This window comes from Bos grunniens, chromosome 16 (assembly GCF_055505025.1).
Source record: "Bos grunniens cultivar Pamir isolate PY7600 chromosome 16, Bosgru_T2T1.0, whole genome shotgun sequence".
Lineage (NCBI taxonomy): Eukaryota > Metazoa > Chordata > Mammalia > Artiodactyla > Bovidae > Bos > Bos grunniens.
In genome coordinates this window covers 39,285,038-39,351,639 of record NC_141180.1, presented here as the reverse complement: position 1 = coordinate 39,351,639, position 66,602 = coordinate 39,285,038, and the positions used below count along the sequence as shown (strand labels likewise).

General features: G+C 50.9%; 2 protein-coding genes, 1 long non-coding RNA gene and 1 other non-coding gene across 4 annotated transcripts; 1 reads left to right on the top strand and 3 right to left on the bottom strand.

The window, feature by feature from the left end:
* Window positions 1-6,986: 6,986 nt before the first annotated feature.
* PLOD1 (procollagen-lysine,2-oxoglutarate 5-dioxygenase 1) lies at window positions 6,987-36,451 on the bottom strand. Its single transcript, XM_086344557.1, has 19 exons — window positions 36,287-36,451; window positions 27,710-27,801; window positions 27,420-27,550; window positions 26,237-26,400; window positions 24,996-25,108; window positions 23,189-23,252; window positions 22,189-22,286; window positions 20,787-20,888; window positions 20,104-20,235; window positions 18,092-18,213; window positions 16,098-16,202; window positions 15,217-15,342; window positions 14,773-14,914; window positions 13,738-13,851; window positions 12,704-12,769; window positions 11,965-12,069; window positions 10,370-10,516; window positions 9,489-9,614; window positions 6,987-7,880 (listed from the first exon to the last, which is right to left on the bottom strand). The coding sequence occupies exons 1-19, from the start codon at window positions 36,360-36,362 to the stop codon at window positions 7,725-7,727; spliced, it is 2,181 nt and encodes a 726-aa protein (XP_086200683.1). The 5' UTR covers window positions 36,363-36,451; the 3' UTR covers window positions 6,987-7,724.
* A 5,565-nt stretch (window positions 36,452-42,016) lies between these two features.
* KIAA2013 (KIAA2013 ortholog) lies at window positions 42,017-48,109 on the top strand. The gene is made up of 3 exons (XM_086344558.1): window positions 42,017-43,252; window positions 45,217-46,070; window positions 47,419-48,109. The coding sequence occupies exons 1-3, from the start codon at window positions 42,220-42,222 to the stop codon at window positions 47,434-47,436; spliced, it is 1,905 nt and encodes a 634-aa protein (XP_086200684.1). The 5' UTR covers window positions 42,017-42,219; the 3' UTR covers window positions 47,437-48,109.
* On the bottom strand, window positions 46,105-61,625 carry LOC147356663 (uncharacterized). Its single transcript, XR_015143435.1, has 2 exons — window positions 61,341-61,625; window positions 46,105-46,882 (listed from the first exon to the last, which is right to left on the bottom strand). It is a non-coding gene; the product is annotated as an uncharacterized LOC147356663 (long non-coding RNA).
* A 138-nt stretch (window positions 61,626-61,763) lies between these two features.
* LOC147356662 (U5 spliceosomal RNA) lies at window positions 61,764-61,879 on the bottom strand. The gene has a single exon (XR_015143904.1). It is a non-coding gene; the product is annotated as a U5 spliceosomal RNA (small nuclear RNA).
* Between the last annotated feature and the right edge of the window lie 4,723 nt (window positions 61,880-66,602).

Here is a 66,602-nt window from a genome sequence, read left to right as displayed (position 1 = left end):
TTGGTAATTGTAGAGAAGAGCTCTCAAGAGAAATTCAGGAAGCACGCCTGAGTCTGCCGCCCTTCAACTGACTTTGAGGAAGTAAGAATAGCAACAGTCACTGAGCAGGGTACCCAGGGTTTATCGTTCTAACCTTCACAGCAGCCCCAGCTGGCTCAGAGGGGAGATTACCCCAGCTCACATATGGCAGCTTACTAGGCTTCATTATGTGCCAGGCATTGGGACACAGCAGTAAACAGGCTCCTGGTGGTCTCAGCGACGGCAGAGAAGGCTCCAAGGCTGTGCTCTCCAGTATGGTAGCCCCTACCTATGTGCCACAAGCAAGCTCCTGAAATGTGGCCAGTGCAAACTGAGATGTGTAAGACTCAGTAGGAAAAGGAATGTCAATGATCTCATATTTTTATGTTGTGTGTAATGATATAATATTTTTGGATAAATTGGGTTAAATGATATATATGACTAAAATGAAGTTCACCTGTTCCCTTCTACTCTTTAAAACGGGGCTACTAAAAAATCTAAAATTACACAACTGGCTCACTGTGATATTGTGGTTTATAATAATAACTATTTATTTGGTCTTCATTCACTGTTCCTGCCACAGAGCTCCTAAATACCTGGTAATTACCTATATAAGAGCCACAGGGGCATCATTTGTTATATTTAGTTTTGTCCTCTGTTTCTGAAATACCTTCAGAGCTATTCAGATAAAGGTGAAATGACTGTCTTTTATGAATCATACCTTTCAGCCACAGCTGAATTTATGTTAATGAGACAACTTTTGGAATGCTCCTAAGGATGGGGGCTGGTTGCCAGGGAAACCCAATCACTTGATTAGAGAGGTTGAAACTTCCAGCCCTACCACCCTGCTCCACCTCCTGAGAGAGGAGTTGGAGATTGACTTGATTATTAATGGTCAATGATTTAATCAACTGTGTCTATATTCCCAGTAAAAGAAAAATTCTCGTCACAGAAAGAATTCAGATACAGGGAGGTTAAAGAAAAGCAAGAATTTATTTAAGCAAAAGTACGCTCTCAAGAAGGAAATGGCAACCCGCTCCAGTATTCTTGCCTGGGGAATCCCATGGACAGAGGAACCTGGTGGGCTACAGTCCATGGGGTCGCAAAGAGTCGGACATGACTGAGTGACTATGGCTCATCAATCACGCTCTCAAAGGGAGAGTAGACACAGGCAAGTAGCTTCCCTGAGTTTTCTTAGCAAGCCAGTTATGTGGTACATACAAATGAAAGGGTGGAATATTCATTTGGAACTGCAGGCTTGGGGGTCATATTCCCTTATTTTCACCCCAGCTTCACTTTCCAGAGGGGAGGAGGGATTTTTGTCCTCACTTAGCCTTGATTGAAAGTGTTGTGGCATCAGTATGTAATGGGTACTTCTTGTCTGCAAGGCTGATTTTATTGTAATGAGAACATAATGAGCAACAGGTTAGGTTTAGACACCAGAGATTCCCGCCTTTTCTCACCTTTCTTTGTCTGCCTCCAGTGCACTTATCACCCCAAAATGTGTGGTTTCCTATCAGTGTGGAGGTTCCTGCTTTTCTTTGTCTGACCATTACAGATGTGTTGTTTCCTGCCATCTGGCTCGCACTTTCTCTGCTGATATCTAGCTACCTGCATGCTTTAATACCTACATAATGAGGTCTTCATAAAAAGCCCTGAACTACAGTCTAGAGAGCTTCCAGGTTAGTGAACACATGGAGCTGCTGGGAGGTGGGTGCACCCAGAAATAGCATGGAAACTCATCACTCCTTCCCACATACCTTGTCCTATGTGTCTTTCATCCAACTGTCCTTTTTATTAAATTTTTTATTCATTTATTTAATTTTGGCTGTGCTGGGTCTTCGTTGCTGCACAGGCTTTTTCTCTAGTTGCAGCAAGTGGGAGCTACTCTCTAGTTGCAGCATGCAGACTTCTCATTGTGGTGGCTTCTCTTGTGGCAGAGCACAGGTTCCAGGCATGAGGACTTCAGTACTTGCAGCTCTTGGGTTCTAGTGAATGGCCTCAGTAGTTGTGGCACACAGGCTTAGTTGCTCTGCAGCATGTGGAATCTTCCTGGACTAGGGATCGAACCTGTGTCCCATGCACTGGCAGGCAGATTCTTATCCACTGTGACACCAGGAAAGTCCTGTGCTATGCTGCGCTCTGTCACTTTAGTCGTATCCAACTCTTTGTGACCCCCATGGACGCTGGGCTCCTCTGTCCATGGGATTCTCCAGGCAAAATACTAGAGTGGATTGCCATGTCCTTACCCAGGGGATCTTCCCGACCCAGGGATCAAACCTGCATCTCTTGTGTCTTCTGCATTGCAGGCAGATTTTTTACCCACTGAGCCATTTGGGAAACCCATGGAAAGTCCTAGCTGTTCATAAGTGATATCCTTTTATAATAAACCAGTAATCTAGTAGGTAAACTATTTTCCTGAATTCTGTGAGCCAATGTAGTAAATTTAGTCATACTTGAGAGGGGAGGGATCATGGGAATCTAGTTTATAAATGGTTAGTCAGAAGCACAAGTGACAACTTGGACTTGCTATTGGCATTTGAAGTGGGGACAGTCTGGTGGGACTGAGCCCTTAGTCTATGGGATCTGATGCTTTGTTGTTCAGCCATTCAGTCGTGTCTGACTCTTTCGACCCCATGGACGGCAGCACACCAGGCTTCCCTGTCCTTCACCATCTCCTGGAGCTTGCTCAAACTCATATCCATTGGGTCGGTGATGCCGTCCAACCATCTTGTTCTCTGTTGTCCCCTTCTCTTCCTGCCTTCAATCTTTCCCAGCATCAGGGTCTTTTCTAATGAGTTGTTTCGTTGCAGCAGGTGGCCTAAGATTGGAGCTTCAGCCTCAGCATCAGTCCTTCCAGTGAATATTCAGGGTTGATTTCCTTTAGGATTGACTGGTTTGATCTCTTTACAGCCCAAGGAACTCAAGAGTCTTCTCTAAGACCATAGTTCAAAAGCATCAATTCTTCAGCACTCAGCCTTCTTTATAGTGTCAAAATTGAGTTAAATTTGTAGGACACCCTTTCTGTGTCTACTCAGAATTGGAGGATTGCTTGGTGTGGGGAAAACCCAGACACATTTGGTGACCAGAAGTGTCATAAGTGGAGTATTGTGTGGAGTTTAAGGAAAAACACTCAGATTTATGGTTCATATTATACAGTAGTTCCTTGGTATCAGCAGGGGATTGGTTCCAGGATCTCCCTCAGGTACCACAATCCTCAGATGCTCAAGTCCCTTATATAAAATGGCATAGAACAGCTCCCTCCATGTGCAAATAGGTATTTGGGTATGGAAAGCCAACACTGTCTCTACTGGACTATACCCTGACTGCACTGCTGTAGGGTATAATCTTGCCACAGATACCTCAATAGACAAATTGTTTGCCTCTGGACCAACGTTTTTCATACTTTTCATGGGACTGAAATTAAAAGACACTTGCTCCTTGGAAGAAAAGCCATGACAAACCTAGACAGCATATTAAAAAGCAGAGACATCACTTTGCCAACCAAGGTCCATATAGTCAAAGCTGTGGTTTTTCTAGTAATCATGTATGGATGTGAGAATTGGACCATTAAAAAGGCCAAGCAACAAAGAATTGATACTTTCAAACTGTGGTACTGGAGACTACTCTTGAGAGTCCCTTGAACAACAAGGAGATCCAACCAGTCAATCCTAAAGGCAATCCACCCTGAACATTCATTGGAAGGACTGATGGTGAAGCTGAAGCTCCAATACTTTGGCCACCTGATGCGAACAGCCAACTCATTAGAAAAGACCATGATGCTGGGAAAGATTGAGGGCAGGAGGAGAACAGAGTGACAGAGGATGAGATGGTTGGATGGCATCATCAACTCAATGGATATGAATTTAAGCAAACTCCAGGAGATAGTGAAGGACAGGAAAGCCTGGTGTGTTGCAGTCCATGGGGTTGCAAAGAGTTGGACATGACTTAGCAATTGAATAACAACTAGACCAGCTTATCAGCTCCCAGTGAGGTCAGAAGGAGCTCTTCCACCCTTTCTGTCCTAACTGAACTAGTAGCCTCCCCTCTTGAGAGTCAGACTTTGGACTGTGAGGCCACACCCAGACCTCTGCCTCCAAACCTGTTCTCCTACCTCGTAGAGCAGCTGTCTCTTTGCTTCCTCGTCCAAACTCCCTGGCTAAGGGAACTGTCCATTCTCCAACGGCATGAAATAAATTCCATTTCCCTTCTTTGAGGAGGCCTGAAGGTTCTCCCTCCTAAGCATCTGTCCTGTCCATTTCTTCCTGGAGCTTTGGCCAAGGTGCTGGTCACTTGCTTGAGCCACTGCAGAAGCCTTGGAATCCTTCCCCAGCCTTCTAGCATAAGTCTCCAACCAGCACCCTACTTTCTCTCTGAAGCATTGCATCAAGCTCTGAGGCCTCCAATGACCAGACTCCCTCAACTTGACTGATGGTGTGATTGTGGGGGCACAGGGCAGGGGTGGGGTACAATTGCAGGACATCTCTTCCACATTACCTATTTCTATTTTGACGGACATTTCCACAGTGGACATGAATTGCATTTGGCATTGGAAAAAGGTTAACACTTAAAAGCAACCCTAAGACACACACTTGTATAGCACAGACCAGTTCAGAAAGGACACCCAAGAAACTGAATAGACATGTCACTTCTGGGGAGAACTAGAAAGCTGGGGGTCAGAGGTGGGAAAGAGATTAAGATTTGCACTGTTTGAATTCACAGTGCCTGAACTGCATGCATGCTCAGTTGCTTCAGTCATGTCTGACTCTTTGCAACCCTATAAACTGTAGCCTGCCAGACTCCTCTGTCCATGGGATTCTCCAGGCAAGAATACTGGAGTGGCTGCTATTCCCTTCTCCAGCGGGATCTTCCTGACCCAGGGTTTGTACTCCCGTCTCTTAGGTCTCCTGCATTGACAAGCGGGTTCTTTACCACTAGCGCTACCTGGGAAGCCCCTTCACCATGGGTTATTTTAAAAACAAAAACTTATTTTTAGAGAGAAGGAATAAATTAGGGATTTGGGATTAACAGATAACACAACTATTGTTTTATACAAGGACTGACTGTAAAGCACAGGGGACTATATTCAATATCTTGTTATAATCTGTTATTGTTGTTCAGTCACTAAGTCATGTCTGACTCTTTTGTGACCCTACGCTCCTTTGTCCATGGGATTTCCCAGGCAGGAATACTGGAGTGGGTTGCCATTTTATTCTCCAGAGGATCTTCCCAACCTAGGGATCAAACCTATGTCTCCTGCTTGGTAGGCAGATTCTTTACCACTGAGCCACCAGGGAAGCCCAGTAGCCTATAGTGGAAAAGTATATATAATGGAATCACTTTGCTGTATACCTGAAAAATGTAAATGAATTATACTTCAACTTTTTAATTAAAAAAAACTATCTCCTTAGGACACATATGAAAAACCCCTGAATGATTCCAACTAAATAAAGTCCAACTCTTCTTAGCCACATAAAATGGGTTTTGCAATCTGATCCCCTCCACATCACCCATACCAGCCAACCTGCTTCTCAGTCCCACCTATGTCTTGACAGCTCCATCTCCTGACCTGGAGAATGTCTCTACCTATTAGAAACCTCCTCCCCCTCCAAGGTCCAGCTTAAATGGCATCTGCTAGCAGGCTTCTTGGCTTCCCCGTGGCTCAGTCGGTAAGGAATCTGCCTGCAATGCAGGAAACCCAGGTTCGATCCCTGGATTGGGAAGATAGCTTCGAGAATGAAATGGCAACTCACTCCTGTATTCTTGCCTGGAGAATCCCATGGACAGAGGAGCCTGGCAGACTACAGTCCATGGGGTCTCAAGAGTCGGACATGACTTAACGACTAAAGCACCACCAGCAGGCTTCTCAGTCTCAGCACCAGTGGTATTGGGGTCAAGTCTTTGTTGGCAGCCAGGATGTCTTGTAGGATGTCTAGGATCATTCCTGGCCCCGACCCACTACTGCCAGCAGCATTCCAACCCCCTTCCCAGGTTGTAACCACCTCAAATCCCTTTAGACATTGCCAAATGGCCCTTGGGGGGGCAAAAATCACCTAGAAAAACTAAGCTCCCCACAGTTCTTACAGCCATTGTGACATTTATCACCCTGGGTTCACAGTGAACTGCATTTTGTTTTTCTTCTGTCCCCATCCGTGACTAGAGGGTACCTAGAAGGTGGGGGTGGGGCAGGGACCAGATTTCTACTGAAATCATATTCAAATCCCCATCCTTACCACTTACTTCTGTGACTTTAGGTCAATTACTTGGCCCCTCCAAGCCTACATTTCCTCATCTATAAAAAGGCAATGCTAGTCCCCACCCCAGAAGACTGCGTGCTGAGTGCCTGACATGCATGATGGCCAGCCAACAGCAGGGGTGGACAGAGACTGGCACTTATTAATAAATGGGCTTCCCTGGTGGCTCAAGCAGTAAAGAATCTGCCTGCAATGCGGGAGACCCAGATTGAATCCCTGGGTCAAGATCCCCTGGAGAAGGGACTGGCTACCCACTCCAGCATTCTTGCCTGGAGAATCCCATGGACAGAGGCTCCAGTCCGTGGGGTCACAAAGAGTCAGACAAAACCGAGCAACTAACACTTCATAACATTAATAAATGCCTTGATGTGTTACAGATGCTACAAATCTGCCCAGGGTGTGGCAGGACCACCAGAAGTTCTCTGTTCCCTGATGTTCATGTGTGCAGGAAGGGTGGTCGGCAAAGGCTTCAGAGGAGAGTGACACCTGGTTTGGATCTTGGGAGATGACACCATGCGCCCCAGGTAGCAGGGCCTGGCTCACATGGAGGGTTTATGAAATATACAAATGAGACAGAGACCACATGTGACTTGGTGTGAGAAACAAGTCACCCAATCTGCTGACACCGCCAGCCTTCCTCACTATTAAAACCTCTCCCTGCAGACACCCGCCTTGACACGTGCACACCCACCTACCCCAGCATCTCCCACTCAGTGGTTTGAATGACCTTTAATAGGAACGCTGTTTCTGTCTGTCCCTCTCTCCAGAGGCATCCAGGACAGGATGACATAGTGCAGTGTGCAGATACACCACTCCCTGCTCTGCCCCACCCCCAGCAAAGGTCAAGCAGAGGATGGAGCTGCGACATCCATGCACTTCCTGTCTCCCAGGAGGTTTTCTGAGTCACCATCTCCAAGGGACAGCGTTCTGCTCCCATGATAGGAGCCAGGGAGGATGGGGCTGCTGCAGTCCCACGGTCATGTGGGGACTTGAGTCTGACCCAGGTCTCAGTATCAACCCTGGAGCAGAAGGCCCCTGAGGCTGCAGCTCTGCTGGGGAGAAGCTCTGGGGTGTGACTTCTCACCCCTAGAGTCTCTCTGGGCAGCTGGGTCAGCCCCTGTTGTGCTCAAGCACTGCCCCCTGGAAGAAGCAGAGGAAGTGGGACTGGGTTTTTCAGGAAGATGGGTGAGAAAAGACCAGTTGCTACAAAGCAGTGAAAGTGAACAGTTTTTCCCTGGAAGACATCCAGAGCACCAGGAAGGTCCCAGCCAAGGAGCTATGCTCTGCCTCTGTCTGGCCTGCGGCCCCGTCTCTCCGAAGGTGGCTCAAAAGCAGTGAGAGGTCAAGAGCCTGGAGGCTGGATCCCGTTCCCTGGGCCCCGAGGCGCCGGAGGCTGCTGGGCAGTGGTTGTTGACCAAGAGGAAAAGGTCTGTGGTGGCCGCTCCCAGCCAGTTAGGGATCGACGAAGGAGACTGCGATGTAGCGGGTGCCTTTGGTGGTGGGGAGCCCCTCGTGGTAGTGCGTGAGTCGCCCGGGGTGCATCAGGGTCCAGCCCTTCCGTGGGGCTCGGATGGAGCAGTTGTAGCGCAGGAACCGACAGCCCCCGCCCTGCGAGACAGGAAGTGTGGATTCCCCAACAGGAAGTGCCAGTTCCCCAACGGACACCGGGCTCTCCCCCCACCCCCACCCCCATTCTCCCATCTGAGCCATCACAGCCAAGGGGCCCCTCAGTACAGCCTGCCTGGGGATGCCCTGTGGAGCGACAGCCATGAGCTGCCTAAGGAAGACACTCAGCAAAGAGCAAGGAATCAGAAGCACTGGCCTTGGAGGCAGGCAGCACTGGGCAGTGACTCTGTGACCAACCTGAACCTCAGTTTGCCCTTCTGGAAAATGGACATTAAACTGTACAGAGTTGTGAGAATTAAATGAGAAGATACAAGTAAGAGCTAGCTTAGGGCTGGGTTTCTCAACCTTAGCACTATGGACATGTTGGGTTAGATAATTATTTTTTAATTGTGGCAAATACACATAACATAAACTTTACCATCATAATCATTCTCAAGTATACAATGATAATAAGTACATTTACACTGCTGTACAGTTATCATCACATGGGCCAGATAATCTTTCATATGGGGGAGCTGTCCTGGGTACCCCTGGCTTCTACCCAAGAGATGCCAATAGTACCCTCATAGTTGTGACAACTGAAAATGTCTTCAGTTATCGCCAGTGTCTGCTGAGAGGGAATCACTGTCCCCTATGAAAACCCCTGATATATTGTAAACTCTCAAAAAAATGATAGGTGTTTTATGGGTATCCTTCACAATGCCTGCCCAGGGCTGAGTCCCTAGAAGCTTTTATAAATAGTAACTTGGGACTTCCCCTGCGGTCTAGCGGTTAAGACTTTGCTGTTCAACGCAGAGGATGTGAGTTAGATTCCTGGTTAGGGAACTAAGATCCCACATACCTCATGGCCAAAAAAAAAAAAACAAAACATAAAGCAAAAACAATATTTTAACAAATTCCACAAAGACTCTTAAAAGAAAATAGCAGCTTAAGGAGTAAATGGTGAATAAATGGCTGTCTCTCTAGCTGATCACACCTAGAGGCCCTTCCTTGGGGCCCTGAGGCCCCCAACTATTCCCTCTGCACTCTCATGTCTTCCTGGTTTCCCCATCCCCCGCTCTGGTCACAAGCCTGTGCCCCACACCCACTCTAATCTTGTCCTGCCATTCCCAAAGCTGCCCTCTTATTTCAAGAGTGATGAAAACCCTAAACTTTTTATTACTAATAGCTATTATTTTCCTTGATTACTTATTATGGATTCACATAAGCAATTACCTGGATGAGCTCATTTAATTCTCACAATTCTACAGAGGGGTCCTCTAGGTTTTCCCATCTAAGATATGAGGGAAATGCTAAGAAACGTACCTGGTTACATGTTACACAGAGCTGGTGAGAGGGAGGTAGGACCCAAGCCCAGCCAGTCTGGCCCCCAGACATCCCGAATCCTTGCTCTGTTGTATCTAAAGCTTTGTCCCCCCAACCAAATTGTGCTCTGAGCCCACCTCTTCTAAGAAGCCATCTCCACGCACCAGGCACCTTCTCTCTAGGGTTCTCTGGCACTGGCATACCCTGACTGGCCACTCTGTGAGCTGCTTACTCCCGTCAGCCCTGGCCCTGGCCCGCCCCTGGCCCAAGATGCCCCCTGCTCACCTCATAATCCACTCCAACCCGGTTCAGGGCGATGTTGATGGTGAAGGTGGAGGCGTCGTGGTGTGGCACCAGCGAGGGCTGCTCATCGGGCTTGTAGCGGACGACAAAGGCCAGGTCGAATTGGGCCTGCACCAAGGAAGTGGGACAAGAGAACTGGAGTTAGAGAGAGGCCCCCAAATGCTGGGAGAGGCAGGGGTGCACAGAAGGGACCCCTCATCCAATCGCTGCAAAGTCGACCAAGACAGTAGATCTGCTTATGCTGTGTTCTCCAGCGTCTGGCACAGACAAGTTTCTCAATTAAAACATGGGGTGGAAGGGAAGGAAAAGTAAAGAAAGGGAGGACGTGGAGGGAGGAAGGAAGAGCAGGAGAAGATGAAGAGAGGAAATAAACGTAACCCTCACGACTCTTTCTGGTTGGTGATTCCTTGGGGGCAAGGCCCTGGCACACTCAAAGCAGGTGTTTGGAGAAAACCAGGGTAAACAAGGAGGAGGTGACTGAAGGAGGGCAAAAGTCAAAAGAGGCAGCCAGACACACAAGGGAGGGAGCTAAAGGAATGCGCATGCCAGCCAGCTAACACGGGCTTATATGAGCCTCTAGAGCAGGATTTAAGTACACAGAGGAGGATGCAAAGAAGTGAGTCCTGGCTGGAGGCAGAGTGGCCTCCCCTTACCAACTAGATGACTCCCGAGGCCCCGCCCACAGTATCCGCCTCCCGAGGCCCCACCTTCCGGGGGCCTAGCCTCACCCCTGAAGGGAGGAGACGCCACTCCTAGAGACTAAATATTCAGTAAACTCTCCCCCAAGCCTGGAACGCCTTCCTCCCCTCCCCCAACCACTCCACCCCACACCCTCATCCCGGTTGCACCCCAGTCGCGCCCACCCTGGTGTAGTAGCCCGGGTAGAGTTTCTCCGTCATGGGGGCGATGTACTCCACCAGGAACTTGTGCCACTCCCGCTCAAAGTTGATCTGGTTCATGTGGATGTCGATGGTTGGCACGTTTTCGTAGCCACCCTGGATGCGGTTGTCCTAGACGTGACCAAGGAGAATTTGGTAAGCAGAATTCTAAGATCTAACCCCCTAACACACACCATGAAATTCCAGCTCCCTGGTGTAGTGCGTGTTGTTTCAGTCGTGTCTGACTCTGTGCGACCCCATGGACTGTAGCCTGCCAGGCTCCTCTGTCCATGGGATTTTCCAGGCAAGAATACTGAAGTGGGCTGCATGCCCTCCTCCAAGGGATCTTCCCGACCCAGGGATAGAACCCTTGACGTCTCCTGTGTCTTCAGCATGGCAGGTGGATTCTTTACCCCTGAGCCACCCAGGAAGCCCCCCTGGTGTACATGCTCTAAATTCCCTCCCTTCGACCTGTGAACCTGATGGGGTAAGGTTAGGTTACAGGACAAAAGTGAAGGGATTCAGGAGATGTAATTAATGTAATGTCTACTGCCTTTGGGTTCATCCAGAGGGAGATCATCTCAGGTGGGCCTTCAAGGAGGGTTTGGAAGACAGAGATTTTGTGTCCTGCTGGCCCAGAAAAAGCAAGCTGCCTGAAATTATGCAGCTGCAAGGATGTGAGTTCTGTCACATGAGCTTGGAAAAGGACCCCAAGCTTCAGATGGGAGCCCAGTCCCGGATGACACCAGGGCTGCAGCCTTGTGAGACACTGAGCCGGACTCCCAACCCACAGAGACTGGGAGATAATAAATGGGTATTGTTTTAAGCTGATAAGCTTTGTGGTGATTTGTTACACAGCACAGAAAACCAACGCAGAGGCCACAGGTTAGTTGGGGTACTAGAGCCCCAGTGCTGGCTGGGTCACTGGAGCACAAGAGTTCACCAGACCCCACATGTGGGCTATTTGAGTTACTGGGTTCTGGAGATGAGCTCTGGCACCAAGTATGTCAGTTGGGCAGACCCATGAACCATGCTTAGTCCAGCTGCTAGCCCAGATGTTAGCTGGTCCCAGCGGCATATAGGCCCAGGGGTTCATGTGCCTTTAAAAATGGTTCCTGAACTTTCTAAGAGGCTTGCAGGTATGAATTCCTCGTTCAGGGAAGGCACAGCCTGTCACATGCACCATGCCCCTTGCTTCTTAACACTGGTGTCTGGTGATCTTAACACTGCTGTTGCTTCCAAATCCTTCTGCATCCCACATTATCTCATTCCTCCCCATCTCCATGCCCAATCTGGGGAAGGAAGAGAAATCATTCTAATGACACACCAGGAACTGGAAACCTAGCAATTCAAGACAAAGGCAGCTCTAAGTCACCCAGCAGCAATGGCAACTTGAAGACCAACATTCCATCCCATTTCTCACTCCCTCTACTCCTAAGTGTCTGCAGGCACCCCTGCCAATGCCCCCATCTCTAGGAGTCCCAGAGAGGTTGGCTAGCTTGTCAAGAAAAGAGCCCCGAGGGCAGGCATGGGGAAGGGGCAGCATCCCACCATCGCAGTCCAGGCATCTGGACCCCCACCTTGTTATCTCCCAGGGACCACTGGCCGTAGTGCTCCATCTCTTCCACCAGCTCATCACAGGCCGTCTCCGTGAAGATGGGGAACCAGTAGACGTCCGGGCAAGGCTGAGGAGGGCGGGGATTCAGTCACAGGGTCCAGAGAAGCATCACTTCGTCCTCCCGCTGCCCCCACGGCCCTCTGCAGACCCCACTGCAGGCAAGGCCCCTCATGTGGCCTATGTCAGTCCCAAACCCCAGTCTGTGAGCCCTCCGTGTCTCCACAAGTGTCCCCAGGGAACAGGAGCTCAGCAGGCTGCTGAAGGGAGGAGGAACCAGAGCTCAGAGCTGGCCCTTCTCAGCCAAGGTCACAGAGTTGCCTAAGCCTGGAAAGGAATATGCAGATCCAGGGAGCAGAGGCCCACAGACTCCAGGAGAAGCAGAGAAGGAAGCATCTGTTTCTCATTCTAGGCCCACAGTCCACAGCTGAGACCACAATTGGGGACATTTTCTTCTTTCCTGCTCTGGCCAGGGAAGATGCCTCAGGCCCCTCCACCCCCGAAGACTCCAGCTGCAAAGTGCCATCAAGATGCAGGGGCACCCCACTGCACGTTCCCTTGCCCCATGCAGCACCAGAGCACAGGAAGGGGGCTCCTGCTCCTCCCCCAGGTCAGCTGGTCTTGTTGCTCTGCCGTCTGTCCCCTGCAGCCGCTGCAGGGTGTATATCCAGCAGCTTTGTTCACAGAGGGCGCTGGGGCCTTACCATCTCCACCATCTTCCCCGCCAAGGCCTTGGTGTAGTTCTCGTGGATGTATTTCTCCTTCCAGTCCTGTGGGGAGAGGGGGAGCTGGGTCCTCGGGCCAGCCTGGGCCAGCTGGGATTGACCTGCATGGGCTGTTCCAAGAGGGAGTTCTGCCCCCCAGGCCCGGTGGGGTGCGGGAGCATTGGGGGTGGGAGTGGGGGAGCCTGTATGCGCCTCTGCCCGCTGGGTCATGTGAGCTGTTTGGGCGCACAAGTATGTCCATGGGAGTCCATGTTTGCATGTGAGTGTACATGTATAGGTCCCCCTGCAGGTATGTGCCTGTGCCCACATCAGCCACAGGCTTGAACATCTAGTGATGCTGTCAGGACTTCCTCCTCCTCTGATCAGCACAGCACCCTCAGAGGTGAGGCAGGCTGGGATAGCACGCCCATTTTAGAGCTGAGATAACTGAGGCCCCATAGATTCTGGACAAAAGATAACGGAAGGACTAAACAACCTCCACTGCCACTTCTCAAGAGCCAAGAGCAAAATCAGGGTACTGAGCATGCCCCCTGCACTCAACACCAGAGGGCAAAACACCTAAGCTATTGCTCCGCCCAGACCCCTGGACACAACCCAACTCTCACCCTATACAGGGAACAAGCTCACCCCTCCTCAGGAAGAGAGTGAGCAAGGGAGCCTGACGTTAGTTCTCACTCCCCACTGCTGCAGAAGGGGCCCCAGTAAAGCCTTGCCTGGAAAAAAAAGATAACCGAGGCCCCAAAGGTGGACAGGTTTAACTGTCACAGCTGATGGACCACAAACCTCAGCCTCTAACTCCAGGTCCCTCCTCCACCAGATGGCGCTGCCTCGAGAGACAGTCTCCTCTCCACACTGGAATCCTGCCTGACAAGCCCTCTGGGGTGGAGGGAGCCAGGGGGGACCATGGGGTCCCAGCCCAGCCTAGGTCAGGCTCTGGGAGGGAGATGCCTCAGGTCACAGGATCACAGAGGTCCCTTTTGTTCCCATGCCTGCCCACCCACCCGGGGCCTCACCTCAGGGTTGCTGAACACCTCCCAGAGGTCGTTGTGGAGGTGGGTGGTCTGGTAGCTGTCCAGGGAGAGCAGGTGGCCAAAGGAGTGCCGGTTGGTCAGGAACATGAACACATCCTGGGGAGAAGAGGCTGGATGGAAGAGAGCCTCCCTTCTCCTGCACACCCGACCCCTGGCGTGGGCAAAACTGAAGCCTCCTCTACCCACCATATTTAAATTCACAACCCAGTGTGGGTCACTCCATTTCCCAAGTGCCCAAGGCCTGAGGCAATCAAGGAAGACTTCCTGGAGGACTGAACAGGAGTGAAAGAATGAGCGTGCAAAAGAAAAGGATGGAGTTCTGATCCTGGAGTGAGTTGTGGGCACAAGGAAAACATCATCCCGCTGTCACATTAAAAAAAAAAAATAACCACAAAATAGTATCGAGTGGGGCACAGGGAAATAGTAAGGGCAACTCTTGGGCATATTACTTGGAGTAAAGGTGGAAAGTTCAGTTTTCTCTGGGCTCTGTCAAAATGTACATAAAAGAGATTGTGTAGGGCTTCCCTGGTGGCTCAGTGGTAAAGAATCCACCTGCCAATGCAGGAGATGTGGGTTCAATCCCTGGTCCGGGAAAATCCCACAGGCCATGGAGCAACGAAGCCTGTGTGCCACAACTATTGAGCCTGTGCTCCAGAGCCCGGGAGCCACAAGAAGAGAGGCCATTGCAATGAGAAGACCAGGCACTGCAACTAGAGAGCGGCTCCTGCTCACTGCATCTAGAGGAAAGCCCGCACAGCAATGAAGACCCAGCACAGCCACAAATAAATAAACACAAATTTTAAAAAAGATAAAGATAGTGTGATAACTGGGTCTGCTAAAATGATCCTACAGACCCCGAGGGGCAGCCCTCATGCCTGGGGCCCCAAGTGCCCCCACCAGGGCCTGGCAGCCTGTAAGCAGTCCTGCTGGGATCTCAGAAGCCACAGGGCCCACGGGAACAAGGTAACTCGTCTTCCCCATCAACGGGGCCTCTTCTGACTGCCCAGCCCAGCTAACCTGCTGCCGGATGTTGGCACAGAAGGCCATGTCGGGGTCCAGCTTGCTGTGGTGGAACAGGTCTGTCTCCTGCAACTCAGCCCGCAGGGCGCTTCCCTTGATCAGGTAGATGTTTGAGATGTAGGGTACATTCCAGACACCCCTAAGGGAGACAGGGGAAGATGGAGGGGGTCACAGGCAATGGTGTGGAGTCATAGGCTGGGGGTCAGGGGTCAGACGAGGGGGAAGTCACAGGCTGGGAGGGCAGGATGGTGCTAATTTGATTCCCCTACTCTGGGCACATGGCCCCAGGATAATTGTCAGGAAGTCCTTCTGTGTGTCTGACTGCAGTCTTCCTTGCTTCAGTTCAGCAGGAATTTGAGCACAACAAGGACAGGAATACTGGGGGAGGCGAGGCCAGGTGGAAGACAGAGGAGGGTGTCCCCCCATCCTGCAGGTACTCACACACGCCGCCCCTGCACGATGTCCACGTAGTCCTCGGAGCGGGCGTAGTAGCCATCTGCACTCAGTGCCCCCCAGAAGTTCGACCACAGCCTCCCATGGCGGGTCATCAATGGGGTGATAACGTTCCTGGGGAAGGGAGCATCTCAGAGGGAGTCCCTCTGCCTGAGGGGAGGTTGGGGCAGGTCCAGGTGTGGGGAAGGGGAGGGAGAGTGCCTTCAACCTGCAAGGACCTCCCTGGAGTAGGGCCTGGGGTGGGGTCTGGCCCATCTGGTGCCAGCTCCCCCTGCCCCTCACAGAGCAGCCAGGAAAGGCACAGAGGAGGAGGGGTGGGGGTAGGGGGTGGGACAGCTTGGAGCTTGGAGCCAGGAGGTGGAGAACATCCTAGACTAAATCAAGGTAGCCAGGACTTCCCTGGCAGTACAGTGGATAAGAAATCCACCTGCCAATGCAGGAGACACAGGTTCGATCCCTGGTCCAGGAAGGTCCCATATGCCGCAGAGCGACTAAGCCTGAGCACCACAACTACTGAGCCTGTGCTCTAGAGCCCATGAGTCACAACTACTGAGGCTGCGGGGTGCAACTACCGAAGCCCATGCGCCTACAGCCTGTGCTTTGCAAAAAGAGAAGCCACTGCAATGAGAAGCCTGTGCACTGCAGAAAGAGTAGCCCTCACTCACCGCAACTAGAGAATGTGTGTGTGTGTGTGTGTGTAAAGACAAGATAGCCAGGCTGGGAACAGCCCAGGGTCACAGGTGAGGCCAGTGTGGAGGAGGAGACAGGCAGGGGAGGGGCCCCCACCCCAAGCCCAGACTCGGGTCCAGGGCCATCGTGAGCGCTGAGGGCCTGTCTGCCAGCCGGCCACGGCCAGCCCACAGCCTCACTTGTTCTGCTCGATCAGCAGCCGCAGGGTTTTGGGCTCAGTCAGGGCCACGTCGGCATCCACGCTGAAGTAGTAAGTGCAGCCACGGTCCTGCCGGCACAAGTCCCTGTGGGGAGGGAACACAGGGTCGTTGGGGTCAGGGTGCTGGTGCCCACCTCCCCACCACCCAGGATCCCTGCACCTGCAGTCCCGCTGCCCACATCTGTCATCACCAGGTACCAGCCAAGGGTCTTTAGGGAGCTCAGGTCAGCCCTGCTGCAGGCTGGCACCAGCCACCTCGAGGTCCCTCCCGACTCTGAGACCCAACCCCTGGACTACAAAGCTGTCAAGACAAGCCCCAGAGCCTGGCATCTGGCAGCCAGTGCCCTGGAAACCTGGGCATTGGGGAGAGCAGGCCCACAGACAGGTCCCTACACTGCTCTGTGCTATGGGTAAACTGGCTGTGCCTTTCCAGAGGACAGTCTGGCAACCTACACCAAAAGCTTTAAAAATCTCACACTAAGTAAAATCAGTCAGACAGAGAAAGACAAATGTCATATGATATCACCTGCATGTGGAATCTAAAAAAATAACACAAACCAACATATTTACAAGACAGAAATAGACTCACAGACATAGAAAATAAAAACACAGTTACTAAAGTGGAAAAGGGGGAAGGGGAAGAGATAAATTAGGAGTATGGGATTAACAGATACACACTAATATACAAAAAATAAACAACAAGGATTTACTGTCCAGCACAGTAAATAATGGCCCCATAGCACCGAGCAGTGTAGGAACCTGCCTGTGGGCCTGCTCTCCCCAGTGCCAAGGCTTTCAGGGAACTGGGTGCCAGATGCCAGAAAGATAATGATATTCAATACCTTGTAATAACCTTTAATAGAAAAGAATCCGAAGTTGTACACCTGAAACTAGCACAATATTGTAAATCAGTAATAGTTAAAATTTTCTTAAAAATCTATGTTCTTTCTGTTTACTGGTGCCAGGCTCAGCAAACTATGGAGCACAGTGCAAATCCAGCCCACTGCCTGGGGTTTTGACCCTTTTCTCTTTTTTTGACTGTGCTATGCGCCATGCGGGATCTTAGTTCCCTGACCAGGGATCGAACTCGTGCCCCTCTGCAGTGGAAGCATGGAGTCTTAACCACTGGACCACTAAAAGAATCCCCAGGAACTTTTGTCAAATTACTTTATTGACGTATAGTTGATTCACAATGCTAATTTCTGCTATAGAGCCAAGTGATTCAGTTGTACATATATATATACACAGACGTTTTTTCATATTCCTTTCCATCACGGTTTATCACAGGATATTGAATATAGTTCCCTGTGCTACACAGTAGGACCTTGTTTTTCCATTCTCTATGTAACAGTTTGCATCTGCTAATCCCAAACTCCCAGTCCATCCCTCTCCCACCCCATGGCAATCACAAATCTGTAAGAACAGTTTCACATTTCTAAATGGGTGGGGAAAATAAAAATCAAAAGAAGTCATGTGAAAATCATATGCACTTCAAATTTCAGTGTTGATAAAGAAAATGTTATTGGAGCACAGCCACGCTCATTCATGCTCTAATAGCCAGGCTGAGTGATCACGGCAGAGCCCTCAAAGCCAACTTATGTAGATTTACTAGCTGGTCCTTTATAAGGAGTTTGCCAATCTCGGATCTGCACTTTCTAACTCTTTTATAGTCAACACAAATTAAACTTGTTTATTTCTATGATAAAGGAAAAAAAATCAGAGGCTGTTTCTCCAATTGTCAGCATTTATCTCCTCTGGCCTCCAGTCCTTCCTCTGTCTCTCCTTTGCTTCTCCTTTGCTCAGCCCTCCCCAGGAGCATTGAGGTTGACTCAACGGTTTCCCCATTTGAGAGATGAGAACACCAAGGTCAAGGGAGGGGCAGGACTTGCTGGAGACCACATAGCCTTCTGAACCTCTGTCTTCCCGCCCGGGGCTCCTGATTACACGGCCCCTCCGCCATGACCCTCAACTCACGCGCCCATGTTCCTGGCGTCTGCGTTGGCCACCCGCACCTCGGGGCCCACCAGTTTCACAGACTGGTACTCGTCGCCGTGCTCTGCCAGGAACTGCTCCACCTGAGCCTTGTGGTGCTGCTCCTGGGGGCAAAGGGATGGAGGCTGAGGATGAGGCTCCACCCCCTGGGACCACAGCGTCTTCTGCTGCCCCAGGATGCTCCCTCTTATTGCTGGCACATCCCCGGCCACTTGCTGGAACTTGCTCCCTGGAACTCTGCCATCGTCAGACCTTCTGCCTGGAGTGCCCTTCCTGGCCAGCCTCTGATCGTGCGTGCATGCTAAGTCACTCCAGTCGTGTCTGACTCTTTGTGACCCCTGGACTATAGGCCACCAAGCTCCTCCACGCATGGGATTCTCCAAGCAAGAATACTGGAGTGGGCTGCCATTTCCTCAATACTCTCAAACCAGAGATCGAACCTACATTTCTTATGTCTCCTGCATTGGCAGGTGGGTTCTTTACTACTAGTGCCACCTGGGAAGCCAGCCTCTGACCATCCTCCCCTGACTAGACCAGGTCTACAGGCCTCTTAAAAGCCTCTGTCACCAGGACAGCGCCCCTCACCCCACAGGCCCCACATCAGTCACTGATGACCAGTTCTGCTGGTCCCAGGTATGGCCCAGAGTTTGCTATAAAACGCTCCAGGTAACATTCAAACGGCACTTGGAAAAAGTTTATACCTGGAGCCCCTTGCATGGGGAGAAAGGAAGAGCAGGGTGTTTAAAAACAAACCCAGGGTTCGGAGCGAAGCCTGGATCTGCTCCAGTGAGCTGCATGGCCTTGGACAAGTCACTTCACCTGTCTCAGCTTCAGTTTCCTCCCTTGTAAAATGGGAGGGCAATCCTATCTCCCCATGGGGTCACTGCAAGGAGTTGACAAGTCAGACAAGAGCACACAGTAGGTCCTCAAAGACCATCTGGGACAATTCTCTTTTTCTACACAAAGTCACAATTTATGCGCGTGAGGTTTGATGACTCCAGGGAAGCTGGGAGCCTCCGAAGGGCAGGGTCTACAACCTCCTCCTGTTTTCAGGAAGGACAGTTGAATGTCTGTGAGACAGACAAGTTGAGCTGAGTCGGGGCCCACAGGTCCCTGGAGGTGGGGTGCGGACAGTCAGGGCCACAAGGTCTCGGAAGAGGGTGACTATGGACAGCGCAGCTAAGACTCTATGGAAGACAAAGAGCTTTGACAGCAGGCAGGACTTAAGAGCATGTTTGGCTTCTCTCAGCAAAAGCTGAGATGTGGGACTTTATCCTGCTGGAATGGAGAGGCTGGCGAGGCAGGGAGCTCAGAATACTTATTCCAGGCCTGGATTCACAAAGTAGAAGGCCTTCAGGTGCCCCTTGACTCCTCAGAATGTATTATACTCAAGGAATGAAAACCAATTTAACTATCACCAGATCGAATCAGGAAAGACTGGGACTCCCCTGGTGGTCCAGTGGTTAAGACTCAGCACTTCCACTGCATGGGACACAGGTTTGATCCCTGGTCGGGGAACTAAGATCCCACATGTCCTGCAGCTTGGCCAAAAAAAAAGGGGGGGAGGAATGAAAGACTGACTGGAGCAGGAAGGGAAATAACGATAACGACGTCAGCTAAGAGCACCTACTATGTGCTTCCTATTCATCAGGCGCTTGTCTTCATGCTTCAGAGGTCAACTTGTTTAATCCTATGTGGCCAGCACTAATAGTATCCCTATTGAATAGACCTAATAGATGAAAAAACTGAAGCCCAGAGAGGTTGAATAAGATGCCCAAGGTCACACAGCTAATATAAGCAGTGATATTGGGGTTCAAACCCAGCCAGTCTGACTCCAGAGTCAACCCAGTGATTGGGAATACAGCCCACTTCCCACTTCCATCTGACCCAGATAACCCTGGTTTGGTTACTTCCTCAGAGGTCTCAGGGCATCTTGCAAGGGTGGACCCTCGACCCAAACCACATGGTGAGCCCACCAAGAGCCTGCTACTCACGTGGTTGTGAATGAAAAGCCTCAACCGTTTTTGGGGGTAGTGGAGGCGCAAGAGCCGCTGGAAGAACAGGGACAGGAACGGGGTGGGCTGTTCGATGAACACGCCGACCAGAACAGCAGGCAGAGCTTCATCCTGCAGGGAGAGAGGGCGGCACAAGAGTCCAGCCATGTCCAGCCATGGAGTGGCTGCTGAGCCCTGAGGATGGCCAGAGGGACTAGAAGTCAGAGGCTTTGCAGGACTTAGCAGGAAAGGGGCCTGGGCAGGAGCTCCGAGCAGCGTGTGCAGGGGGCAGGGGACGGGACCAGGGATGCAGCTGGAGGCTGTCTCTACAGGGGACAGGTGCAGTGTGAGTCCAGACTCCAGCCAGGACAGGTTGACAGCACACTGTCAGAGAGCTTGGCTGGCATGAGGTCTGAGATGGACCATGAATGAGGAGTAAGGTTCATGGGATGGGGAGAGGGCTACAAGGGCCCCTGAAGGACCAGGCAGAAGAAACCAGAACTTAGGCTTCCCAGGAAGCCAGAGCCATGTGCAATCTGAGAAGGCTTTCAGGAGGAGGTGCCTGGGTGAGGACGAGGAGGAAGGTGACCGCTTTAGGGCCCACCAGAGATGACAGAGTCTCTTCCAGAGCCCCTCCCCTTCTCCCACTCCAAGGACAGAGCCCCGGGGCCCAGCAGCCTCACCCCGATGCCCTTGAGGCTGCGCAGGCCCTCGTCACACACAGCGCACCCCGTCTCGAAGGTCCAGAAGCGCGGGATGTAGTTGCCCAAGTAGTTCAGCTGCAGCTGTCGGGAGACGAGGGATATGACTGAAACCAGGCCAGCCCCACTCCTGCCCCAGCCACCACCAAGGAGGGGGGCCTGCACCCCAGCCCTCTGCCCTCCCAAAGAGGGCAGGAATGTGGCTTTGTTGGGGGCAGGTCTTGGAAAGTATATCCACCCTTGGAGATGACCAAAGCTGGTCTGAGCAGGGCAGAGGGAGGACACAGACTTTGGTGCTGCCTCATCTGTGACCGCCTGTGTGTGCTAAGTTGCTTCAGTCGTGTCCGACTCTGTAACCCCATGGACTGTAGCCTGCCAGGCTCCTCTGTCCATGGGATTCTCCAGGCAACAATACTAGAGTGGGTTGCCATGCCCTCCTTCCAGAGGATCATCCCAACCCAGGGTCTGAACCTGCCGCGTCTCCTGCGTCTTCTGCATTGGCAGACGGGTTCTTTACCACTAGTGCCACCTGGAAAGCCCTGTGGACCTCCTGGGAGCGTGTAAAATACAGATTCCTCGGCGCCCCCCCTGCAGACATTTCAAAACTGCAGCTCTTGGGTGGGTGGCGCTAGTGGTAAAGAACCCACTTGCCAATGCAGGAGACACAAGAGACGTGGATTCAATCCCTGGGGGTTGGGAAGATCCCCTGGAGGAGGGCATTGCAACCCACTCCGGTATTCTTTCCTGGAAAATCCCATGGACAGAGGAGCCTGGCAGGCCACAGCCCATGGGGCCACAATGAGGGGGACACAACTGAGCAACTAAGCACACACGCACTTGGGCGGCGTCAGGAAACCTGCATTTAAACACACTCCCCTTCCCCTCCCATCCACCTGATTCTGAAGGAGTGGTTGAGGACCACACTCCTAGAAACCAGTTGGGATCCAGGGGCCTGTCCCTCAAGGGCCAGGGGAGGCTGGCCTGCACCCCTGCCCCTCCTGCAGCTCTGGGAGAACAGGGAACATTCTGTCCTGTTCAGGGCTGGCGAGGCCTCACGCCTTGGTGCAAACATGCAATGTTTGTTGAATGTAGGAACAAGTCTGCCCTGGGGTGGCAGAGTACAGATGACTCAAGGCAGCCCCGCCTGGGCCTGGATGGAGACAGTGCCTCTTCTGTGGTCCAGCACAGACAGGGCATCACTGACCATGCCGGTACAGAGAGGCAGCACCATCCTGAACTCAGATGTGAGGACAGAGGCAGTGAGCGTGTCCCAGGTAGGTGGCCCCAAACCCAAGGGGAAGCTTGGGGTCACAGTGAGAGCACAACCCCGGATTCTGGATCTCTCCCCCCACGACTCTCCCCTGGGGCTGGGGCCCCTCCCTACCTTGGTGGGCCCGTTGCCATGAATCAGGACTGGGAGGGTGTCGTAGGCCAGGTTCCTCGCTCTCACTTGGCCCATTTCAAACTTGAGCACGACCTCATCTGTGGGTCAGAAAACAGAGACCTGTCCAGCATCAGGCCCAGAGGCCAAGTTCTGGGCTCCGACCCAGACAGTCTGCACATAAGACAGCAGGTAGGACTGCTCTGTCTGACAGTTATAAAATGCAGACGGGCCTTTTCCCAGAGGCCTGAGAAGACGCCTGGCACGGAGGCCTTTTGTGGTGAGTGATCATGTGAGGGGAGCCCCTCTGTGCAAGTCCACCCAAGAAGCAGTCTGGACCCAGCTTCTTAACCGAGGCTCATGAACTCCCAGAACCCACAGACGAAAGGGTGTGATGTCTCTGCACCTCGCTGGGATGGGACCCAGAGCTCTCCTCAGACTCTCAAAGGGGTCCATTTACCCCCATTAAATCACCAATCAACGATCTGGTCCAACTTCTCTTTTCTAAGGGTGGGAAAACAGACGCCCGAGGGTATGTGTTTGTGTCTTGCCTGAGGTCATCCAGCAAAATAGTGGCAAAGCAACGTCATCACCAGCCACTGACTTGGGACCAGGCCAAGAGCATTTGTGGTTTCAAGTGTCAAGCAGCCTCTCTGCTTCCCATGTCATCCATCAACTCCCTGCCCCCAGCTCAGGAAGTCTTCACTTGGGAGGTGGGAGAGCAGGGGAAGGAGGTGAAGTAGGCTCACCTTGAAGGACCAGGGACGCAGGGCAGGGATGGGGTACCCACTGAGTGCATCACCCAGCCCCTCCCAGTCTGAGCCCTGGTGTCCCACAGGTTCTCTGGACTGACCTTCTGGCCCTCCTTTCTTCATCCCCAAAGAGACATAGCTCTGCCCCCAGAGAAAATCCCAGCACAACAGCTGAGAGGAACCTCCTTGGCTGGAATCCTCATCTCCTTACCACTCCTCTCAGGATCCCCCTCCCTGTCGGGGCTGCTCACCCAAGGCTCCATCCAAATTCTGGAAGATTCGGCAACGGTGGTCCAGGGTGATATTGATCTGCTCCTGTAGGAAAGAGGGCATTGGACTGCACCAGGAACAAGCCCTGGCAGTGGACAGGGCTCCATCACCCAGTGTGGGGAGCCAGCCCTCCCACTTCTGCCACTTCCTCTCCCTCTATCCGCTTTTCCCCGTCACATCAGGGCAGCTAGGATCCCTGGGAAGCCAGTCAGTGGCCAAGCCCCTGGGATTTACTGCTGTAGCACCTTTATTCACGAGAACTAGGGACTCTCTGAACTGGAAAGAATCTAAGGGGACAGCTGGTTCAACAACAGCCGTTGTGATAACAGATGCTTGTTTAGCACTCAACTGGGTGCCAATCACTATTCTAAGTATTACATGCACACTCATTTAATCCACAGAACATCCTTGTCAGAAAGTATCATCATCATTGCATTTCACAGATTTAAAAACAAGGCACAGAGAGGTTGGATAATTTGCTCAAGGTCATGCAGCTAGTAACTGGCTAAGCTGGCATTGGAAACGGGCAGCCTGGCCCTGAGGTCCATGTTCACGACATAACGCTACTGCTTGCAGATGCGACTATGTCTCAAGGAGCCCTAGGTCAGGCCAAGTGACACTCTAGGCTCAGCCTTCATCCCACAGAGAGCAGCTCTACCATTTTAGACCACAGGCTTCTACTAGCAATGTCACTGGAGGCAGAGGGGAAGGAGAAGGAAGGACTGAGCCAACAAAGATCAAGTTCATAGTTTCCACGCACAAGTCCAACTGCTTCACTTCATTATTTCATGGATAATAAAAATTGAGACCCAGAGAGGGAAAGTGACTTACCCTTTGTCAGGCAACACAGCATAAATTGGGGTTAAGGGGGTGTGCAGGGCAGAATCCAGGAATACTGACCCTCTCCCCAAGAGTTCCCTAACTTTCCTGCCTGCCCAGAGGACACTGGCTGGCTTTGGGGCTACACCTGCTCGGTTCTACCACCTCCACTCCCCTCAAGGATCCCTGCCTTGAGACAGGCTCAGAGGCCTGGCCTGTGGGGCCCAGGTCCAGTCAAGACCTCATCAGTCCCTTAGAACTCCTCCAAGTTGGGTGGGCCAGGGGCAGCTCAGGCTGTCAGTTCCTTTCATGACCATCCTCACCACCTGCCACGAGGCTGTAAATTCCTCCTCTGCCCGGTTTGAGGGTTCAGGAGGGCAGAAACCCCAACTGTCTCGTTCATTACCTACGCCTGACAGTGTCTCACACACAACTCAGCAAATATCTGCTGGGGCTTCCCTGGTGGCTCAGTGGTTAAGAATCTGCCTACCAGTGCAGGAGACACAGGTTCAATCCCTGATCCAGGAAGACCCCACAGGCCATGGAGCAACTAAGCAGGCGCACCGCAACTATGGAGCCTGTGCTCTAGGGCCTGGGAGCTGCAACCACTGAGCCCACTTGCTGCAACTACTGAAGCCTGAGTGCCCTGGAGCCCAGACTCTGCAGCAAGAGAAGCCACTGCGATGAGAAGCCTGAGCACCAGAACTGGAGAGTAGCCCCCATTCTCTGCAACTAGAGAAAAGCTGGTCCAGCAAAAAAGACTCAGGACAGCCAAAAATAAAAAGGTAAATACTATAAATAAAATGTTTTTTAATACCTGCTGAATAAATGAGTGAATCAAAGAATATATAAGTGGGGTGTCAATGCCCAGCCCAGGGGGTCAAGTCTGGGGGGTAGGGGCTGCTCCCAGTGCAGCCCAGTCTGGGGATCCAGTGTCAAGATCTCACAGCCCTACCCACTGCTGCTTACCCTCTTCTCTGGGTCCAAGAAGATCTTGGTGTAAAAGAGCTGATCGCTGTCGCTGTCCTGGCCTTCCCACTCTGCCACCAGTTTGCTAAGGTTGGGAGCATAACCGATGAAGCCTGGGGGTGGGGGACATATAGACAGACACTCAATTTCTGGCCTCTGAGTCAGGGGCCTCCTCCCAGCCTTCCCTCTCACCCACCTTTCACTTCTTTATTCATAAGCCCTGCCTCCTCTCAGAAGCCCTCCTGGATTGAGGGGAGGTGCTGTCTATAGGCTGGAAACAGCCTATCTGTTAATGCCACTTGGTGACAAGTTCCCACTGAGCCCAGAGAGAAAAATCACTGTTGTCCATTAACCTGCACCAGTTCAGGTCCTGGGCAGCACACAGGAGGGGAATGAATGAGTTACACTGAAGCCCAGGAGTAAAGGGCTGGTGGGGCATAGGTTTGGAGCCCCTTTTCGACAGGTATCCAGGAAACTTGACCCAGAGAAGGGCAGAGGCTGAGCCGAGGTCACACAGTGCAGGAGGGGATAGAGGGAAAAGCCCACATAGCTCCTTAACTACTGTGCAGCCTGGTGGGAGGGGAAGAGAAAAAGCAGGTGGGCAGCCAGGAAAGGGCCCCGCCCCAGAGAACACCTCCACCCCTGGGCCAGGGCCAGGCCATCTGGGCTGCGCTATCTCAGCCAATAGGGAAACAAGGTTGCTGGAGCAGATCCTCCCTTCGTGGCTAGACAGGGGAATCCAGAATAAAATATGGGTTTTATTCTCTGTGCAAGGGGAAGTCACTGAGCAATATGTGTGGACTCGCATCTGTGCTGGATGGAGAATGGACTGGAAGAGGAGAGGCTAGAGGCTGGCAGAGCAGTCAGGGGACTACTGCCCATGCCAGCAGCCCGGAGAGGCGGTGGCCAGGGGTGTGGATGTGAGAGGGCAGACTCCAGAGATCTCTTGGAGTGGGAGTGGTGTGACCTGCTGAAGGTAAGGTGGGGGAGGGGAGGGAGGAATTGGGGGTGACTCCCTGTTTTATCCTGTGCAGATCAGGGGAGCTATTGAATGAGATAAGCAAGACTGCAGTGGAGCTGATTTAAAGGTTAAAAACTCAGGAGTTTTTCTGAGGACCCTGCATTCAGCAGCTCGTGATAGCCATGTGGGATGTCGAGCCAGGGGGTCCTCCCCAAGGCAGTGGATGGACCTCTCTGGAGCCTGCCCTGTCTGCCACACACTGTGCACCCGGGGTCCTCACCTCCAGAGCCCAGGAACCTCTTGCCGTCGGACACCACCGGGTACTTGGCCTCCAGCCTGCGGTCCGGGTAGATGAGCTCCTCGGCCGAGAAGACCACCTGGCTCCTGGCCTGCCGAAACTTCTTCAGGAGCTCTCGGGGCCCCGAGGCAAACACCACATCATAGCTGTGGCCAGAGCCGGGAAAAGATGGAGCAGGGCGGCGAGGAGACGGGGTTGGTAGGGGAGCAGGGGCTCAGAAGGGCACAGGCAGGAGGAGCCCAGGCTTCCCTGGTGGCTCAGATGGTAAAGAATCTGCCTGCAGTGCAGGAGTCCCAGGTTCGATCCCCAGGTCAGGAAGATCCCCTGGAAAAGGGAATGGCTACCCACTCCAGTATCTTTGCCTGGAGAATCCCATGCACAGAGGAGCCTGGTGGGCTATAGGCCACGGGGTTGCAGAGTCAGACACGACTGAGCGACTAACACTTTCCTCCTCCCACGCCTGCCCTGGGCCACATCTAGTAAATAGATCAGCTCTGTTACCTTTGACCCTGCCCATCAAGTTTCCACCCCCTCCCTGGGCAGAGACATGGTCCCCATAATCTGTGACCATTTCACACTCAAAGCATAGCTCAGCGGGCTTCCCTGATGGCTCAGTGGTAAAGAATCCACCTGCAGGAGACACAGGTTCGATCCCTGGTCTGGGAAGATTCCACATGCGACACAGCAACTAAGTCCATGTGCCACAACTACTGAGCCTGTGCTAGAGCCCAGGAGCCAAAACTACCGAGCCCAAAGAGAAAACTGAGCCCCATACACCACAACTACTGAAGCCCGAGAGCCCGAGAGCCTGTGCTCAGCAACAAGAGAAGCCACCGTAATGAGAAGCCCCGTGAAATGCAACCAGGGAGTAGCCCCTGCTCATCACAACTAGAGAAAAGCTTGCAAACAGCAATGAAGACCCAGTGCAACCAAAAACAAATATATAAAATTATATATACTATATATACATTAAAAGAAGCATAGCTCACCATACCTGGGCAGGTCCCCCCACCCATCTTTTCACCAAGAGTGGAAATGAGTCTTTTCTGGGGTGCATAGACCCCTTAGAACTGTAGGCAACCCTAGCTACAGTAATCCCCACCTCATCCCTGATGTCCTGGCAGGGCCTCATTCTAGAATATTCTTCTACCTCTCAGATGCCTACCTGTCTGTGAAGAGAATGACCAGGTTCTCCTTGTCGGCGTGCTTCTCCAGGGCTTTCTTCAATAGCCGGACCTTCAGCCCTCCGCCTGCCAACATCGCCTCCCCAGGCCAGTCCTCCCCCAGCCCCAGCGCCTGCAGAGACAGGCCCCTTAACATGGGCTTTTGCTAAAGAGAAACCTGGCCAGCTCAATTTCCAGCCCCACTGGGCATCTGACAGACCGAGCATCTTGACTTCTATCTGTCCAGCACCTCCCCTCGGCTGTCTCTGCCCCCACCCAGGGAGCCCCCTACCTGGATCTTGTAGTTGAAGAACTGAGCTGAGCGCTTAAAGCGTCGGAACCCCTCGGTCTCCTTCGTAGCCACAGTGAGGACCAAAAGGTTGTCTAGGGACAGAGAAGGGAACGGAGGATGAAGAGAGGTGACGTCAGAAGTGGGTAACTGTGCCCAAAGGGATGTGTCAAATCTCACGGGATGTATCTTCACATCAACCCATCACAGACAAGGGCCCAGGGAGGAAGGGGCACACCTAAGATCACTCCTCAGGTTAATGTCAGAGGTGGGACATGACCTGGGTCTCCATCCATCTGGTGACTGACCAACATGGCAGGAAGCGCCCAGGGCAGAGGCGTCTGCACCTTGCATTGTGGGACTGAGTCTCTGGATTTGGGGGCAGAGGAAAGGATTCGCTCTGAGTGTTGAACACCAGGAGGACCTCTCTGGCCACTGTCAGACATCAGCCTGGGAACAACCTCCACTCTCCCTGCCTGCACTCAGGGCAGACATTGCTAACTGATCTCAACACATTTTTGTGTTGAGCCTCACTTGGCCTTGAATTCTCCCAACACCATGAGAACCAAGAAGAGTTGGCCTGCAGTAGAAATTCACTTGAAATCCTGGCCTTTGGCCAAGAGTGGCTATGCTACCTTTTAAAAAAACAAAAAACAAAAAACACTTTTTAAAATTTTATATTGGAGTATAACCAATTATCCTGGAATAGGAAATGGCACCCCACTCCAGTATTCTTGCCTGGAAAATTCCATGGGCAGAGGAGCCTGGCAAGCTACAGGCCATGGGACCGCAAAGAGTCAGGCATGACTGAGCACATAATTGATTAACAAGGTTGTGATAGTTTCAGGTGGACAGCAAAGGAACTCAGCCATACATATCCATTCTCCCCCAGATTCCTCTCCCCCAGGCTGCCACACAACACTGAACAGAGTTCCCTGTGCTATACAGTAGGTCCTTGTTTGTTATCCGTTTTAAATAGAGCAGTGGGTATATGTCCATCCCAAACTCCCTATCCCTTCCTCCCATCCTTACCCCCAGCAACTGTAAGTTCGTTCTCTAAGTCTGAGTCTCTTTCTGAAGTAAGTCAGACAGAGAAGGAAAAATATTCTATGGCATTCCTTATATGTGGAATCTAAAAAGTGATATAAATTAACTTACTTATGCTACCTTTTTAACAAGGAACCACTCTGGACTCTGCAGGGTGGCTTTATCTCTACAACAGAACCTCCTGGAAACTCTCCCACATGCCGTCTCTGGGAGCCCTGGACAAACCATTCCCAGACCATACTTTGAGACTACATTCTCTGGGAAGTAAAGGCTCTGGGAGTTCCCTGGTGTACTAGTGGTTAGGAGTCTGGGCTTTCACTGCTGAGGCCCAGGTTGAATCTATGGTTGGGAAAAAAAAAAAAAAAAAACTCTGTAGCTGGCTTGGCTAGGCTCCTGGCTGTTTTCCTTACCAACTGCGTGAGCCTGGGCAAGTCCTTAACCTTCTGAGCTGCAGTTTCCCCCTTGTAAAACAGGGGTAATAACCGTACCTGCTTCCCAGGGCTGCTAGACTAATTAAATGAGATCAGGCTCTGGTGGTTCAGACAGTAAAGAATCCACCTGCAATACAGGAGACCTGGGTTCAATCCCTGGGTTGCAAAGATCCCCTGGAGAAGGGAATGGCTACCCACTCCAGTATTCTTGACTGGAGAATTCTTTATGGACGGAGGAACCTGGCGGGCCACAGTCCATGGGGACCCAAAGAGTCAGACACGACTGAGTGACCAACGCTTTCACATTTTTCACTTTCTGTGCTCAGTCATGAGCGCTTTTTCACTTTCACACGCTCAGTCATGTCTGACTCTTTGTGACCCCATGGACTGTAGCCTAGACCCCTCTGTCCATGGGGATTCTCCAGGCAAGAATACTGGAGTGGGTTACCATGCCCTCCTCCAGGGGATCTTTCCAACCCAGGGATCAAACCCAGGTCTCCTGCATTGCAGGCGGATTCTTTACCGTCTGAGCCACCAGGGAAGCTCATTTCACTTCCAGGCCTGGAATATCCTTGTTGGAATGCTGGCACACACTAACAGCTACTCTTGGTGCTGATCACTGAGAGGCAAACGCCTTGCTCTGGCATTCAGGGTCCCTGCCCACTGGCCTTTGACATCCTCATTCCCTCCACCAAGCAGGCCCTGCTCCTCACCTTGCTGGGCACCTCCCTCCTGCCAGGGCTTTCTCTCTCTGCCCTTTCTCTAACCTTCCTCCCGGTCTCAGGGCCAGTGACACTTCTTCGCTACCTCCACGTCTATGAAGCCTTCTTGGATTTCTCTTGACCTCTCTCCTGCCCTCAGAGGCAGGACTCCATCATCTGCAGCACTCATCATTGATTCGCTGGGTGAGTCTTGTTTCCCTGGGGTCCAGGACCTAGCACTTTTATGGCCACTCCAAGTGGCCAGGCCAGCACAGGTAGGTCAGGCCCTCTCACCCTGACCTCCCCAAGAAGTCAGGAGGAGCCTGGGCTAAAAGAACAAAGGGGCAAAGCCGGCTGAGCCCCCTGCTCTGGGACCAGGCAGCTGGTCCCAGAGCAGGGGGTTGGCGCCAGGCAGCCGGGCCAAGATTGGCAAGAATCCACTGATGGTGGGTCCAGAGACCTGGGACAGAAAAGGGTGGATTCATTAGGCAGGTGTGCAGAGGGGAGGCCTCACCATCTGACCCTGGGGTCCAGAGAAGAGGGGTGTGGCTCACACTCAGGGGAAAGATTCCCCGCAACCCCTCTGGATGGTTAATTCTGCCCCCAGGCAAGGAGAGCCAAAGCCTCAGCTCTCAGGCCTTCTGGTCGACAACAGGGACTGCTGGGGACAGGAAGAGTGTCACATTTCATGGATGGAAAAAGCCAGTGTGTGCATCTATGTGAGATTCTGGATTCTCTACTGGCAAGGGCTCCTGAAGTCAGGCGGCAGGAGGAGGGGCAGGGGGAAGACTCAGACACAGTAACCTGCCCAAGGCAGCACAATGATGTGGACGCAGACATCGGGCTCTAAAGGCCCCTATCTTAACTCTGCATGTCCTGCTCAGGCCTGGATTGTGGTCAGGCATCCGTCTCCATCTAAAGAGACGGTCCAGCCAGGCCCTCCCCATATGCCCCCTTCCACCTGCCCAGCCTGTCTCTGCTCAGTTTTCCTTGCCAGGGTCTTGCAAGGGGACCTTACAAATTCTATACTCCTTGGGCAACACAATGTCCACTCTCCTGGCCATGATCGCCCAATACAGGGGGTCCCAAACCTGCCTGCATATTAGCATCACAAAGGAGGTTGTGAAATCTACACTCCTGGGTCCCAGGACCAGCAATCTGAGATGGAGCCAGGAGGCTGGATTGGATTCATCCTCCACTTCCCTGGTGATTTCTGATGTCAGCCATATTTAGAAACCTCTGGTTCCACCCATCCCCTGGTCTTCTGACTCTAGGCTCCAATGCAGGGCCTGGGAGGCTGATGTTGTTCAGTTGCTCAGTTGTGTCTGACTCTCTGTGACCCCATGGACTGCAGTAGGCCAGGATTCTCTCTCCTTTACCATTTCCCAGAGTTTGCTCAAACTGTTGTCCATTGAATCAGTGATGCCATCCAACCATCTCATCCTCTGTCGTCCCCTCCTCCTCTTGCCTTCAATCTTTCCCAGCATCAAGGTCTTTTCTAATGAGTCGGCTCTTCACATCAAGTAGCCAAGTATAGGTGTTTTAGCCTCAGCATCAGTCCTTCCAATGAATATTCAGGGTTGATTTCTTGTAGGATGGACTGGATAGGACCACCCATCCCCTGGTCCTCTGACTCTAGGCTCCCGTGCAGGGGCTTGGGAGGTGGTTCACAGCAAGAGAACTCAAGGCAGGCTCCTGCCCTAAGGGACCCTGGCACCAGCTCTCAACATCCCCAGGAAATTGCCCTGATGAATCCAACCAGCACCCTATTCTTTTGTCCTGCCTGCAAAACTTGCTCCTTCCCCAGACCACCTCCAGGAAGCCCTTCTCAATCTCATCCCCTTATCCATCGGTCCTCAGCTCAAGCAGTCTCAGTGTGCCCAGCAGGTGCAGTACCAGTACAAACCTGCTCGCCCTCTCTTTGTCATGCTGAGCCCAACATGTCTATTTCCTCGGTGCCCCTCCCCCTCTCCAAGGCTGGGACTGAGTGTGACTTGGGCCTGATGTGCAGAGTGTGGCCTGCGGAGCCCTGTGGGAAGTGACTAGTAGGCACTAGCACCAGCTGAGCCTTGACTCAATGCCATGAACTGCCTGAGGCGTGTCACATCTGTTATTGAACTTAACCATCAACATCTTAAGCGGGGACTTTTCTGGTGGTCCAGTGGTTAAGAATCCTCCTGCCAATGCTGGGGACACAGGTTTGATCTTGGTCTGGGAAGATCTCTCATGCTGCAAGGCAACTAAGCCCGTGCACCAGAACTACTGAGCCTGCACGCCAGGGCCTGTGCTCCGTGACGAGAGAAGCCACCGCAAGGAGAAGCCCACTCGCCGCAACTCGAGAAAAGCCTACAGGCAGCCATGAAGATCCAGCACAGCCAATTAAATAATTTTTTAAAAAACCATCCTATGTGATAGGTGATATTTCTACTCTCCTTCTTATAGGTGAAGAATCTGAGGCACAGAGAAGCTACATAACCTGCCCAAGGTCACAGAACCTTGAAGTATAGGACAGGAATGAGCTGGAATCCCACACGTCCATGCCCTTCACCTCCCTGTCCAAGATCCTGGAATGCTGGGAATCCCAGATGCCGGCTGAATCCAGCCTTTCCAGCCGCCTTCTCTCAGGCCTCCCCAGCATGGGCACCCGGCTCCAGTCACGCGGTAAGGTCTCTTACCAATTCACCGCGCAGCCAGAGCTCTGGACAGCCCACAGGGTAACAACGTGGAGGATTCGCCGTCCATGAACACCAGGGACCCGCCCACCTGCTTGCTGTCTGGTCCAGCCAGCTGCCACGGGCTGAGGCCAAGGCCCACGTGAGGCCGGCCATCCAGGGCTCTCGGTCCCCTTGACCTGCTGCTCCAAGTCCAGCAGTGGTTTCTCTGGAAAGATGATGACCCATGATCCAGGGTCAGCAGAGATAAACCAGACAGCAGAGCGGAGTGGCAAACTGCGAAAGACAGACTGCTGGGAGAGTAACTTAAACTCTCTGTGCCTCTGTTTTCCTATCTGCAAAATGGGAGTAGTAACAATAGTATCAGGGAATTCCTCGGCAGTCCAGCAATGGTTAGAACTCTTCGATTTCACTGCTGAAGGTCCAAGTTCAATCCCTGGTCACAGAACTAAGATCTTGCAAGCTGTACAGCGCAGCCAGGAAAAAAAATCACCTTCCTCCAGAGACTCTTGTGAGGATTGAATGAGCTTGGCTGGGGAGTCCCAGGAGTTTTTGTCATAGGGAACCTCCCCTAACAGACGGAGCTGTGCTGGGGGGACCAGGATGGAGGGGAGCTGCCTTCCTGAGAGCAAGAATGACCGGAAAGGCTGAGCCAGGGGCTTGCAGCAGTGCAGACATCTCTCTGGGATCCTAAGAGAAGGCTGAGGATTCAAGCCAGTTCAGCTGTGCTCCATGGTATGCCAACTCCTCGCCCCAAGCAATGCCAGCCCAGGCAAGGGGGCAGACGGTCTGTGTGTCTTGGATTTCAAGGTGTGGTCAGGACACACCCGGTCTGCTCCCTAGGGAGGTGGAAATGAATGAAAACTCCTCCCCCATCCCCAACGCCCACCTGAGGCTGGAACGGAAGCAGAGCCGGGAAATGGGGATTCCCAGGGCCAGAGCCAACCCTGCCTCTCCCCAGAGGTATGGCCTCCCACTCACACCCTTAGGTCTCCTCAGACTCCCCCCTCCCAACACACACACACACACACCAACCAGCTGGGTCTGCCTGCTTCTCCATTTCCCACTGTTCCACAGCAGGGCTTGAAGCTCCCACCTGAGCCTAGCTGGTAATCCTGGAGCCTCAGACTACGGGGCTCGGGCTTGTCCTCCCTTCTCCATGGCCAGATGAAGGCCTGCAGGGAAAGGTGTGAGCCTGGGAAGAAGGGAGAGGGAAAAAAGGCAGAAAGGACAGGGCTGCCTCTGGGGACTCTCCTGCTCCCTCAGCTATGTGCAAATTTGCTTGTTTGGATCCTGCTTTATTGAAAGCCTTTTCTGGTCCCCCCCATCAGTCTGGGGGCTCCCCCAGGAGGGGGCAATGTCTCTTCCCTCAGGCACAGAGGGCTCTGTATCCCCCACCAGATTGGGTGTCCACTGCGGTGAGGAGCTCTGTGTCTTCCCGCCTCAGATTGGGAGCACCCTGAAAGTGAGAACCATCCATCTTTCCCTCCCTGTGTCGAATCCTTGGGTGTTTGAAGGGTGGACAAGCTCTTGAGAGAATCTCCACCCTACCGCCCAAGCCCCAAACAGCAAGTTCCTGGCCCCACTTCAGGCCTCGCTGGACCCCCAAGGGACATCTGGCCCAGTGCCTGCGCCTGCCCCATGGAACTTTCCTCTGCAGCTGCACCATCTTGGCCACCTGGTGCTGGGCTGGGTGTCCCCGCCCAGCCAGGGGAAGGAAGGAGCTGGCCCCGACGGGAGGCCAGTAGGCAGCTTGAGCAAGGCCTAGAGAAAAAACTTCCATCCTCCGCTGTCTTCTTAGCCAGCAGACTGAGGGGTCTCAACCAGCTGGGTCTGGGAGAGCTGGAGAGACTCCTCCTAGCAGCATCTCCCAACAAGGACACCCCTCTAGCCAAAAGTAGGGGTCAGCAGGATCAAGCAGAAGGTCTGAGTTGCAGTCAATGACGCCACCTCCAACCAGCTGTGGCAACCTGAGACCAAGGGGTCTAACCTTTTAGGGAACTCAGTCTTTCCAACTGCAAAATGGGCCCAATGATTACTTACGCTATCAAAAAGGTCTGAATGGAGCAAGGGAAGCACAGGGCAGCCACTTGAGAGCAGCCTGATGTTGGCCACATGTCTGGGGACCTGCTTATCTACCAGGTGCTTTACCTGGATTATCTCAGCAACACCCAGAATCCTTCACACTCTGTGGAGGCTGCCTTGCACCTACTCTGCCCCCTCTCATCTCCTGCTGGGGCCTTGTCCTCAATTTGGTCTCTCCAACTCACCCCCCTGGGCTTCATCATAGGTGGCTGGGGTTTCTCTCCTGGGATGGTCTGAAGTGGAGGGAGCCTACATCAGTAGAAGCAGAAGGAAGAGAGACTCAGGGGGTAAAAAGGCCAGCAACTAGACCCCGGCCACAGGCCCTTTGCACATACCACCAGCCCAGCCGTGTGCTTAGCACCGCCCTCACTGGATTTTTTGATGGGTCTTACTGTCCTGGGTACTCCACAAAGTAGCACTGGGCACAAGAAAGAAAATGCCTTGATGGCCTGGGCATTGAGCTGAACTCTCCCCAACAGGGCTCAACCCATGGAATCCCTGTTCGAGCTCTGGGACTGAGGTATGTTCACTCCTGTTTTGCAGGCTAGAACACCAAGCTTCACGGAGATGAAGCAACACTGCTTCCCCATGGGAGACATGCAGCCTTGGGCAGACCCTGACACAAAGGAAGGAGTCAAGAAACGGTGGTTCCCACCCCTTCTCCTGGCCCAAGTCTGCTAAACTACCATCCTGTGTTCGCAGGTTCTCTTGGAGGGTGGACCAAGGAGAACAGGGATGATGGAGGCTGTGGGCAGTCTGGCTCTGCTTCGCTGGGCTTGCCTCCACAGCCTTCAGTGTCCTCCTGGGGGCTCTCAGATGCTCACTGGGCAGGTGGTCCAGGTAGAGCTGAGGAGGAGCGTAGCACCCACTTGGGATGGTGGGACACCTTGAAATCCAATCTGCCTTTTGTAGGAGCACTAGACCCGGAATCCAGCAGATCTGAGACCTACCACTCCAAGGCTGGACCTCCCTGGGCAGTCACTGCACCTGTCTGGGCCCCAGTTTCCTCATGGGCAACCCAGACAGAGTTAAGACCCACCTGGCAGGGGCAGAGCAAACCACAGAGGACACAGGCAAGTACCAACGGTTCTGGCATTTGAGCCACCCCTTCCACCCCCAACCCTGCCCAGGGGCCCCTCACTCCATGGTTGTGAGTCCTAGGTGTGAATCCAGGTTCCAAAGTCCACAAGCAGAATGACCTTGGGCAAGTGAGTCAATTCTAGAGCCTCAGTTTGCCCAGCTGGAAAATGGGAATAATAGAAGGATGGGCTTCAGCTTGGGATCGGCTTAACTGATGTCTGACCCGTGGCCAGTGCTCCATACATGGTAGCTACTGTTCTTATTATTATGAGGGCTATTATTATTTGACCCTTCGGGTACTGAACGTCTGGACTTCGGCCATTCTTCCCCTCCAGCGGCATGAAAGTGGGAACCACAACCCTAAGAGGGGAAGTGACTTGTCCAAGTCACCAGCGAGTCAGGGAACCAGCAGCCTGAACCCAGAAACCCTCGGAAGCCCAGGACTTCCCTACAGACCGCTCCTAACGGAGGCAGCCCCTAGACCAGCCCTCCTGCCCCCATCCTCCCGCTCCAGCCCCTAATGCCTCCCTCCCGCACCCCACCTCCCCAGCCCAGAGCCCTCACCCTCCGGCTTGGCGTCACCCTTCGTTTCGGCTAGAAGCAGCCAGCCCAACGGGGCCAGGAGCAGCAGGAGCCGCATGGTTGGGGTCTGGGAACGTCCAGCCGGTCCAGCGGCGCTCGCAGGCTGGAAACTTCGCGATGGGGTAGGCGATCCCCCTGCCACGCACTGGGCCCGCCCCGGGGGCGGTGTCGCGCCGCGCGGCCTGGGGGCAGGGTTTCCTGCAGACTAGCCCGTACCCGCTGTCTCTCCGAGTCCAGGCAGCTCCCTGCGGCCTGTTCCCGCGGCTCCCGGGTCCTTCCGCCGCCGCTCTGCTCCTTCTCGTCTCTCGGGGCTTCATTCCGACCGGGAAAAGGAGGCGAGACGGGGCGAGGCAACAGTTTCTATACCTAGGACCCTGCGCCAAGCCTTGATGGTAACGATCAATGTGAGCCTCGGTTTCCACGCTTGAAAAGTGGGGTTTACGATGGCCGCTATGCATTGGATCTTGCACGGGTTCGTGACATTGTTACATTGTTATCAGTGGGGCACTTAGAACAGCCCCGTGATAAGCTCTCAGTACATCTCAGCCCTTCAGATTTCATTAGTCCTTGTTCAAAGCGAAAGTGGGCGTGAGGGTCTGAGCCTGGAGTAGGCGAGGCCCGCAGGAATGTGTTCCGAGGCACCCACACCCTTGCGAACCCTCCTGGCTGCTGGACGGACATGTAGAAAGCGCATCTCCGACCCACAATAAGGGCTCACTTCCTCTGCCTGTCTCTGGGAGGTAAAGGGAACCTCTGAGCCTAGGAAGGTCTTGTCCCTGAGGTCATTGTTGAATGAATGAATGAATGAAATTGTTTACGGCCTTTCACAGAAGTGAGTGCTTCAAGCATGTGGGACTGCTTCAGCATGAGGAATACACCACTGATAGACTGTCATGAGGGGAAAGCAGTGTGTACACTCTGATCCCACTCAGCAAAAATACATCCTTACAGACATGATGCTGAAAGAAAATGGCAGTCAGACGTTTACTGTCGCAATTTCCAGCTTGTAGGAACACGTGTATGTTATTCCCAGGTAGTTTTTATTTTCTTTTTTATATTTTTCATTGTTTTTAGAATCATTTTACAATGAATATATACTATTTGTACAATCCAAACAAAGTCAACACATTATTTATCTATGTATTATTTATTTGACCTCGCCAGGTCTTAGTTGCAGCACATGTGATTGTCAACGATCATCCTCGCAGCACGCACTCTAGTTTCAGCATGTGCACTCTGTCTGTGGCCTGTGGGATCTAGTTCCCCAACCAGGAATCGAACCTGGGCACCTTCATTGGGAGCTCTGTCTTAGCGACTGGACTACCAGGGAATCCAACATGTTCTTTTAGAAAGTAGGCACAGTCCCTGGGAACCTGGGAGATCATCTCATTGTACAGAGATTCACTTGTGGTAAAGATGATAAAAATGAAGGCCAGGGGCCCCGGCAGCAAGCTCAAGGTCAAAAGGCAAGTGAAGGGAGGCATGCGTGCCAACCAGGTCCTCTGCCAGCCAAATGGGACCTGGGACCCATGGCGGGGAGTTTCTGCAGCTGGGGACGGGACTTGATGCCAGGATCCACCGGATGTTTTTTGAATTCAGGAGGATGCAGGCTGAAATTCCAGCTCCTTCGAGGAGGAAATGGAAGGATAAGCAGAGGGGAAGAGAAGGAGCATGTGTTGACTGGCTCAGTTTTCAAAGCTCTGGCTCATGCCCCGTTCCCCAGAGCCCTGCCACTTGGGCAGTATTGCCCCTGTTTGTGAAATGAGGAAACCAGAGCTCAGAGAAGTGGAGCAACTTGCTCAAAGTCACACAGCTGACGTGGGATCACAGAAAGGGAGGCAACTTTTCTCTAACTTCCCTTTTGCTCGGGCTCAAGAAGAATCTCGATGATGGTGATGTACTCTGGACAGAAAAAAATCCTAGGGCAGTGGGGTTCCCAGAGTCATTGCAAATCAGTAGGGGAAATCAATCTTGGAGGCTGGTGGCCTCCCCTGGAGAAAGGATCACCCTGGTAAAGCCTGCTCCACTTCCCCAGTTTCGATCCATTCTTCTCTCCCCACAACCCCCTTCACTAAATTGCTGAAATTTGAACTCGGTCCAAGCGTCATCGGAAAGGAAGGCCTGTATCTTTAAGCAGCCAAGGGTGGCAGCCACCCAGATGTTACTCCCAGTACGTGCTGCACGTGTTGTGCACATTTAAAGGAACAGGACTCTGCTTTTCTGGGAAGGTACAGAAAGGATACAGAAGGTACAGAAAGGTACAGAAGGTACAGAAAGTCGCAAGGAGTCACTCAAAGAGACACGACTGAGCGACTTCACGTTCACGTTCAGGTTCACGTTCACAGAAAGGATAGCTGGGCTAGAGGGCGGTGATCTGGTGCCACAAGAGGCTTTTCTCCCTTTCATTCTCTGCTTTTATCCATTTTTATCATTTCTTTTGTTGACCCGAGGAGGTGTGATAGTCTCAGTGAACAGCTATTCTCTGTGTTTTCAGCCGATTCTCAGCCTCCACCCCCTTCACAGCCATCAGCTAGTCCCACTGGTACCTGCTCCTTTTAATAATAATAATAATAGTAATAGAATTTCCAAGCTGTTTCCTTAAATGAAAAAAGTAATATGCTAAGTCCCACTGGCTTCCACTCCCTTTAATAATAATAATAGAATTTCCAAGCTGTTCTCGTAAATGAAAAAAGTAATATGCAAGTGTATATCATATGCTATAATTTCTGTGAAGGAAAAAATATAGATCTCTGTCTATATATTTGTTAGTGAATAGAGTTTCTGGAAAAGTATCCAAGGAACAAGAAGCAGTGGTTCCACCTAGGAAGAGGAACTAACTAGCTGGAGCTCCCAGAAAGAGGAAGACTTAAAGTCCACGCTTCACCCTTTTGTATATTTTGAATTTTGTATCATGTACGTGTGTTTTCTGTTTCCTAGCCAAATAAATAAATAATGAGTGTTATTTTTTGAGTCTGTGTGTGTGTGTGTGTGTGTGTTAGTCAGTCAGTTGTGTCTGACTCTTTGCAACCCCATGAACTGTAGCCCTTCCAGCCTCCTCTGTCCATGAGATTCTCCAGGCAAGAATACTGGAGTGAGTTGCCATGCCACTCTCAAGGGGATCTTTCCTGATCCAGGGATCATACCAGTGTCTCCTGCATCACAGGCAGATTCTTTACTGCTGAGCCACTGGGAAACATATTTTAAGCCAGGCAATATGCTAAATGTTTAACTTGTTTGTCCAGCTTAAGTCTCAGACAAATACAGCGCTGTCTTATGATCCCGATTTTATGGATGGAGAAACCGAGGCCCAAGGAAGTTAGTTGACTTGCTAGCAAGGGGCAAGGCCAAGCAAGATTCAAAACCCAGGTAGCCTCATGCCAGGGTCCTCACTCTTTTTTTTTTTAATTTACTTTTAACTGCGCTGGATCTTTGTTGCTGCATGCTGGCTTTCTCTAGTTGAAGCAAGAGGGGGCTACTCTTTGTTGTGGTCCATGGGCTTCTCATTGCAGTGACTTCTTTTGTTGTGGAGCATGGGCTCCAGAGCCTCAGGCTTCAGTAGTTGTGACTCACTGGCTTCATTGCCCCAAAGTATGTAGGATCTTCTGGACCAGGGATAAAACCCATGTTTCCTACACTGGCCAGCAGATTCTTTACCGCTGGACCATCAGGGAAATCCAAGGTCCTTTCTCCTGACCTTCTGACTTTGTTATGGCTATATTGCTGACCCTGTGATTCCTTCCCCTGGGGTGTTTGAGAGTGATAAGAAGTTAAGAGAGAGGGGGGGCTTCCCTGGTGGCTCAGTGGTAAAGAATTCACCTGCCAATGTAGGAGATGGGGATTCCATCCCTGAGTGGGGAAGATTCCCTGGAGGAAATGGCAACCCACTCCAGTATTCTTGCCTGGGAAACCACATGGATAGAGGAGCCTGGTGGGCTAAGAGTTGAGTTGGATACGACTTAGCGACTAAACGACAATAATGACAAGGGAGTTAAGAGCACCAACAATGACCCTTCTCTTTGACGTAGAAATCTACTTCCAGAAATTGCTCCCCTAGAAACAATCTCAAAAGTAGACCAAGCTATATGTCTATCACACAGATGTTTGTGATAGCAAAAACAATTACATGGGTTTACATGTACTGTGGACTTGCACCTTGCTTGCTTTGCTTGTATTAACTTATTTATTCCTCACAAATCTGAGAGGCAGGTTCCCTGGTCATTCCCATTTTACAGGTGGGATCAAGCCTGGTTTAGTCCTTTGCTCTCATTTCACTGTTCCTCCCAAGTACTTCTGCCTTGCTGAGTTGGTTGGATGGATTCTATCTCTCTAACTTTAGGTTACGGATTCCTGCACATTCTTGAAGCTGTCCTGTGGGGCTTGTGAAATCCTTGTGGGAGTTAAGAATTCTGTGTGTATGTTTTGATAATGATCTTAAAAAAAAAAAAAAAAGGTGAGCATACTGAAGGATCACCTGGAGAGTCGCCTTCTCTTAGGGTGCTGGCCCTAGAACTCAGCAAACACATCTGCATCTGCACACAGCTCACAAGAAGCCACCTCAAATGACCATATAATTTTCAACAACTGGGAAGCACACTGTCTGACTTTGGAATGTCCTGAAAGTAAAACAGAAACAATCGTCCCCTTGTCTGCTCCTGTGCTCAGATTGAATTTTTTTCCCCCAGAAACAAAATTTCTCTTCTGCATTGATAATTCACAATTGAAAAGCATTTTCAAAGCATGCAGCTTTAGTGTTGTATGTTATTTAATAAGTGAAAACTCACAGCTGACATCAAGAAGATGACTCAGGGGCCTTCTCTGGTGATCCAGTGGTTAAGAATTCCCTGGTGGCTCAGACAGTAATGCAGAGCAGGAGACCAGGGTTCCATCCTTGGATCAGGAAGATCCCCTGGAGAAGAGAATGGCAACCCACTCCAGTATTCTTGCCTGAAGAATTCCACGGACAGAGGGGCCTGGTGGGCTACAGTTCATGGACTGGCAAAGAATCATACAGGACTGAGCCACTATCATTTTCTTTTCCAATGCAGGGAACGTGGTTTCGATCCCTGGTCTGGGAAAATTCCACATGCCTTGGGTAGTTAAGCCCTCTAGAGAGGCCGCATGCTGACACACGCCAAATAAATAAATAATTAAAAGTTACTTATCTAAAAGAAAAAGAAGATGACTTGGTATGATAGAGAAATGGAGTGTCCTGGAACTGGTTTGTGTTCCATATACTGTACATGCAGCCAGACTGGTCTGGAAAAGTGTCAACAAAATATATCCTAGGAAATCTGATTGACAATGGTTACTTTCTTTTCTTTTTCTTTCTTTTTTTTTGGGACGGGGTACTATTCTGCACTGTTGTTAAGTATTTTTGCAGTGAGGATCACTTTTACAGAAAAAAGTTTTAAAATTATTAAAAAAAAAAATCTTAGGGCTGTTGAATCCATCAGTAGCAGATGGGGCCCAACACGTGTTAGGTTTGGCTAGCGCGGTGGGTTTTTTTCTTTTTTTTTTCCATGAGCTGGAAGCTTCCAGTCTTCAACAGGCCCCTATCAGACTCTTTCTCGGACTTGGCAGAGCTGAAGAACCCGTGGCCCATCCCCCGGCGGCGCCCGCCCCCTCCTCGCTGTGGCCCCGCCTCCTGTAGGGCTCGCTCTCTCCCCTTCCTCCACCCGCCTCTTTTCCATCTGTCGCAAAAGATTCGGCGGCGCTTGACGGCCGGTGTTGTTTGACGGCCGGAGGGAGCCGAGAAGGAGGAGGAAGCCGCTGTGGTGGCTGCCGCGGCGCCTGCGACTGGAGCCGGGGTGGGCGCTGCGGTCCGGGCCCGGGAGTGAGGCGCGGGCGGCCGGGCCGGTGGGCTGGGCGGCGGGCCCGGCGGCCGCCCCCGCGCCGCGCCCGCGCCTGGCGGCCCGATGTGGCTGCAGCAGCGGCTTAAGGGGCTGCCGGGACTGCTGTCGAGCAGCTGGGCCCGCCGCCTACTCTGCCTGCTCGGCCTCCTGGTGCTGCTTCTCTGGTTCGCGGGCTCTGGGGCGCGGCGGGCGGCGGGCGGCCTGCAGCTGCTGCCGTGGCCCCACGGCGAGCCGGGCGCTGCCGAGCCCTCTGCCTGTCTGGAGGCGGCCACCCACGCCTGGCGCAGCCTGCGGGAGCGGGGCGAGGCTGTGCTCCTGGGCCCTGGAGTGCCATCTCTGGTGGCCAACGGCTTCCTGGCCCTGGACGTGGTCGCCAACCGGCTGTGGGTGACCCCTGGGGAGCGGGAGCCCGCCGTGGCTCCGGACTTCGTGCCCTTCGTGCAGCTGCGCCCGCTGAGCGCGCTCCCTGAAGCTGGGGAGTCAGTGTTGCTTCTGCGGGAAGGGCTGCTGCGGCGAGTACGTTGCTTGCAGCTGGGGACCTCGGGTCCCGGCCCTGCGGCCGCCGGCCCGGGCCCCGCCTCGGCCTCCGGCCTGCTCACGGGATCCGGCCGAGACTGCGTGCTGCTGCAGGAGGACTTTCTCGCTCACCGTGGCCGACCCCACGTCTATCTGCAGCGCATCCAGCTCAACAACCCCACGGAACGCGTGGCCGCGCTGCAGACTGTGGGGCCCACTGCCGGCCCGGCCCCCAGGGCCTTCACCAGCACCCTGGAGAAGGTCGGAGACCACCAGTTCCTCCTCTACTCTGGCCGGTCCCCGCCTGTTCCCACGGGGCTGGTGCACCTGGTGGTGGTGGCCGCCAAGAAGTTAGTGGACCGTCTCCAGGTGGCTCCCAGGACGCAGCTGGACGAGACTGTGCTGTGGGTGGTGCACGTTTCTGGCCCTCTTAACCCCCAGGTGCTCAAAAGCAAAGCAGCCAAGGAGCTCAAGGTGCTCCAGGACTTGGCCCGGAAGGAAATGCTGGAGCTCTTGGAGATGCCAGCAGCTGAGCTGCTCCAGGATCACCAGCGCCTCTGGGCTCAGCTCTTCAGTCCAGGTGAGGTCCAGCTTTGTCTGCCGTCCACACCTTGCAGCAGGGTGAGCACAGCCCACCCTGGGGATGCCCCTGCAAAGTCAGCAGAGCTGACATTGAAGGAGGGTCCTGGGGTGGCTCATACTTGGGCTTGGCATTGGGTCTGGGGCTGACTCTTTTGCTCCACCACTTAGTATCTGCGTGACCTTGAACCGGTCGCTGACTCTCTCTCTGCCTGTATTCAAAAATAATAGTAACGCCTACCTCCGAAGACATTAGGCAGAGGCTTAAGAGAGAAGTGCGTAAAGGGCAGGTGTTATTGTTATTTGTTCTTGTAGGTGAAGCCTGGTTTGAGCAGAGTGGTTTGGGGGGTGGGGGAGGATCAATTGATAAAGGATAAATGAAGGGCCTGGCCCGTCCCCGGATTCTTTCCTCAGTTCCCCACAGTTTCAGCTGGTGACAGGCTTGGGCTTCTTTTTTTTAAAAAAATTACTTATTTTTTGGCTGAGCTGGGTCCTTGTTGCAGCATGCAGTTTTCTCTAGTTGTGGCTTGTGGGCTCCAGAGCCCATGGGCTTAGTTGCTGCGTGGCATGTGGAATCTTAGTTCCCCAACCAGGGATCAGACTCTCGTACCCTGCATTGGAAGGTGGATTCTTAACTGCCGGGCCACCAGGGGAGTCCCCGGTGTACGTTTTTAAGGGTCCCCCTGGCTGCTGTCTCAGCGTACAGACAGTAAGTGGGAGTGGGGGGACAGTAGAGTGTGGAGACCAGACACGAGGTTTTGCAGGAGCCCAGGTGAGAGGAGGGTGGCTGGGACCAGAGCTTTGACTGTGGAGGCCTAGGTGGATGACGCTGATACTTTCGGAGCTGGAGCCACTGGGGCTTTCAGTGAACTGGCAGTGGAAAATGAGAACGTGAGGGTGACTCCTGAGTTTGTGGGGGAGGGTTCCAGCAGGTGTCTGGAGATGATTTAAGGAAGGATTAGTGGGGGACTGAATTCAAACCTTGTCAAGTTCAAAATGCCTGTCAGACATCCAGGTAGAGACACACATGTGTGGTTAGCTGTCTGAGGCTAGCATTCATACAAATCTGGGAGCTCTTCTGATAAGATGTAGTTTGAGGCTATGAGCCCAGGAGAGAGAAGCAGCCCACAACTGGCCAGGGCATAGGTGACCATTCTGGAGACAGGGGACTGGCCTTTTGACTTGACGTCATAGGCTTGGCTAAGTCGGTGTTCTTCTGGACTCTGGCAGGAGCCCCACTGGCAGGTTTCAGGCCCTCAGGGCTCCACGTGGTCATGTGAGGAAGCCAGGCAGGATATATTCTCCCGAGCTCTAGGGAGACTGGAACTGCTGTTTTTATCCTTAAGGACAAAAACTTCGTGTCCCTGCTGCTCTTTTTGTTGTTGTTGCTGTTAATATTCGGAGAAGGCAATGGCACCCCACTCCAGTACTCTTGCCTGGAAAATCCCATGGACGGAGGAGCCTGGTGGGCTGCAGTCCATGGGGTCGCTAGGAGTCGGACATGACTGAGCGACTTCACTTTCACTTTTCACTTTCATGCATTGGAGAAGGAAATGGCAACCCACTCCAGTGTTCTTGTCTTGAGAATCCCAGGGACAGGGGAGCCTGGGGGGCTGCCATCTATGGGGTCGCACAGAGTTGGACACGACTGAAGCAACTTAGCGGCAGCAGCAGCTGTTAATATTTATTTGGCTACACCAGGTCTTAGTTGCGGTACTCAGAATCTTTGATCTTTGTTGTAGCATGTGGGTTCTTTATTTGCAGCACACACTCTGAGTTGCAGCATGTGGGAACTAGTTCCCCAACCAGGGATCAAACCCTTGTTCCCTGCATTGGGAGCATGGAGTCTTAGCCACTGGACCACCAGGGAAGTCCCTGACTCCGCTGCTCTTGATCTTTGTTCCATAACCTCAGCCTGCCAGCTGTGTTGGTCCTCCTTAACGTGCAACCTCTGTGGCATGACAGGTGTGGAAATGAAGAAGATCACTGATGCCCACACTCCGTCTGGCCTGACCGTGAACCTGACGCTGTACTACATGCTGTCCTGCTCCCCAGCCCCGCTGCTCAGCCCCGACCTGAGCCATAGGGAACGGGACCAGATGGAGTCGACGCTCAACTATGAAGATCACTGCTTCAGCGGCCACGCCACCATGCACGCTGAGAACCTCTGGCCAGGCCGCCTGTCCTCCGTCCAGCAGATCCTGCAGCTCTGGGACCTGTGGAGGCTGACCCTGCAGAAGCGCGGCTGCAAGGGGCTGGTGCGGGCGGGCGCCCCCGGCATCCTTCAGGGCATGGTGCTCAGCTTCGGCGGCCTGCAGTTCACCGAGAACCACCTCCAGTTCCAAGCTGACCCTGATGTGCTGCACAACAGCTACGCCCTGCACGGCATCCGCTACAAGAACGACCACATCAACCTGGCCGTGCTCGCGGACGCTGAGGGAAAGCCGTACCTGCACGTGTCTGTAGAGTCCCGAGGCCAGCTCGTCAAGATCTACGCCTGCGAAGCAGGCTGCCTGGATGAGCCTGTGGAGCTGACCTCGGCGCCCCAGGGCCACACCTTCTCGGTCATGGTGACGCAGCCCATCACGCCGCTGCTCTACATCTCCACCGACCTCACGCACCTGCAAGACCTGCGGCACACGCTGCACCTCAAGGCCATCCTGGCCCACGACGAGCACATGGCCCAGCAGGACCCGGGGCTGCCCTTCCTCTTCTGGTTCAGCGTGGCCTCCCTCATCACCCTCTTCCACCTCTTCCTCTTCAAGCTCATCTACAATGAGTACTGTGGGCCTGGCGCCAAGCCCTTCTTCAGGAATAAGGTAGAAAGCCCCTGTGTCTGCAGCACCCAGGGCCCCAGCCTTGATTTCTGCCCCAAGTCTAGGACAGGGTGAGGCTGGGGGAGTGGTGGGGTATCCTTTTTTTTTTAAATTTATTTTTAATTGGAGGGTTATTGCTTTACAACGTTGGGTTGGTTTCTGCCATACATCAGCATAAATCAGCCATAGGTATACGTGTGTCCCCTCCCTCTTGAACCTCCCTCCCGTGAAGTGTCCTTTTAAGCTAGTGTCCTCTGTCCTCATCACAGAGGGGAGCAGGTATGCTTTGAGAGGACATTTAAAAGTACCTTCTTAGAGGAGCCCATTGGAAGGGCACCTGTGGAATCCAGGCATGCATAGATATGTCTGCTGTGCTGGCCTCCCAGGGATGTGGGCAGTCCTGTCACCACATCCTAAATCTCAACAGTTAAAAATACCTGCCAAAACCCCTAGATGGACTTGAAGCCTCTACCTAAACCGCTGATGAGACCCACACCCCCGCCCCTGAGAGCCTGTTTACCGAGTTCAGAAGTCAGTCCCTTGCGGTGAGCCAGCCTCAGGCAGTCGTCTCGTCAGCCAGGACAAGATCATTTCCCTCCTGTTTCCTGAAACATCTTTGCTCCCAGGAAGCCATGATTTGGGCCATGGTGGCTGTGGGACTCTCATCGAAACATATCTTGGAGTTCAGGATGGGTGTCCCGGGGGGAGGCCGCCTGCCATTCCTCTCATTAGATTGTAGTCGGGTGGAGGGTACATTTAACTCCAGGTCTGTGCTCCCAGTGGCTTCTGGTTCAGAGAAGGAAGTAGCACTTGATCTAAAGGGGTGGGAGAAGGGTCAGCTGCAGGTCTGAACTTGTCAAGCATGAGGAACATAGAAGTCAGATCAAAGACAAATGTGCATATGGCCTTCCCGGGTGTCTGTCACGGGCTGCATTGCATTGCATGGGTCTGGCAGCCTCAGTGAAGCAGGTGGGCGGGCTGCTTCTCCCTGCTGGGTGGTGGACTTCTCTGCTGTTAATCTGGCCTAGCCCCATCCACCCATGGTTCCCACCTGATCAGGGGGACAGGCCAGGCAGTCTTCTCAGATCTTGCCCAGTGACTTCCCACCCCTGAAGCCAGGCCTGGCCAGAGCAGAGCCTGTGAACTTGCTGCACCCGCCTAAGGAGACACCCAGGCCCCGAGTCCAGGATGGCTGAGGCCTGTCTCTGGGCTGGGCGCTGTCATCCCAGCCGGCTGCGAGCCAGGGTGGGATGCCAGCAGGGTGTTCCTATCACCTGCTTCCCTCGAGATTGCTGTAGCTGTCCCCTGGGGTTGGCATGCGCAGTAACGTCCTGTCTTGTTGGTTGAACAGGAAGATCCCAGTGTCTGAATGACGTCAGTCCTGCTTTCAGTGGCGACTTGCACAAGATGCCCAGCACTGAAAGTCCTGCTGCTGCGAACAAGGGATCCTGTGAAAGCACCCAGCCTTTTGTGCCTTGTTGGGGGACACCAGTGACTCAGAAGTGCGTGTAGATGTTCAGGAGTTTGCATCGGGGAGGGGAGGGGAGGGGCCGATGGACTTTTTGTAAGCTTTTGATTCAATAAAATGAACCTGTACGGAAAATACTTGAAATTGAACTCACTCCTTCCACTTTCCCCCTTTCTTCTATCCCAGGAAATAGACTCTCTTTTGAAAAGACTTGTCTAGGAAAAAATGTGTTCTTTTCCTAATTTAATGTGTTCTTTTCTTGAATGAATTTTTATTAATAATTTATTGTTGAGATTTGCCGGATGGCTTTTGTGTCCACTCTTCGGTAGTGAATCTTGGCGGTGATTTCCAGGAGGTCTGGAGCCCCGTAGGCTGCCTGCGTGGAGGGGGCGGGTCTCCGTCACCCTCGGGTTTGCACATCGTGTCCTTACCATGAGCCTGTGGAGACGCCGTTTTGTACTTCTGGGCCTTAGGGGAGGTGTTTAACTTTCCAGTGACTGTTGATTGTTGGGTTTTGGAATACCAAAGCTTTTTTTTTGTCGTTCTGTTTTTAAATAAATCTCTTTCAAACTTCCATGAGCGGTTTGTGTGTGGTTAAAACCTCTGGAGACGTCAGACCTTCCTCAGTCACCAGACGTGGGGAGAATCTGAAGCACAAGGCCCTGCCGTGGTGACAGTGTTCTTTCCCCACGTCCTCTCCCCTTCAGAAGAGCCCCTCAGAGCATGTGGATGTGGCCTCTGCCCCCACCTCAGGGTTTGCTGTGTGTCCTGGCAGAGGGGGCTGCTCCAGGAGTGTCACCGAGGTCTCCTCCTGCTGTGGTGCCTCACCCCCAGCCTGCTGCCCATAGGACTGCTGCTGCTATTTACTCAGTCGTGTCTGACTCTGCAGCTCCATGGACTGTAGCCTACTAGGCTCCTCTGTGGGGTTTCCCAGGTAAGAATACTGGAGCAGGTTTCCATTTTCTACTCCAGGGGATCTTTCCAACCCAGGGATCAAACCCAAGTCTCCTGCATTGGCAGGTGGGTTCTTTACCGCTGAGCCACCTGGGAAGCAGGCCTCCTGCCAGTTCTGGAAGCTAAGGTCTGAATCCTTCGTGGGGAGAATGGAGCAAAGGGGCTGTGCTGAGCATGGCAGTCCACCTTGGGGACCATCACCCTGTTTCCTAGGTGTGTGTTTTGAGCAGCTTGACTCAGCTGGTTGGTTTCGGTGCCAAGGTCCCAAGGGTCTGGCCCCCAGCAGGCAGCTGGGAGAGAAAAAACAAGTGCCTCAGGGTCTTCTACGAGCAGCCCTGGTTTACCGGGTGCTTCAGTCCTGAGTACCGTCCTCTCCTGCTCTCAAGGTGCAGAGCATTGAATGCCTCCTGATTCCAGCTAGGGGACCCTTGGCTGGCAGGGGGCGAGGTAGACTGCAGTTCACAGTGTGATGTGGCCTCTAGTCACTGCATTCAACTGGAAGCTTCTTGGCCACAGAAGCAGTGCTTCATGGCTCCCATTCCTCCTGTTTAACTTGCAGCAAGGCATGGTGTGGGCTCCTGTACATGTAAAAATGAGCCTATGTACCTGTGCCTGGAAAACACTGACCTAGCAAGTTTAATTTCAGTAGATGAGTATCTGATTTATAGATCTCATTGAAGTCAGCACGTGTATTAGGTATTTTACAGCAACACAGCCTCATGTGGGGAGGAGGTTGCTGAGGGTTAAGGTGCCAGTTTAAGAGATAAGGAAATGACCTCTGAATAGTTTGCTCAGGACTTCCCTGATGGTCCAGTGGTTAAGAATCCACCTGCCAGGGCTTTTCTGGTGGCTCAGTGGTAAAGAATGTGCTGGCCAATGCAGGAGCCAGGGGTTTGATTCCTGGTCCAGGAAGATCTCACACGCTGGGGAGCAGCTAAGCCTGTGGCCACAACTACTGAAGCCTGTGTGCCCTAGAGCCCGTGTTCTGCAACAAGAGAAGCCACCGTGATGAGACGCCCCCACTCGCTGCAACTAGAGAAAAGCCCAAGCAGCATCAAAGACCCAGAGCAGCCAAAATAATAAAATTTTAAAAGAATCTACCTGCCAACGTAGGGGACATGGGTTCGATCCCCGGTCTGGGAAGTTTCCACATGCCACAGGGCAACTAAGCCCCTGTGCCACAACTACTGAGTCTGCGCTCTACAGCCCAAGCTCCACATCAGAAGACCGCAATGAGAAGTCCGAACACCACAACTAGACAGTAGGCCCTATCACCGCAACTAGGGACAGACCCAGTAGAGCAATGAAGACCCAGCCCAGCGCAACCAAAAATAAATAAAAAAAATACTTTGCTCAAGGCCGTGCAGCTCAAGCAGGGATGTAAGCTGGGGCTTGCTGTTGGCCCAGCCTCTCTCAGCCCCTACACTCCATCTCTTCCTTTGAATTCCTCTGATGGCTCCTGTGGGATGGGAGGGGGGTGGGTAATGCATTTTTTGCCATGAGCCTCTGCAGTACCTCCAGTTTGGCCTCGGTTGGAGCAGGCCATCTATAATCCTAGTGGATCTGTCTCCCACAGTCCAGTAATGCACCAGAGCTTTCTTCTTGGGCTGGACACACAAAGTTCAGTTCAGTCGCTCAATGTCCGACTCTTTGTGATTCCATGGACTGCAGCATGCCAGGCTTCCCTGTCCATCACCAACTCTGGAGCTTGCTCAAACTCATGTCCATCGAATCGGTGATGCCATCCAAAGAGGCCAGGTCAAGTTGCTTTTCCGGGGCAAACACTTGGTATGGAAAATGTAATCGCATACTATCCGGCACTTCTCAGCAGCTAAAACTTTGGCTTGGAAATGTATTAACTCCCTGAAGACCGACAGGCTCCTCAGCATCTCATGCCCCAGCTCACATCCTCGTAGGCTACTTTTCACTCCTGCCATGGCTGCAGCCACCAGCTCTTTCCTGGGGTGGGTTCCTGGCAGCAGCCGGCCTCAGCTTCTCTCTGACCTCAGGAAGCTGTTCTGCACTCAGCATGTGTGTAGCCTTGAAGCAGGTCAAGGATAACACTGCTCAGGGCAGCCCTTCTCCCATGGGAGTTGGAGCCAGTGCTCCCTCCACCATCCCCTGGGTGGACAATTCTGAAAGACTTCTTAAACCACTTCTCAGATGGGATAAGGCCCCTGCTGCCCACAGTGGAGAAGAATTCAGGAAGACACCCTTGATTTGCTTTTGCTCCCTCCATTTTACCCTCTCCCAGTCTCCCTCTGCTATCCCCTGGGAACTCTTACTAAATAAGCTGCCTTCACACGAGCTTTTGCTTCAGTAAGACACTAACCATGAGGTCCATGATTAGCGTCCATGATTCAGTCAGTTCAGTTCAGTTCAGTCGCTCAGTTGTGTCCGACTCTTCGCGACCCCATGAATCGCAGCACGCCAGGCCTCCCTGTCCATCACCAACTCCCGGAGTTCACTCAAACTTACATCCATCGAGTCAGTGATGCCATCCAGCCATCTCATCCTCTGTCGTCCTTTTTTCCTCCTCCCCCCAATCCCTCCCAGCATCAGAGTCTTTTCCAATGAGTCAACTCTTCGCATGAGGTGGCCAAAGTACTGGAGTTTCAGCTTTAGCATCATTCTTTCCAAAGAACACCATCCATGATTAGCTCTGGACAATTTTTCCAAGAGGAAGTTGAATTCTCCTGTGAGTGTATGGGCAGAGTGTTAGGGATCCCCAAAGTCATATGTTGAAACCTAGCCCCCCACGTGATGAAGTTTGTAGGAGGGGCCTCTGGGAGGTGAGTAGGTCATGAGGGTGGAGCCCTCAAGAACAGGATTAATGCCCTTATAACAGAGACCCAGAGAGCTCTCCAGTCCTCCTCCTGCTGAGTGAGAGCACAGAGAGAAGACAACTGTCTCCAGCCCAGAAGAGGGCTCTCATCAGATCCTGATCACGCCGGCACCCTGATCTCAGACGTTCAGCCCCCAGAACTGTGAGAAACAGGTTTCTGTTGTTTGTGAGCCACCCAGTCTATGGTATTCTGCCATAGGAGCCCAGATGGACTAAGACAGGCATATTCTTCCAGTGGGGGAATGCAACTTTTCAAGGTGATAATAAGCCAAGAATACAAATATTCATAGGATCTTAGATTAAAAAAATCTTTAGAGTTATTTTTGCTTAAGAGTCTGTAACCTGGCTTCAAGGGACCTGTGAATCCCTGGAATTGCAAAATGTATGTATATATATATATATATATATATATATGTGTGTGTATATATATACACATATATATGTATATATTTTCCTTTTTTTCATGAGGAGAGTTCCTGTAGCTTTCCTCAGATTCTTAAAGGATTCCTGACCTTAAAAAAAAAAAAAAACCCTTAAGAACAAGTACTCTGCACTTTGGGGTCTTGTTTTTAGCTCCCCACCAACCCCAAGAAGCAGCAGTGGTCTGACCTGCCATCTGCTTAGGGGTCTGGTGACTGGGCTGATCACCCCACTTACTGAGGGCACTGACCACCTTGCAGAAGGGAGACTTATCTCAGCAGGCAGGTGGTGGTTGAACAAACAGCCTGACCATGAACAAGCTACCAAGTCTCACAATCCTGCTTCCTGGAGCCTCTCCTCTGGACTTTGACCAATGGAAGCTTCAAATAAATCATTCAACTCAGTAAACGTTCATGGTGATTCTTTTAGCAGGCCATGCATATATCTGGCCCTTGGGTGTAAAAGGGGGAATGGTTACCTTTGACAAACATCTGCATGCTGGGCACTTCCCCACTAGTTCAAGGTCCACGAAGGCAGTGGCTATACCTGTCTTTCACTCTGGATGGACCGGAGACTAGCACAATGCCTGGCACAGGGTGGGTGTTTAAAGAATACTTGTTGACTTACATTTGTATGCCTTATGTCATTCAATCCTGGTGTTTCAATTAAGACTTTGGGGTTGCAAGTGATAGAAAATTTAATTCTAACTGGCTTAAACCAAAAGACAAATACTGGTTCCTTAACGGTATAGTCCAGGAGGACTTCAGGAATGGCTTGATGCAGGAATCAAATAATTTCAGTTATTCAGATCCATCTCTTAGCTCTACTTCCTGTAGATTGGCTTCCATCCTCAGATGGGCTACCCTTGTGGAAATAAAATGGCCACAGTTATGGCCATTTGCCCTCTTAAAGAGGCCAGCAGAGTCCGAGTCCCAGCATTCCTACCCAAAGTGCTGAGGTTCACCTAGATTGGACAGCCCATGCCTGAGCCAATTACCATGACCAGGGTGCAAGAGATATGTTAACTAGGTTAGACCATTCAGGCCACCTCAGAGCTAGGCATTGGGTCAATCTCAAACCACTGCACAGAGAATAATGCATATGTACATGCATGTGTGTTAAGTTGCTTCAGTCGTGTCCGACTCTGCAACCCCATGGACTATAGCCTGCCAGGCTCCTCTGTCCATGGGATTCTCCAGGCAAGAATACCGCAGTGGGTTGCCATGCCCTACTCCAGGGATCTTCCCGACCCAGGGATGGAACCTGCGTCTCCTATGTCTCCTGCACTGGCAGGTGAGTTCTTTACCACTAGTGCCACCTGGGAAGCCCCCAGGAGAGGAATGGCTTGCTAAAGGAAATTAGGAGTTTTCTTGTCAGGAAGGAGGGGAAATAGATGCCTGGCAGCAAAGCACAGGCCTCTGGTTACCCTGGAAGACAAATTTTATTCCCATTTTACAGATCAGGAAAGTGAGGCCCCAAGATGATAAAGCACTAGGCCAAAGTCACATAATTTGTGGAGTCTGGGATGTGTCCCAGGTCTGCCAGCTCCAGACCAGTTGGCCAAGTCACAATGGATGTATTTTGGAAATAACTGCTTGAGTATTTGCTCAAAGCTGCACTGATTTCTTCTATGCAGGGATGCTTTGTTTTCTAATCCAAAAGTCTCTCTGGGCAGGACTTTAGGTTCAACTGTACTTGTCTCCAACCAGTATTCTTGCCTGGAGAACACCATGGACAGAGTAGCCTGGTGGCCTACAGTCTACGGGTCACAAAGAGTCAGACACAACTGAGTGACTGAGCACACACACACTCACCTCCAATCCTGTTTATCTGCTGTGGGGCTCTCAGTCCCTGTATTTGACCAAATCCCCTTAGCAATCTTGTTGATTGGAAAGAGGTCAGGTACAGACCCTTAGCTGGTGGAATGGACAGTCTAAAGGGGAGACAGATGAGAAAATGGACAGTTATACTGTGACTGGGGCTTTGAAGTATAGGGCTGGCACATCTAACCGCCACCAGAGGCTCAGGGATGGCTTCCTGAAGGATGATGGGTGTTTGCTAGGTGAAGCTGTGTGAGAGGACCATCCAGGCAGTGGGCAGGGTATGGGTAAGCATACAGAAATGGGGAAGTTTAGGGAGGCACGGAGAAGGCAATGGCACCCCACTCCAGTACTCTTGCCTGGAGACTCCCATGGACAGAGGAGCCTGGTAGGCTGCAGTCCATGGGGTCGCTAAGAGTTGGACACGACTGAGCGAGTTCACTTTCACTTTTCACTTTCATGCATTGGAGAAGGAAATGGCAACCCACTCCAGTGTTCTTGCCTGGAGAATCCCAGGGACAGGGGAGCCTGGTGGGCTGATGTCTATGGGGTCGCACAGAGTCGGACATGACTGAAGCGACTTAGCAGTTGCAGCAGCAGGGAGGCAAGTGAACAGCAACACATCAGTTTGTCTGGAGTATACAATCCATTTTCAATTCTTTGGCGCTCAGCTTTCTTTATAGTCCAACTCTCACATCCATACATGACTACTGGAAAAACCATAGCTTTGACCAGACAGACATTTGTTGAAAAGTAATGTCTCTGCTTTTTAATATGCCGTCTAGGTTGGTCATAGCTTTTCTTCCAAGGAGCAAGCATCTTTTAATTTCATGGCTGCAATCACCATCTGCAGTGATTTTGGAGCCCAAGAAAATAAAGTCTGTCACTGTTTCCATTGTTTCCCCATCTATTTGCCATGAAGTGATGGGACCAGATGCCATGATCTTAGTTTTCTGAATGTTGAGTTTTAAGCTGGCTTTTTCACTCTCCTCTTTCACTTTCATCAAGAGGTTCTTTAGTTCTTCTTCACTTTCTGCCACAAGGGTGGTGTCATCTGCATATCTGAAGTTACTGATATTTCTCCCGACAATCTCGATTCCAGCTTGTGCTTCCTCCAGCCCAGCGTTTCTCATGATGTACTCTGCATATAAGTTAAATAAGCAGGATGACAATATACAGCCTTGACGTACTCCTTTCCCAATTTGGAACCGGTCTGTTGTTCCATGTCCAGTTCTAACTGTTGCTTCCTGACCTGCACACATATTTCTCAGGAGGCAGGTCAGGTGGTCTGGTATTCCCATCTCTTGAAGAATTTTCCACAGTTTGTTGTGATCCACACAGTCAAAGGTTTTGGCATAGTCAATAAAGCAGAAGTAGATGTTTTTCTGGAACTCTCTTGCTTTTACAGAGATCCATTAGATGTTGGCAATGTGATCTCTGGTTCTTCTGCCTTTTCTAAATCCAGTTTGAACATCTGGAAGTTCACGGTTCATGTATTGCTGAAGCCTGGCTTGGAGAATTTTGAGCATTACTTTGCTAGTGTATGAGATGAGTACAATTGTGCAGTAGTTTGATCATTCTTTGGCATTGCTTTTCTTTGGGATTGGAATGAAAACTGACTTTTTCCAGTCCTGTGGCCACTGCTGAGTTTTCCAAATTTGCTGGCATATTGAGTGCAGCACTTTCACAGCATCATCTTTCAGGATTTGGAATAGCTCAACTGGAATTCCATCACCTCCACTAGCTTTGTTCATAGTGATGCTTCCTAAGGCCCACTTGACTTTGCATTCCAGGATGTCTGGGTATAGGTGAGTGATCACACCATCGTGGTTATCTGGATCTTGAAGATCTTTTTTGTACAGTTCTTCTGTGTATTCTTGCCACCTCTTCTTAATATCTTCTGCTTCTATTAGGCCCATACCATTTATGTCCTTTATTGTGCCCATCTTTGCATGAAATGTTCCCTTAGTATCTCAAATTTTCTTGAAGAGCTCTCTAGTCTTTCCCATTCTATTGTTTTTCTTTATTTCTTTGCATCGATCACTGAGGAAGGTTTTCTTATCTCTCCTTGCTATTCTTTGGAACTCTGCATTCAGATGCTTATGTCTTTCCTTTTCTCCTTTGCCTTTTGCTTCTCTTCTTTTCACAGCTATTTGTAAGGCCTCCTCAGACAAACATTTTGCCTTTTTGCATTTCTTTTTCTTGGGGATGGTCTTGATCCCTGACAAAACGTGGTCCACTGGAGAAGGGAATGGCAAACCACCTCAGTATTCTTGCTTTGAGAACCCCATTAACAGTATGAAAAAGCAAAAAGATAAGACACTGAAACATGAATTCCCCAGGTTGGAAGGTGCCCAATATGCTACTAGTGATCAGTGGAGAACTCCAGAAAGAATGAAGGGATGGAGCCAAAGCAAAAACGACGCCCGGTTGTGGATGTGACTGGTGATAGAAGTAAAGTCCGATGCTGTAAAGAGCAATATTGCATAGGAACCTGGAATGTTGGGTCCATGAATCAAGGCAAACAGGAGATGGCAAGAGTGAACGCCAACATTTTAGGAATCAGTGAACTAAAATGGACTGGAATGGGTGAATTTAACTCAGATGAAAATTTTATCTACTACTGTGGGCAAGAATCCCTTAGAAGAAATGGAGTAGCCATCATAGTTATCAAGAGTCCAAAATGCAGCACTTGGATGCAATCTCAAAAACAACAGAATGATCTCTGTTCATTTCCAAGGCAAACCATTCAATATCATGGTGATCCAAGTCTATGGCCCGATCAGTAATGCTGAAGAAGCTGAAGTTGAATGGTTCTATGAAGACCTACAAGATCTTCTAGAACTAACACCCAAAAAAGATGTCCTTTTCATTATAGGGGACTGGAATGCAAAAGTATGAAGTCAAGAAATACTTGGAGTAACAGGCAAATTTGGAGTACAGAATGAATCAGGGCAAAGGCTAATAGAGTTTTGCTAAGAGACCACACTGGTCATAGCAAATACCCTCTTCCAACAACACAAGAGAAGACTCTACACATGGACATCACCAGATGGTCAACACTGATATCAGACTGATTATATTCTTTGCAACCAAAGATGGAGAAGCTCTATATAATCAGCTAAAACAAGACCGGGAGCTGACTGTGGCTCAGATCATGAACTCCTTATTGCCAAATTCAGACTTAAATTGAAGAAAGTGGGGAAAACCACTAGACTATTCAAAAGACAGAGTGTAAGAAAGTGAAGTCACTCAGTCATGTCTAACTCTTTGAGACCCCATGGACTGCAGCCTCCTAGGCTCCTCCATCCATGGGATTTTTCAGGCAAGAGTACTGGAGTGGGTTGCTATTTCCTTCTCCAGGGGGTCTTCCCAACCCAGGGATCAAACCTGGGTCTCCCACATTGTAGGCAGATGCTTTACCATCTGAGCCAACAGGGAAGCTCTACACCATTCAGGTATGACCTAAATCAAACCCCTTATGATTATACAGTGGAAGTGAGAAATAGATTCAAAGGATTAGATGATAGAGCGCCTGAAGAACTATGGATGGAGATTCATGATGTTGTACAGGAAGCAGAGGAGGGAGGGTTCACCTCACTGACCTGTAAAAAGCAAGGGGGTAGACAGGCTCTGGCCCTAATCCATGGCAATGATAAATTTACAGGCAGTAATTCCTCCCAAGGATAGATCACTTTCTCTCACCTGGTTACCATCATGACTTTACCCAGTCTTCACAGCTTCCCCCAAAACCAAGGAGGACAGTTCATGACCCTGTTTTACAAAAGTAGAAACTGAGACACAGTGAAAGAGACTTGCCAGAAGTCACTGACAACCTTGCAGGGTTGACACACTCGCCCAGTGGCAGGTTAATTATCACCTCTGCTAGTATGTGAAGGAGAGTGCTGGAAATCAGAGCTCCCAGTTGCCTGCAAGCACCAGAGGAATCAACATGAGTGCTGGTGGCCAGGGCAGGGTGGGATGGGGTGGGGCTGAGCAGGGGAACACTCCTGAGAGATGACCAAATAGACAAGAGTGAGTGGGTGAGTTCAGGAGAGAAAAGCTGTGGCTTCTCTCAAAGGAAAACTTTGAGAAAAAGCAACTAGGCAGCATTTTGGGGGGTGGGCACTGGGTGTAGAAAAAGTAGCGAGTGGGCTGAGAGTTAGGGGACCTGCGTTCGGTCTCCAGGTCTGTCATTATCGTTGTGTAACCTTCAACAAGTGAGTTAAGTATATACACTTTAGGTTCCCACCTGTAAAATGGGTCTAATAAACCTTCCAGCTTTGTAAGACGGTTAGAAATTCCCACGAAATAAATGACTATGTCAAAGTATTTTGATAAATTAAAAACCTTCTCCACACCCAAGGGGGAATAATTTGTATAGTGTACCTGGAGAAGGGAATGTAAATCAGGGCTTCTAAACATGGGCTCCAGGGATAGCATTCAGGAGATCTGCAAAGCTGGATTGAAAAAATATATATATTTTCACTAAGTTCTAACTGAAATTCAGCCTTTCCTTCCATGATTAACTTCGGCATTTGCATCATTGTCAGTAATCACAGACACATTCATGACATGCCCAGGGTTGGCAAGCATCTTGAAATATTGTTCATGTTCATTATGGACTTTGAAATTATGGTAGTCATGAGATTTGCCACTAGATTTCAGTATTTCATCTATTAATACAGAAGCACATGTGTTACCAGTCACAAATTTGTTTTTAAAAATCTATTCAAAACTTTAAAATTATGAATCATGTTTAACATACACATAAGTAGACCTAATAGAATACAGAAACTCTGTGTGCCCTGGTGGCTCAGTGGTAAAGAATCTGCCTGCAGTGCAGGAGACCCGGGTTCGATCCCTGGGTTGGGAAGATCCCCTGGAGGAGGACATGGCAACCCACTTGAGTACTCTTGCCTGGAGAGTCCCCATGGACAGAGGAGCCTGGCAAGCTACAGTCCATAGATTCCCCCAGAGTTGGACACGACTGAAGCAACTAAACAGCTGTGTGCCCATCATCAAGTCCAACAACCATCATCCGCTTCTCTCCCACTCACATTATTACTTTTTTCATAAATAATATTTTTGTGGGGTACATTTTTTGCAGTCCTATAATTTTGAAGCAAACCCAAGATATAATCTGTAGATATTTCTGTATGTACTTCTAAGTATAAGAAGGTTACAACAAAAACTGTAACCACAATATGATAATCATATCCAAAATCCTCCAATAATTCCTTAAAATCATCAAAGACCCACTAAGATTAAAAAACAAAGACATCTCACAAATGTAATAAATTTTGAAAATACTGTTTGTTTAAACCAGGATCCCATTAAGTTCTGCACAGTGAGACAGGTTGCTTTTAACTCTCTTTTAACATATAAGTTTCTCTTTCTTCTCTCTCTCATCTTGCAATTTATTTGTTGAAGAAATCTGGTGGCTTGCTCCAAACAGCTCCTTGCAGTCAGGACTTTGTTGGTTGCATCCATCCCCCGCAGTGCTGCAGAAAAGCTCCACTGTGCTCTGCTCTTCTGTTAATTGGTAGTCAGATCTAGTCTTGATCAGGTTCAACTTCAATTTTTCCTGGCAAGATTACTTAATGGGAGCAGAATGCTCTTTCACCTGGGGGCATAGAATATCTAGTTCTCTTTTTCTCTGACCTTAGCAGCTGATTGTCTAGATATGTCTGGGCATGGCTGACTCCAGCCATGAGCCAGGAAACATAGCATCTTGAAGAGGCTCCCAAGAACCAGACGGCCATTTTCCCAAGGAGACAGCTTTCAATCGAGAATGGTGTTTGGAGAATGTAATCTGGGTGCTAGAAGCGCTCATTACAACAGGGTTTTTTGTTTGTTTTTTTTTTGCCAAAGTTGAACAAGCAAGTTAAAATCCCCATGTTAGGTAGACACCCAGACACCCAGTGAGCCCAAGAAATCACTGGCCACCAGCATTTAGTTCTACTTAAACAGATTTGGTTGTGAGAGGAGCAGTTTGACTAAGGGAGAGGAAAGTAAGTTAACCTCCCCAGTGGAGCAGGGCTAGACTGTGGGCAGTTGCCTTAGGCTCCCTGTGCCTGGTGTCCTGGTTCTTTACAAAAGAACATCAAAAGGTCCTGGGAAGGGGTAATCCCCACAACCCTGTTTCAGCCTCAGAGAGGGTCCCTGCACATGACCACAGGGAGGAGCCTGGAAAGCAAAGGAATGGAGCCTAAGGAATGAACTTGGGGATGGATTCTCTCCCTTCTTTACTGGGGCAGACATGGCTGGTTTTCTTCTCCAGTATTCACTAAGATGATACCACTCTAATGGCAGAAAGTAGAGGAACTAAAGAGCCTCTTGATGAGACTGAAAGAGGAGAGAGAGTGAAAGAGCTGGCTTAAAACTCGACATTAAAAAAAACTAAGGTCATGGCATCCTGTCTCATCACTTTATGGCAAATAAAAGGGGGGAAAGCAGAAGCAGTGACAGACTATTTTCTTGGGCTCCAAAATCACTGCAGATGGTGATTGCAGCCATGAAATTAAAAGACGCTTGCTCCTTGGAAGAAAAACTATGACCAATCTAGACAGCATATTAAAAAGCAGAGACATTACTTTTCAACAAAGGTCTGTCTGGTCAAAGCTATGGTTTTTCCAGTAGTCATGGATGGATGTGAGAGTTAGACCATAAAGAAGGCTGATCCCCAAAGAATTGATGCTTTCAAATTGCCGTGGTGAAGACTCTTCAAAGTCCCTTGGATTGCAGTGGCATCAAACTAGACAATTCTAGAGGAAATTGTCCCTAAATATTCATTGGAAGGACTGTTGCTGAAGCTCCAATAGTTTGGCCACCAGATGCAAAGAACTGACTCATTGGAAAAACATCAGCTGGGAAAGACTGAGGGCAGGAGGAGAAAAGGGAACAGAGGATGAGATGGTTCAACAGTACCACCAACTCAATCATGAATCTGAGCAAAGGGGTCGCTAAGAGTCGGACACGACTGAGCGACTTCACTTTCACTTGCATGCATTGGAGAAGGAAATGGCATCCCACTCCAGTATTCTTGCCTGGAGAATCCCAGGGACGGGTGAGCTTGGTGGGCTGCCATCTATGGGGTCGCACAGAGTCGGACACGACTGAAGCGACTTAGCAGCAGCAGCAGCAGTGAAGGACAGGGAAGCCTGGCATCCTGCAGTCATGGGGGCGGGGGGCGGGAAGGGTGTCACAGAGTTAGACACCATTTAGCGACTGAACATTCTTCCTTTCTCCTGTGCGCGTGCTAAGCCGACTGGGTCATGTCGGATTCTTCGGGACCCTATGGACTTGTAGCCCGCCAGGTTGCTCTGTTCATGGGATTCTCCACGCAAGATTATTGGAGTGGGTTGCCAAGCTCTTCTTCAGGGGATCCTCGTGACCCAGGTATCCAACACGTGTCTCTTATGTCTCCTGCATTTGCCGGCGTGTTTATTACCGCCAGGGCAAAGCTCATGGCTGCCTAGGGGAAAGACTACATTTCCCAGCTTACCTTGCAGCTAAGCTGTGAACAGGAAGCTCAGTTCTGGCCAATGAGATAGGTTAAAAAACCTACTTCCTGCCGTGTTTTGTCAAATCTGTTATAAGCACCATCAAAATTCTTTCTTGACTCCTAAATTTAAATAAGTTTAAAATTTCCTCTCCCAGTTTTAAAACGAAACTATCTCATCATTAAAAAACCCTCACAAATATACTACAGGAAAAGCAATGGGTTTACACTTCAGTTTTTAAAATTTTAAACGCACCCATACCTATCTGTCCAGTATTCTTGCCGGGAAACTCCGAGCAAAGGAAGGCGTCTGGTAGGCTGCAGTTCATGGGGTCGCTAAGAATCGGACACAACTGAGCCGACTTCACTTTCACGCACTGGAGAAGAAAATGGCGATCTACTCCAGTGTTCTTGCCTGGAAAACCTCAGGGACCGCAGAGTCTGGTGGGTTGCCATTTACGGGTGGCACTAAAGTGACTTACCAGCAGTACACATTAGTCTGGGGAATAGCTGGGTAACATCACTGACTGAACGACTGATCTGCGCTACTTGACTAGTTTTTTTTTTCTTTTTGATTCGTTTTTTCTATGCACCCAATTTCACTCATCTACTCAAGCACTCCGTAATCTATACTCAAAATTCAGTATTAACAAGTTCAAAATCTATTTTTTGTAACACCATAAGTAGCCTTGCAAAGGCAAGGCCTCAAAAAATTGAGTAAAAACTCAGAATTGTTCCTCTCCACGGAAATCTTTAGTAAAAGGCGAAAGATTTATACGATCTGAAGAGAAACCAGAGTATGCTTCGATTTCGGGGCACGCATTGCTCAGGTAACTGTTACTCCTAAAACAGTAAGAGTGATTATTTAATTGACAGAGCCGTTCTTATCTGTCTTTTCTCAGACAATTCTATGAAAGTATTCTCACTTTTGGGGGGAAATAGTTCAAAGAAAAAGAAGAATATAGCCATTTTTAGATTGAAAAATTGTCCTAGGTGCACTGCATTGTGGGTATGCAAATATGACTCTCAGTTGTCACGCCCCTGTTTCCGGAAATTCCTTAAATAGTTCATTCCTCTTGTGCGGGACAGAGACCACCACCAGAGGGCAGAGGGTGACTTAGAAGGTTAGAGACCTGAGCCTGATTCAGCTACAAAAAGACTGTTTTAGGTGTGAAGCGGAGGTAGGGTGGGGCATGCGTGTTCAGTCGTGTTCCACTCTTTACGACCCCGTGGATTGTACCCCGCCAGGATCCTCCGTCCATAGAATATTTTCTTTCTGTTTATCATTTTTGCCAAGCAAAAGAATTTTTTAAATGGCCCAAATGATCAAATATAGAAAATTATACCTGGGGAAAAAGTGTACTTTATACAATGAAAGTAAAATTTGAAATCACATGAACAGCTAGCAATAGGCAATTAACTAAATTGTGGTAGGTCAATAAAATGCACCATTCTGAAGCCACTAAAATTTTTTCTCCAAAGAATATATATGAATATATTTACCATTTATTCGGTTAAAAAGAAAGATACAAAAGTATATTCCAGTTAGGTAGAAAAAAGATGTGTGTGTATATGAATGGCTTGAGAATAAACATTAAAATGTTAATAATAAACAATTTATTCCCAGCGATAAGTAAGCTGCTGCTGCCAAGTCGCTTCAGTCGTGTCCGACTCTGTGCGACCCCATAGACGGCATCCCACCAGGCTCCCCCGTCTCTGGGTTTCTCCAGGCAAGAATACTGGAGCGGATTGCCATTTCCTTCTCCAACGCATGAAAGTGAAAAGTGAAAGTGAAGTCGCTCAGTCGTGCCGACTCCTAGCGACCCCATGGACTGCAGCCTACCAGACTCCTCCGTCCATGGGATTTTCCAGGCAAGAGTACTGGAGTGGGTTGCCATTGCCTTCTCTGGCGATAAGTAAGAGTTGTTTTAATTAATTCTATTTGATTTTTGGCTGCGCTGGATCTTCATTTCAGCTCACGGGTTTCCCTAGTTGCAGCGAGTTGGGGGCTGCTCTTCGTTGTAGTGCTTGGGCTTCTCGCTGTGGTCTCTTCTCTTGTAGTGGAACACAAGCTTTAGGCTCAGGGCTTCAGTACTTGCAGCACGTGGGGGCTCAGTAGTTGCAACTCTGGGGCTCTAGAGTTTGGTCCTCCCTGGTGGCTCAGACGGTAGAGAATCCGCCTGCAATGCGGTAGACCTGAGTTCGATCCTTGGGGTGGGAAGATCCCCTGGAGGAGAGCATGACAACCCACTCCAGTATTCTTACCTGGAGAATCTCCATGGACAGAAGAGTCTGGCCGACTACAGTCCATGGGGCTGCAAAGAGTCAGACGCGACTAAGCACAGCGCAGCACAAGAGCGCAGGCTCAGTAGTGGTAACTCAAGGGCTTGAGTTACCCCCCGCGGCAAGTGAAATCTTTCCAGACCAGGGATGAAGCTGTGTCCCCTGCATTGGCAGGTGGATTCTTTACTACTGGACCACCAGGGAAGTCCAAGTTATTTTCATAATCAGGAAAAAAACCTGGTTAAGGGTGGGAAATCTGCAGAGTTCAAGTCTCTGGCCTAAACCTTGTGCTGTGGGGAGGGGAGAGGGGGCCGCTTCTTCTGCAGCTCCACCTGTGCTTCTCTTAGTCTGACTTTGACCCTGGGCATCCAGGGGAAGGCGGCTTCCTCCCATTTCACTGCTTCCCCACTCCCTGCCTCCACCCTGCTCCCACCTCCTAACCCGGGTCACTTTCCATCACCCACACCGACACAGCAGGCAGAACAAAAACCTCAAGGTATTTAAACCGTTTTGCCTTGGCTTGGGAGTGCATGATGTGACCCTGTAGGAGTTTAGTTTCCTATTTATATTTGGTTTACTCAGAGATAAGAGAATTCCTCTTCATTTCTCAGAAGATGGCTTGAGAGAGAGAGGGTCTAGTATTAGTAATTTGCTGCTGGGAGACTTCCCTAGTGGTCCAGTGGTTAAGAATCTGGAATTAGCAGGAGACATGGGAGACATGGGTTTGATCCCTGGTCAATGGAACTAAGATCTCACATGTCTCGGGGCTCTGCAACTATTGAGCCCACGTGCCGCAACTAGAGAAAGGCCCGCATGCTGCAACGATCCTGAGGCAACGACTAAGACTCAATTCAGTAAAGTAAGTAAATATTAGGAAAAAAAAAATTTGCTGCTGGTAACTTCCTACCCTCAGATCAAGAGAGAATGAGTCGACACTCTGATGACCATGTGAGTGTTAATTATCCTGAGTTCTTTTAACTCTTTTAATCCGTAAACTAACCCTATGAGTTTGGTACTATTAGTACCATCCTCACTTTACAAATGAGGAAACCGGCTCACAGTGGTGAAAGCCCACAGGTGGTAAGTAGCAGAGCTGGATGTGAATCCAGGAGACTCCCAGAGTCCATCCCCTAACTATGACACTGCCCTCTCTCAATCGTAATCTACAGATTCCCATTTATTGAGCCGCTCCCATGGCGCGTATCCTTTCCTTCTCACAACTTAATGGGATAAATGCTACCATCATTAGGGATTTGCAGATGAGGAAATGTCACTCGGTCAGGGCCATCACCTTGGATATAGTCCTGGATCTGTGACCTTTGCTGACTCTCATGTGGGCTCCTGACTTTTCCATACATCTTTGCCCTACCTGGAAAATACTATAAAATCATTAGCTTCTCCTTCTTCCACTCCTGGCTCCCTGGGCTCATTGAAGTATCCACCAGCCCATCCCTGGGCATCTCAGTGATGTTTTCCATCCTCAGGTGCCTCCTGTTCATCCCTGGAGCCAGTCAGATGTGGATTCTGGCCAGCTGTGTAGTTTCTCCAGTGACCTTGGTGGGGGCTGTCATCTTGAAACTGAGGACTTGAAGAATAGCCTGGGCCAAAGGCAGCCATGGACCAGGCCACTGGGGACTCTGTCCTGAAGGCCTGTTCTCTGAACCTTGGTGATCTGTTTCCTCCAAGCAGAGCAGGTCCTCTGCTGCTGGGACCTCCTGGGAGATGCTGAGCCCTGGTTCTGGGCAGGTTGATGCCCAGAGGATGGAGGCACTCCACTCTGTCAGGTGGAGTTGGGAGGGTTCGTGCCCACCATGTCTGGGGTGGGGGAAAATCAGACTTAGTCTGTGAGTAACACATGGTTATGGCAGCAGGGACTGTTCCCCCGGCCACCCGACCCCCCCCCCCCCGCCCCCCCCGCCGCCAATGTGCCCTTGGCTCCTGACAGCTCCTGAGCCCAACTTGCCTTTCTCAGGCATCATTCCTGAGCTGCTTAAGCTCCTGGAAGACCCGGAAGGAATCCCTAACAGCTCTGGCTTGGCTGCCGTGGTGACCCTGATGTTCCTACTCTAGGCCTGGCAGCTGTTTCCAAGGTGGGGAGGAACCCAGGTACCATAGTACCACCCACTTTGGCTATACTTTGGCAGTTTCTGAGCAACTTCAGGCTTCCTGGAGGGCAAAAGCCAACCCTTCCCTCCCCTGGCCCTGGTCTAGGGGCAGCCTTGCCTTCTTACTGTCAGCCTGAAGGCCAGCATGCTACTGGTGGCCAGCCTCCTCGGCCCCTTCACCCTGGATGGCCGGTGGCTATCTGTGTGGCTGAACCACACTCACTCCGTTTTGTCAGCTCCACCTTATTAATAGAACCACAGACCATTTCTGCAAGACTGGTCTTTGGCTTACTCACCAGGAATGCATCTAGGTCAGATAAGCTCCTCACCAACTTTAATCCTTGTCTTTATCTGATAGGAAACTGGAAGAATGCCTTTTACTGATGCAGATGGTTAATGGCCCTTAAGGAATAATGGTCACAAGATCCCCGGGAGGTGGGGGTGGGGAGGGAGGAATCCTTCCTGGGTCCTCCCAGTGCAGATGTGTTTCTATTTTTAGATGTTTATTTTTATTCATTTTAAACGTGGTTCTATTTTTAGCTTTGGCCTCTTCTAATCCTCCTGTGCCCCTTTTGTTGCTGCAAAGTGTAGCTGCAAATGCCTCCAGATAATCTCCTGCCTGGGTGTCAGTTGCCTACAATAAACGTCATAATTGCACTTTATGGAGTTGCCTGCTCTGAAGTGACTTAGCAGCAGCAGCAGCAGCTGCTCTGTTTTTCAGTCTCAAAGTTCCTCTTCAGTTCAGAGGATGTTATTCAATATCCCCTCTGTGGTGGGTCTACTTTTTCTTCTACTTGTGTCGCTTCTGGATTTCCATGTTTGAGCTCATTAATTCTCTCTTCTATATGGTCTGCTCTATTTAAAATGCTTTCCAACGCTTTCTTCATCTCCAATGCTTTCTAATGCATTCTTTATCTCGTTTATTGAGCTCTTCAACTCCAATATTTCTGTTTGGTTCTTTTACAGCATTTCAATCTCTCTCTCTTTTCTTTTTTCTTTTTTGGCCGCACCACACGACTTGTGGGATTTTAGTTCCCCAATCAGGGATTGAACTTCTCACCTGCAGTGGAAATTCAGAGTCTTAAATTCAGAGTCTTTTCACATGAAAGTGAAAAGTGAAAGTGAAGTCGCTCAGT

Bases quoted from the DNA above. Each gene is read 5' to 3' on its own strand.
- PLOD1 (XM_086344557.1), bottom strand. From the start codon at position 36,362: ATGCGGCTCCTGCTGCTCCTGGCCCCGTTGGGCTGGCTGCTTCTAGCC. The intron at 20,889-22,188 runs GTAGGGAGGGGC...GTCTCCCGACAG, and splicing joins ATGGCAACGGGCCCACCAAG to CTGCAGCTGAACTACTTGGG. The intron at 20,236-20,786 runs GTGAGGCTGCTG...CTCTCCCTGCAG, and splicing joins GCAGCCTCAAGGGCATCGGG to GATGAAGCTCTGCCTGCTGT.
- KIAA2013 (XM_086344558.1), top strand. From the start codon at position 42,220: ATGTGGCTGCAGCAGCGGCTTAAGGGGCTGCCGGGACTGCTGTCGAGC. The intron at 43,253-45,216 runs GTGAGGTCCAGC...GTGGCATGACAG, and splicing joins GGCTCAGCTCTTCAGTCCAG to GTGTGGAAATGAAGAAGATC.